Source organism: Primulina tabacum, chromosome 1 (genome assembly GCF_025594145.1).
Source record: "Primulina tabacum isolate GXHZ01 chromosome 1, ASM2559414v2, whole genome shotgun sequence".
Lineage (NCBI taxonomy): Eukaryota > Viridiplantae > Streptophyta > Magnoliopsida > Lamiales > Gesneriaceae > Primulina > Primulina tabacum.
In genome coordinates, this window is record NC_134550.1 from 26241557 (window position 1) to 26313645 (window position 72089).

General features: G+C 37.1%; 1 protein-coding gene and 1 long non-coding RNA gene across 2 annotated transcripts; both read right to left on the reverse strand.

Moving 5' to 3' along the window:
• Positions 1 to 21879: 21879 nt before the first annotated feature.
• On the reverse strand, positions 21880 to 43228 carry LOC142518534 (uncharacterized). The gene is made up of 3 exons (XR_012813571.1): positions 43076 to 43228; positions 22266 to 22308; positions 21880 to 22167 (listed from the first exon to the last, which is right to left on the reverse strand). It is a non-coding gene; the product is annotated as an uncharacterized LOC142518534 (long non-coding RNA).
• A 596-nt stretch (positions 43229 to 43824) lies between these two features.
• Positions 43825 to 53243, reverse strand: LOC142543218 (protein PHYTOCHROME-DEPENDENT LATE-FLOWERING-like). The gene is made up of 12 exons (XM_075650336.1): positions 52935 to 53243; positions 52467 to 52506; positions 51588 to 51652; positions 51384 to 51464; positions 50256 to 50336; positions 49593 to 49757; positions 49394 to 49492; positions 47960 to 49314; positions 47164 to 47390; positions 46941 to 47086; positions 45873 to 45911; positions 43825 to 45786 (listed from the first exon to the last, which is right to left on the reverse strand). The coding sequence occupies exons 1-12, from the start codon at positions 53082 to 53084 to the stop codon at positions 44275 to 44277; spliced, it is 3960 nt and encodes a 1319-aa protein (XP_075506451.1). The 5' UTR covers positions 53085 to 53243; the 3' UTR covers positions 43825 to 44274.
• Positions 53244 to 72089: the final 18846 nt, after the last annotated feature.

Sequence of the window (72089 nt, forward strand, 5' to 3'; positions counted from 1 at the left end):
TTAAGAGTTCTATTATTGAAGATCCTGAAAGCTTTGCTTGCTGCTGAATAACCAAGGAATAATCCAGCATCTGATTTTGAATCAAATGCAGACAATTAGTTTTTACCGTTATTGTGAACAAAACATCTGCAACCAAATACATGAAAATAAGATACGTTAGGCTTACTCCCTTTCTATTTCATACGGAGTCTGATTGTGCCTTTTGTTGATCATGGTTCTGTTTTGTGTGTAGCATGCTGTGTTGATTGCTTCTGCCCAGAAGCGCTGAGAGATGTCTGTATCTGCTAGCATTGTTCTAGCGGCTTCTTTAAGAGTTCTTTTTCTCCTCTCAGCTACTCCATTTTGTTGAGGCGTTCTGGCAGCTGAATATTCATGATGAACGCCCTCCCTGTTCATCCAAATATAACTCAAGAATCTTGTTAGGAAACTCAGTACCCCGATCACTTCTGATTTTAATGACAGAAACTGATTTTTCATTTTGAATCTTTTTCAGAAGCTTGATTAGGAGGCTACTGGTTTGATCTTTTCCAGCAAGAAATATTACCCAAGTAAATCTGAAAAAGTCGTCAACAACAACAAGTGTATACTTCATTCCCCCTAAGCTCATGATAGGGATTGGACCAAACAAGTCCATATGCAATAATTCCAAACACCTTGAAGTTGATTTACTACCTTTGTTCTTGAAGCTAGATCTCACCTGCTTGCCAAGTTGACATGCAGAACAAACATGATTCTTAATGAAGTTTATATCAGGCAAACCATCAACTATGTTTTGCTTTTTGAGATTATTGATTGACTTGAAATTCAGATGATTCAATCTCTTGTGCCATAGCCAATGTTTATCACTAAGAGAGACAACTAAACACGTAGGAACATTAACATGATCTATATTCCATGAAACTTTGTATGTGTTGCCTTCTCTTTTTCCAGTTAATACAGCAGACTCATCAGCATTTTTAACTATGCATGTGTGCTTCTGAAAAGCCACAAAATAACCATTATCACAAAGTTGACTAATGCTAATCAAGTTGTAACAAAGATTTTCAACTTGTAGTACATCATTGATAGTAATGTTACCATGGATAATCTTACTCTTACCCACGGTTTTACCTTTTGAGTTATCCCCAAATGTTATCTTTGGTCCAGTACAACTCATTACTTCTGATAGTAGATTTTTCTGTCCAGTCATGTGTCTGGAACATCCACTGTCCAGATACCATGTCGAGCTGCTGATTTTGGCTTTCCTCTCCTGTTCCTACAAACACAAATTTTAGTATCTGGTACCCAATCTATTTGGGTCCAATCCTTATCAGTATTTTAGGAACCCACATTTGTACAATTCTAAGTGACCTTGTACTTCGGGTATCCAAAGCGGTGTGTGCAAAAGAAGGTCTGCTATTTCTAACAGAATACATCACAGAATGTTGTTCTTCCCTTCTTTTTTTGTTGTCTGGCCTGTATCTCTTCTGAACTGGTCTAGAATTATAGTGCTGGTAGTTTTTAACCTTCATAGGGGGTTGTTCTCCTGATTTGAATCCTCTGCTGGATCCAGAACTCTGGTGAAATCTTCCCTTAGATTCAACATAACCCAGACCATAATGCTTCCTTCTGTTCGTCTGATTCACAGTCCTTTCAACTCGAACAGTTGGTACTTCGGGTTCATATACCACACTGGATTTGACAAAGTGAATCAATTTCCCTTTGCCTTTATCCAGCTTTGGCTCAGTACTTGTTTTAGAAGTGCTTTCATTATTGTTGAATCCGAGACCACTCCTGTCGCCGGATTGCTTCTGTAATTCTTGCATCTTCTCTAAAGAAACAGAAGAGTTGTTCCATGCATTTACCAGAATAGATAACTTCTGATTCTCAGACTTCATCGTCTGGTAATCTGCATTAACCATGTCATTCTCTGTTCTTAACTTACTCATCTCAACTTTTAAATCATTGCAGCTATTCTCTTGCAAGCAAGTGAACTTACTGACTTGATCCTTTAAGTTTTGATTTTCAGTCTTAACTTCCTCGAATGACTGAGAAAGTCTCGAGTACTCTTCCACCATGTCATGCAGTGCTATAAGTTCGTGTAAATTCGTCAGAGTCAAAATCAAGTACCTCTCCAGATGTCGTGGTTAGTTCAATATCTTCCATGAGACATTTGATCTCTTCTGCATCACTTTCACTGGAATGACTTTCTGAATCAGAAGACTCAGAGCTAGAGTTCGTCCACTTAGATTTGCTTTCCTCAGCAATCATTGCTTTGCGGTCTCTTCTGAATTTCTTGTCATTCCTCTTGTATTCCTTTTTCTTCTGGTCATCCTTCTTGGGCTTTGGACAATCAGCAATAAAGTGACCAATCTTTCCACAGTTAAAGCACGCAATGTCACCAGGTGTGAATCCTTCTTGAAGTTCCGATTAGGGCTTTGGTAGACTCGGTGATTCATCTTCATGAATCTGGAGAATTTCTTCACAAAGAGGAACATAACATCATTGCTGATCTTTTCAGCAGTCTTTTCAGAAGTGCTCTCAATGCTGGTAGTAGGTAATGCTTGCGGAACAGCTACAACAGCAGCAGCAGCAATAGTAGTAGTAGTAGCAGCAAGAGCCTTTGTAGGTAGACTTGTTGAGGGCTCTTCTCCGCTTCTCACTTCCAGTTCGAATTCATAGGCTTTTAAGTCAGCGAACAAGTCATGTAGCTCCAACTTGTTTAGATCTTTAGAGACTCTCATAGCCATTGTTTTAACGTCCCATTCTCTGGGTAAAGCTCTCATCACCTTGAGTGCTATTTCTCTGTTACCATGCTCTTTTCTAAGAGCTGCTAGTTCATTAACCAGGCTACTGAACCGTTCATCAAACTCGTTCAGAGTTTCTCCAGCTTTCATTTTGAGATTCTCGAATTTCTGCATTACTACCGATAGTTTATTCTCCTTCGTCTGCTCATTTTCTTCACAGATTTGGATGAGCTTCTCCCAAATCTCTTTAGCAGTAGAACACATTTTGATTTTGCTTAAGGTATTTTTGTCGAGGGTTTTGTAAAAAATGTCCTTCGCAACATTATCAAGATTGGATTTCTTCTTATCTTCGTCAGTCCATTCACTTTTGTGTTTTTCAACCATTTGAGGCACTCCCTCAGTAACAGCGACGACAGTGTTAGGTTTTAAGATCTTCAAAGGACCATCTGTGATGACATACCACATGTCATCGTCTTGGGCTGCAAGATGAGCTTGCATCCGGATCTTCCAATCATTAAAATCTTCTTTTGAGAACATAGAAACCTTGCTGAAGTGTGTCATATCTGTTGTAATTATAGAACAAGAAAAATCTGCTCTGATACCACTTGTTGGGGATCGAAATAGAGTTCAGAAAGGGGGCGAAAAAATTCTTTCCTTTGACGGTCGTTTTGGCAAAGGGGTGCTAGAATCTTGTTAGAGATTATAGCAAATCTTGTTCAAGTGTATAACCAGCAGACCACAATATAATGCGGAAACGATCTGATGGTTTAAGGGTGAAATACAATAAAACAATAGGCAGTAGACAATAGTTGTTTATGGAAGTTCGAAGATAAAATCTTCTACGTTTCCCTTCTTCTGTTTCCAGAAGGTATCACTAAAAGACTTTGGTTCTTACAGTACAACACTTGTACACACCCACTTCAGCAGGACTTATCCTTCGCCTACTGAAACTCTTAGTTTCTCGACACGATAATACGAATACAACAAAGTTCTGAAAAAGACTCTTTTCCAGATTACAAACTCTTCTCAAAGATATAATAACCCGATAATGATTGTAGAGAGAGTAAGAAACAGTCAGCACAATATGATCTCAAAAGATCAGATAAATTAAGTGAAGCGTGTGCTGCTTTTCTGTATATTGAGCTTTAAAGATGATAAGAAAATCTGAGTGCTCAAATCAACGTTCGTATGTTAGAGAATAAGCTCGTAGTTTTTGGTAACCTATAAACGTCGTTGATCTCGTGTATTTATAGGAGTCTTGAATCCAACGTCTATAAACAAAAACGGCTTCTTTGACTTCTGATAAAATCAGCTTTATTGCCTAAAAGAGTTCCTGCAAAAAGGCTTCAAAACAATCAGTCTTGTTTTATACCAAAATAGGTAAGGCGTATTAAATGACTTTGTTCAGTATTAATGAAGCATTTAATACTCGTACTTGGTAGAGTAATGGTAACATTTAATATAAGATCGATTGGTTCTGATTCAGTAAAAGTCAAGCGCTGCTTCTGTTTCTCCTAAGCGGATAAGTACTCGAAGAGTACTGCTTTTGTAAAAGTGATAGGGGAACTACTGGTTTTATACTAACTACTGCTTTATACTATCTTCAGGTTTTTATTCACGCGATCTACTGGTTTTGACTATCATCACCACAATTAAATTAAGTCTATCAAATTATTATACTTATTTGAATATAATATCAAATGATATACAAAAAATTATATAATAATTAAATATATACATTATAACGATAATTTTAAGTAATTCTTTAAATGCTCATACTTACAAATTTCAATACTTTGTGCATAATACGAGTGAGATACTACTATATATAAAAGTAGAGTTGTTATACATAATAAGTTCCTGGCAAAATCTTCACGCTAAAAAAAATAAATGTGAATTTGCGCTATACTTATTAATGTTCCAATTTTCAATATTATAATTTATTTATTTTTAAAAAAATAATAATATTCAACATTATCTCTCATATATTTATTTAAATGTATTGATTTTGAAATAATATCAAACAAAAATATATTAATATATTTAATTAAAGTAATAATTTACATTAAAATATTTGAGTACAGATATTTCAAATTTTATTAAAACCAAAATTGTTCGAGAAACATGAAACTACAACGATATCCTAATAATTATGAATTATACAAGTATTTCCAATTTAAATAAATATTTTTAGGATCATAAATAAATTAAGAGGAGATGAATAAATTTTTCTCAACAAATATTTTGGTTGGGTTAGCAACATTAAAATGAAATTTTTGTCAGTTGGATTCTCAATAAGTCAACAATAAGAACTGTGCAAAAATAGATTGACTGAAACTTGTTTGAACAAAATGACTTGTCAAAACTCATATTGGTTATCGAATGGAAAGTAAAGCAGGTAAATTGAAAAGTAGATTGACAAGAGTTTATTTCTGGATGTTCGGAAATTTCAATAGTCCTAAGTCACCCTTCTTCCTCACGAAAAGTTTACACTAGAAAATTTGGTAATTTCAAGCAATTTGAAATCACTTACTTAGTAGAACTTGACACAGCCTAACTGAAACTCTTAGTAAACTTCAATCTTAATAAACTTGACTAATAAGATTTTTTACTCTCAATTGCACAGATTCCACAAAGAAAGGTCTAAGCATGAATTGATAATCAAATGATCCGATAACAACTTATTGGCGTATGCTAGCTCTTATCAGTTTGGGCTTGCATATAGCAAATACAAATGTCTTTGTTGTCATGTCATGTCATCGTCCTTTCTGACATGTTCTAATAGTGTACGTGAATCCTGACATTTTATTAAGAATCAATGACCGTTGGTACGAAAAACTTTATCCGATATTTTAGCTGATCTCCGATTCTTAACCGCTGATTATACTGATATTTTCCATGGTCAAATTGTCTCTCATATGTTAGTCCTCTAAGGGGTGAGGACAGATGACAGTTTTATACCCATCAACCGCTGATTATGCTGATATTTTTCATGGTCAAATTGTCTCTCATATGTTAGTCCTCTAAGGGGTGAGGACAGAACACAGTTTTATACCCACTGATGGGGGCCAGAACACAGTATTATACCCACTGATGGGGGCCAGACAAAATTACAATCGTCGTTCCATATCCAACTCGATTTGTAACAGTGTATCACAGATTCAGATTTATCGAACATAACTTTTTAGAATATTGAAAGGAATCAACGGAATCAAAGAACATCGAAACCACAAAGAACATATCGTACATCGATCGAGATTTTATAATAGAATTTTTTGAAAATGGACACACATACAAGCATGTCATGATATATTTATACAAAGTTTAAGTTACAAGAAAAGTACATAACAAAAACCTACTTACAGAAATTCGAGGGTATGCTTCGAGACTTGCTAAAACTTGGAGGTGAGAAACCTTGCTGAAATTAGAACAGATGTAGTCGAACTCGGACAGGAATTCACGACGATATTACTAATGATTCCTTGATCAACTCAAGGGTTATTTCTTACACAATAAATTTGTATATTCCCTTAGCTCTTCTCCTAGATCCCTTTTTGGTTCTTTTAGGACAAGAAAGGATGAGCTTCCTTGAGCTAAAATATTAAGCACATGAGCTGGGGGTTTACTCCTCTGGTGACGACTCTTCGATTGATGTGGTTCTTTATGGCATAGATCACTTTTGAGCTAATCTTCGAGCTTTTGAGTTACTTCCTCGAGCCGTGTTAGCTGAAAATTTAAGTTTATAATTGAGTTTTTAAGATTAAAGTTTTGAGCTTAGTTTCGAGTTTTCATTCTTACATAATTCGCTTCGGAAATTCCGGTTTCTCACATCGATGAATTAGATCGAGTTTTGTTTCAAACTAAGCGGAAAACACTCGAAGTAATCATTCGTTAAGAAAAACTGAAAGATTTAAAAAACTAATGACTTGTGTAAACTGATCGACTGAAATACGGGGAATCAGTTCAGGCTTCTATCAGTTCAACTATGGACAGAACTGAATTGATATCAGCTGAACTGATCAAGTCAGTTTAAAACACAAGATATGTTTATGGATGTTCGGAGACTTCAACTACTCTTACGTCACCCCTTCTACCACTTGGTGTAGGATTCACAAGAAGACTTTGATTTATACAACACCTTGTACAAACCCTCCCAGCTTAGGACTTACCCACTGCCTAACTGAACTTCTAGTCTAGACTGAAGGCATCACCTTCCAACCAACACTTGTTTAATGTCTGTGTGTCAAAAACTACATAGACAAGTTTTACGTCTTTGTGCAAGACGGTATATGAGTGGTGGTGTGTGTGTGAGAACTGATCTCTGAAAACAACCCGAAATGTGTTCTCACATTAGGGAAATAAGCTTCTACACTAAGCTGATATAACTTGAAGTGTTCCCGCGACTGGGCTGATTGCTTCTTTGTAAGCTGATATGCAACAAGCGTGTCCTTTCTTATCTCTCTTGTTTTTCCACCTCTCTCTTTGTTGATGGTCTTTGTCTGTATTTATAGAAGTAATGCGACCGTATATCAAGACTCATCACATGTGATCGTTGCAGCTTGAATGCGTTCCTTGAAATTTGTGTCTCGACTTTTCCAACAGCCATTCTGGAACATTTTGTCTTTGAGCTTTGCTGCAACGTCCATTATTGTACTATTGATAATACAGTTGCTTTTCGTTAATGCGCGCAGCTGGATTCCACCATTGATAAGCTTGTCGTGTTCTGCAAACTGATTGATTCCAAACTGATGCTCTGACTGCTCAGTTGAACGGGTCTTTAGTTGGGCTGGTGAAATCAGTTGACTCGTTAGTTGAACTGGTTTCACTCTTTCAGTTGAAATGGTCAGTTGGGCTCTTCATCAGTTGAAATCTTCATCAGCTGACCGGGATTCTGCAGGTCTTCTGCTGAACCACCTATCAGCTGGACAATCATTTGAACTGGTTTACGATATATCAGTTGAACTGATTCAGTTTCGCGCAATTAGTTGGCTTTTCAGTTTACGTCTTTGATAGCAAGCCTGATCAGTTTCAGCTTCCTGCGCACTTTGGTAAATCATTAGTAACAAAATACAAGTTTTGTTAACATCAAAATCAAAATTGCAACCATGAAATGTTCCCACAATACGGCATGACATTGGCAGGCCAAAGAAATCTATACTTGTAAAGAAAATGTTTCTACATGTCCAACCAATGTGCAAATGAATTCACTTGCTGCATTAAAATTTTATACTAAAATACCTCAATTGACTCGGGTTGTCGTCTTCTGGCCATGCATCCTCATTTTTAAGTTGCTGCTTGTGCAACATTGTTGGCCCTAATTACGATCCTCATGCAGATTTTCATCGTCGTTTCACAGTCGGAATTTTCTGATCCTCCAAAGGTACAACAACCGGATCCCTTGACGCAGACACTTTTTCAAAGCATAGATGATGTCAATTAAGTTTATTCATTCAATTTATTTGTTTATCCAATTCCCAAGTGATATGCTATTCTTTTGTAAATTTCCTATACCGAAATGGAATGGGGAAACTGTGTTTTCTGTAGCGTGTGATATTGCTTTGTAAATTAGTTTTTACTGAATATCTCTCATTAAAATTGTAACTTGCTTCATTGCTTTGCAAACTATTTTTTACCGACTCGCAATCTTATTACCAAATTTGGAACCCTGAATGAATTTATTGTCGAAATTAAGGGTAAAAAAATATAGCTTCTTTCGATTCTTTGAGTAAATTTGATCGACTCATTAGGGTATTATTGACTCTTTTTGGCTCTTAATCAAGTATCCCAATTCAACCTTTGATATATAGAAGATATATGGACATTAATATCTTAAATTTAGAAAGAAAATTTGGGTTCAATATGACTCCACTTGTCCTATTTATGAATTGGGACACTCTTCATCACTAAGGGCATCCACAATGGTGGATATTTGGGTAGCCATGTCATCAAAATATTTTGGCTATCCAAATATCCACCATTGTGGATGCTGTATATTTGTGCTATTCAAATAGCCGGTTACAAATGTAACCGGGTATTACATTTTCTTTGTAATTTAATCAAGCCAGCGTGAGTTTCACGCTGGCTTGAGACACGCGAGTGCATTGCACGCGCGTGTGAGAGAAACCTGCAACGTGAATCACGCTGCAGTTTTCTCCTTTACTTTTTTTTTTGTTTTTTAATAGTTTTTAATTATATTTAATTATGATATAAATAATTAAATATATATAGGATATGAATTGTGCACAACTTTCACTATTTTCCAAACCTTTGAATATTTTGAACGTTGGGTTTTGAACGTTACCCAACGTTCAAATTTTATTCTAGAAATACATAAATTTGAAAGAAATTAAAATCCATAGTTTTAACATCTTATAAAATTATTTCTCTCACAAAAAAAACTTACATACAAAAATTTTTTGGAATGGATAATAATTCCAATAATTTTTTTAGGGATTTTTTGAACTCTCCAAATATCGATGAAAGTTCAAGAGGAGAAAATTCTCGAGTTCTTCCGAGTGTCCAACATCCTCCATTTCCATTTCTTACTCAACACCCACAGAATTTGCAACATTTTCCATATCTCCACCATATTTTTTGAACGCCCCTCTAGCTCCGTGGAATACATGTCCCCCAGAATATTGGCAGAGTAGCCAGTATTTGGTGCAAGAACGAGATAATTTCATAGCCAATCAGGGTTCAACCATAGAATTTGGCGAATACCTTCGAAGAAATACAGAGTTACGTGATAGTCATATGCATCATCAGCTTCGTCACGATTTGGTTGAACACATTTGGGAGACATGTCGTCGTGATGAGTTAACGAATGGTGTATTTGTCTATATGTGTGGTTTGTAATTTCTGTTTTCATGTCTTATTTTTTAGTATCTTCAAGAATTACTAATTTTCAATTATTATTATTATAGATGTTGTTTTATGGTTTGTAATTTTTTATTATTAATGTTATAAATATTGTTTTGTGTTAAATTAGTTTTATATATTCGTTATAAACTTTTTAATTTTAATAATTTTTATTTTTTTACAAATTTGACATTTAAAAATAAGTATTATAAACTTTTTAATTTTATATTTGAATGAAAATATAATACCAAATAGTAGATGAAATTAATTAAAGTGATGGAATGATTTTATTTAAATGAAAATAAAATATTAATTGAAATAACAGTGGGATTCATAAATATTTGGTGGTGTGATATTTGATTGTGAAATATGAGATATTTGAGTAATAAAATATTTGATTGATGATGTGGAGTACGGGACCCACAAATATTTGATGGAAATACCCTTGTTATTGTTGATGGCCTTATATGCTAATTTTTTTTTTAAATGCTTTTAGGATATATGATATAAATGTTAATTGAACGATATGTAGGTTACGTTGTTTGAACGACATGTACAGATATGCCTCCTAGAAAGATTTTGTGTAGGAATGATGAGGGTAGACATGAGGAGGAGATTCCACAGCCTCCATCTAATCAGGATGCTAGTGCTCGTGTACTAGCCGGTATGGCTTGTTTACTAGAGCAACACGTAGGAAATGGTGCAAGGGTCCGATCAGAGGCTTCATATGAGCGTTTTAGGAGGATGAACCCCGGGAATTTTCATGGAAGTACTAATCCATTCGTGTCTGAGGGATGGATTAGATCTTTAGAGGTGATCTTTCGTTATATGGATATGGCATACGCTGACCGAGTTCGTTATAACATCTATCTACTGAAGGGCAATGCTTTCTTTTGGTGGGAGGGAGCGGAGCGAGGGGTGAATCTAGCGACACTGACTTGGGAAGACTTCAAAAAGGTATTCTATGACAAATATTTCACGTCTGATGTCTGTTCTAAGCTTAAGAGAGAGTTTATGAGTCTCTGTCTGGGAGATTTATCTGTGGCTGAGTTTGTACAAAAGTTTGATAAGGGCTGTCATTTTGTGTCCTTGATTGCTAATGATTCTGCGGAAAAGTTACAACACTTTCTAGATGGTTTGAGGCCGACTATCCATCGTGACGTGATGCTCGTCGATCCTACTGATTATAATGTTGCCGTTTCCAAAGCTTTTAAAGCCGAGCAGTCACTCAAAGATATTGATTGGGAGATTCAGCGAAAAAGGAATCGTGCCGAGCAAGCTAGTCAGCAAAATAAGAAGCCTTATACGAGACCACCTAAGCAATCGGAACCACTAAAACCACAAGGACAACTGCCGAGAGAGAACATCCCGAAGACTGCTGAGAAACCACTGTGCAAGAAATACAATCGTCCACATTATGGCAAGTGCATGTGGGGCACCTACAAGTACTTCAAGTGTGGAGATTTGGGACACAAGGCTGGGGATTGCCCAAAGTTCAAGCAACCCACAACTGGAAGGGTCTATGTGATGCAAGCTGAGGAGACTGAAGCAGAGCTGACACAACACTAACTACCGGTAATCTAGTTGTTTAACATTCTTACGATGCTTTTATTGCATGAAATGTTAAAATTGTTGTGAGAATTTCTTTGGTTAATGAAGAACTTAGAGGAGAATAGGTTGTATGATCTACCTGAGATGAATTTTAGAGACGACATTGGAAATTTTTGGGATAGAAATGCAATTTGCGAGATTTTAAAGGACCGAAATGAAGAGAAAAATTTAAGCTAAGAGGGTTAAGTATGAAGTGAATAAAGAAGCCAAGCTTTCTATTACCAAGACAAGACAAATTTCGAGGACGAAATTCTATTTAATGGGGGAGATTTGTAACGTCCGAAAAACCAACCTACGTAAACCACATGTATGCAAAATTACTTGAATTTCTTAATTTTTTTATTTAATTGATTTTAAATGTTTGCATGATACACATTTTATGATTAAAAGTATGATTGCATGATTAAATGATTATATGGCATGATTTCATGAAATTGAAGGATTTTACCCGAATATTCGATAATAGGTTGGGGAAAGAAGATCAGGGACGACCAAGACAAGAATAATTATTTTTTACTAAATATTTTCAAGCCTTCTTAATATGATTAAAAATAATTAAATTTTCTACTAATGATATAGTTCGAATTATTTTATGAGACGAGTTCGATTTTACCCGGGAAACCAGTTTTGGGCAAACGAGGAGTTTTTACAAGATCAAAAGTATTATTTTTGGAAACTAACTTTTATTAAATTTTATTTTACAATTAAATAGGAGTTATTGAGCCCAATTTAACTAAATTGAGTAGGTCCAAAACCTAAGCCCATTAATATGCAAATTAAAATCTATAAATAAGATACCTATGCTTTGGAAAGCACATATCAGCCGTTTTTCACACACTTTACACACACTAAATTCAAAAATATCAAGGAGGAAAAGCTAGGTTCTTCGTCGCCCATTCGTCCTTTCTCGTGCCCCTCGTCGACGATCACGTATTCGAGCGTTATAAAATGCAAAGGCACGTTTTCTAAACCCTTTGACGCATCATTCAAACCATAATATGTATGTATTTATTATTTTTACATGAAAATACTAGTGTTCGATTATTTTTACGATAGAACTATTATTTTCAAAAATATGACGATTTTACGCTTGTTTGAAAAACGCTATGATTCTTAAGGACACGCTGCCATTAGGAGATGTTTAAGGGACAAGGAAAGAGTCGTTAAGGGCTACAATACATGTTGGAAATGAACATGGTGAGGACCAAAGCACCTAGGGTTTTCCTACGTGTCTAGATGTTCAAGGGCTCGGCTTTGTGCATGGGGGATTGAGGTTCGGCTAGGGCTTGGGCAAGGGCCTGGGCTGGATGTGGGTCAAGGTGTGGAAGAGTCATAACAGGGCTAGGATTCGATTTCTTAGGCTGGGGAAGAGTCCATGCGAAGATGGACTCCTCCCCCATACTCGGGCAAGGTAGCAGCAGCCAAGGGGGCTCGCGGCTAGGGCTGGGCAGCTCATGGTTGGTCCAGTAGGGTATAGGGAGTATTTTCAGGGGTCGGGTCAAGGTCTGGTGCAGGGTGGCTTGCTGGTGGCTCGACCATAGCGTGAGGAAGATGCGAATGTCTCTTTTTTTCTGAAGAAGGGCTAGCGACGCTGGTTCAAGGGCTTGGGCTTGGCTCGCTTGGGTATGAACATGGTCCAGGGTTAGTGAAGCTTGGTGGTGGTGGCTCGACTAGGAGAGTCCTAGTCGGGTAAGAGTCCTAGGCGTGAAGGAGAGAACTCGCGCAACACTTGGGTCTTGTACGCAGGGCTCGCGTGGCGTGTAGGGGCTGGTTCAACGAGTTTAGGATGGTCAAGATGGTTTGTAAGTGGGTTGGCTAGGGTCTGGATTGAGGTGGCTCGGTCGTGGCTCAATGGAATTGGGAGTTGGCTTTGTAGGTGTATGCTAGGGTCAAAATTGCGAAATTAATGAACAAAAATTCGAACCATGGGTCCACGGGGGTGGTTCGTGGCTCGCAAGAGTATTTTAGGTAATAAAAATTCTATGTTTAATTTTTGGGAAGAAGCACATGTCACTAAAGGTAATAAAAAGTCAAAATCGAGAAATAATACGTCTAGAGGCAAAACGGTCATTTTACACTTGTGTATAACGTCAATGGTTGGCAGCGTCCCAAGGGAAATTTTATTTTTTGCATTAGCTTGATAGATAAAAGATTTAAAAAGTTATTGTTAAATAATTTAGTTGAGATTTTTATGCTTCATTTTGATGTTGTCGATGTAAGATTTTTGGTTTGCCGACGATTTATGGATTTTTGGCACTTGAGATTTCAAATGTTAAATTATTATGATTCATGGAAATTTTAAGTTATTTTAATAAGTGATTTTCGAGTTTATGATTTATATAAAAAAATGGTAGTGGTCGTTTCAATAAGAATGTAAGAAAACATTTTCTGATAAAACCCATCAAATCATGGTAAGATCGTCTAGTAGCATGGCCCCATGATTCCCTAGTTATCACTGATAGTGCCTGCAAGAACCAGCCGGTTATGATTAACGTACAGTACGGTCCCTTCATCTCATATATCCCGATCGAATCTGCAACCATCGGTTCCTCGAGGGTTGCATATTAAATTCGATAGTTATGTGATAAAAATCATGAAATATTCATAGTGTCATCGCATGCACAACTAGAGAACTATTTCCCTAATGTACATCAAACACTCTGGCAAGAGATTTCATGCACTACTATTTTGTTAGATCACATAGGATATCCACACCTGTAGATGAGTGGTGAATCCCCGACTACAATGCATTGGCTCCTACATATTTCGCAATTGCATCCAACCTCGCCACCTCGTGACCCCCTCGTAGTCAGTAAACGAGTCAAATCAGAATCCTATTATGTAGAGCCTCAGTGTTGTTTCAGGTTGTAAGGACTAATCATGTACAATCACAACCACAGAATTTTCCTCTCGATGAATGATAACAACTTGAAAAGTCCAAGGCAGGATTGTTTGGTATAATTATCGTATGAGTATCAATCTGCATGATTGGACATCTCTATGCACTACCCAATAAACACGGTACACAATATAACAGATACTAGTCTCAAGCTCAAGCGACCTTTATCCTTATTTTAGGCGGCTGAATCGACTAGGAACAAATTTAGAATATACAGTGTTTACAAATGAGTTTCAAGATCAAATTACGATTCATTAATATTAAAGTATAATCAAAGACTTTATCTATGGTGATTACATGGTTATAAAGATTAAGTAAATGAAACCATAAAAAGTAAAATTATATTAAAATAAAGATTATTTATTTCACTTGAGTCAATAAATTTTCTAGCCAACAGTTGGCTTAAGATCGTCTAGTAGCATGGTCCCATGATTCCCTAGATATCACTGATAGTGCCTGCAAGAATCATTCGGTTATGATTAACGTACAGTACGGTCCCTTGATCTCATATATCCCGATCGAATCTGCAACCATTGGTTCATCGAGGGTTGCATATTGAATTCGATAGTTATGTGATACAATAATGAAATATTCATAGTGTCATCGCATGCACAACTAGAGAATTATTTTCCTAATGTACATCTCACACTCTGACAAGAGATTTCATGCACTACTATTTTGTTAGATCACATAGGATATCCACACCTGTAGATGAGCGGTGAATCCCCGACTACAATGCATTGGCTCCTACACATTTCGCAAGTGCATCCAACCTCGCTACCTCGTGACCCCCTCGTAGTCAGTAAACGAGTCAAATCAGAATCCTATTATGTAGAGCCTCGGTGTTGTCTCAGGTCGTAAGGACTAATCATGTACAATCACAACCACAGAATTTTTCTCTCGATGAATGATAACAACTTGAAAAGTACAAGGGAGGGTTGTATGGTATAATTATCACATGACTATCAATCTGCAAGATTGGACATCTCTATGCACTTTCCAAAAAACATGGTACACAATATAACAGATACTGGTCTCAGGCTCAAGCGACCTTTATCCTTATTTTAGGCAGCTGAATCGACTAGAAACAAATTTAGAATATACAGTGTTTACAAATGAGTTTCAAGATCAAATTACGATTCATTAATATTAAAATATAATCAAAGACTTTATCTATGGTAATTACATGGGAATAAAGTTAAAGTAAATGAAACCATAAAAAGTTAAATTATATTAAAATAAAGATTATTTATTTCACTTGAGTCAATAAATTTTCTAGTCAACAGTTGGCTTACGAGCATCTATTTTGACATTATCTCAGTAGCCTAGAGAGAAAGAGGAGAAAATTATTAAAACCCACTTTTCCTTTAAAAGAATTTGAAACGATATATCATGGACATAAATAATTATATTTGTTTTAGCATAGTTCAATTTTAAAATATTCAATATGAATATCATCTTTAATTCAATTAGATAACTAACTTATCCAAAAAAATATCATTCATACGTGTAGCACATGCTTTTTACTGGTTGAATGAATTACACCAACGTGCATTAGGGTTTCCAATAATTATTGTATAGCAGTCGATCATTCGTAGTAATCATCATTATGGGATAAACCTGATGAATTCTGTCAAACTCCCTGGATTAAGGTTCATTCGATACTACCTTTGTGTGCACTTTCCTGATCCATTCACATTTTGCCATAAGTCATTGGTTTTTTTTTTTTAAAAAAAAGATTTGAACTATCTGCTCGAATCCAAACCATGGTTGAAACTAAGACTCAATTTCAAAATTTTATATCCCACTCTTAAACAAACCAGTGGCTTACAAGCTTCACGTCTTCTCTCTCAAAAGTCAAAACATGAATCTTCCACCCACTAATCTTCCGCCGCACCGCCAACACGCCGACGAACACCACTGTACCTCCACCACGACGGTTTCGGAGTCCGATGTTACGATCAGTGGGTTAATTACGTAATAGGGGATCAACTTGTTTTTCATTTAATTTTTTATTTTTATTCTTAAATTGATTTCTCATACTTGAATGTGGCATGAATCAAATTGTGTAAATTGCATCTTACTTGAAGGGGTATAAAGCAGCTTGGCAGAATGGTGGATGATTTATGAGGATCAGATTTTTTATTTGATTCCAGTAGACCAATTTGCAGGTAAAATTTTATTTCATTCCAATAGATCAAGTTGATTTGCCTTGTGTTATAGTAAATATTTAAATTCATCTAGTTTGTTTTTTTTAGTTGATCCAGTTGGTTTCTTGCTTGAAAATGGCATATAACAATCAAATGTCACTTTAAGAGGTGGAAGTAGACTACAATCAAGAAGCTGGAAATGTTGAGGTACAAAATGAAACTCTTTTGTCCATATTTTGGAGAGTAAACTGGAAGTGGGGCAGGTTGTGAACAGCGTTGAAGATGCTTATTTATTGTATTTTCAATATGTGCATGCCAAGGGATTTAGTGTGAGGAAGAGTGATCAACGATATTTTTCTCATACAAATGAACTTCAATCAAAAGAATTTTATTGTTCATGTAAAGGTTTGAAAGATGAGAAATTTTATAGTAAAAGGATTCCAGTTTATCAAAATCCGGTCATTAGAACACATTGTAAATCTAAATTGAAGATTACAAGAAAAAATGTGTAGATTTTTGGAAGAGCATAACATGAGATGTTTGCACTTGATCAAACTCACTTGCTAAGATTAGCACACAATATATCACATGCAAAAAAGTATACTCTAGAAGCTATGGTAATGCTGGAATATCTGTCTCTAATGTTGGTTCTTTTATGGAAAATGAAGCATGTGGGCCACAAAATTTAGGTTTTATTAGAAATGATGCATATGACCATATGAGTCAGTTGAAAAAACATATCAAATTTGATAATGGAGATGCCACTGCACTTATTCAATATTTTATAAATAAGGCGAACAAGGAGAATTATTTTACTAGAATTTTCAATTGGATGATGATGATAGGGTGATGAACTTTTTCTTTAGGGACTATAGATGAGAGGTTGATTATGAATATTTTTGTGATGTCATGTCGATTGATACAACATATAGAACAAATAAGTACAATTTGACATGTGCTCCATTTGTTGGTATAAATCACCATATGCAAAATGTGTTGTTTGGCTTGGCCTTTATGTCATATTAAACTCAAAGTTCTTATGAATGGTTGTTTGCAACATTTCTTGATTCTATGAATGGACGGCAACAACAAACTATCTTTTTAGACCAATGTCAAGCCACGATAAATGCCATTGAAACAATTTTTCCACTTTCACATCATCATTTATGTCAATGGCATATAAATCAAAATTCTCCTTCACACTTTGGGAGTTTAAATGGTGATTCTACTTTTAAATAATTGTGGTATAAATGCATGAATCATTGTGAATTTGAAGATGAACTTGAGAGCACATGGAAATATATGATTGAAACATATGATTTGGATGGTCATAAATGGTTGAATGAGATGTACAAGCTTAAGGAGAAATGGTCCATTACTTTTATGAATGGAAGGTTTAGTGAGGGACTTTTGGCTACTTCGAGAAGTGAAGTCACGAATATGGTTTTAAAAAATGCAGGTAACAAAATGAGTTCTTTGTATGACTTTGTGCTGAATTATGCAAAGATTCAAAATAACTAGTAGGAAAGGGTGAAGACTGAAGATACTCGTTGTCGCCATGGTAATCCCACACATATTTTGAAAAACCATCCATTGTTGATTTATGCTACTAATGCTTATACGATGTCTATATACAAGCTATTCGAAGTTGAATTAATTAATTCATTGAATTGAAAAATTGGTTGAATCACCATCTTATTTTGGTATTGACTGAAATTGGATTCAAATGAAAGTAAAATCTCATGATGAAAACTCAAGGGTTCGTCATGTGGTGTTCAATAAGCAGAATCATGAAATAAATTGCAGTTTTCTTAAGTTTGAGACAACATGGATTTTGTGTAAGCATGCTTTGGTGGTGTTTAATTTTATGGATGTCACTGTTATACCTGAATGTTATATTTTAAGAGGTGGATGAAGAATGTAAGAAATAGAGTTACATCTGACTTTGACGAAAGTGGCAGGGGTGGTGCTGGTCATGTATCTGAAGTGGTGTTTGTCAACGAAATAATGAGATCAACCTATTATCTAACTCAACTGAGCAAATCTCATGAGGAGTCAAGAAAAATATTATATGGATTGGTTGACACTACAAAAGATGAAATCTCCAACCTTGTATCAAATTTAAGTGTAGATGATGAGAGACAATGGGATGATGTTCGAAGTTATGGAGTATGCATATGTAACCCACTTACTGCTAAAGCCAAAGGAGTTATTAATTTTAATATTACACGACACTGGGATACTAAGAGCAAAAAAAAATAAGGAAAAATAAAGGAGAAAACAGAAGTTTCAAGTAAGTTTTCATATTTTCAAGTAAGTGTGGATGGTCGAGTATATAGTTTAATTGAATTAATTGTTGTATTGAAGTTTCATATGTTGAAGTTTCATACTTACTGCCAAAGTTGCATACTATGGTTGATTCATGATGTACTGAAGCTGCATACTATACTTATTACGTGGTTTAATTGAATTAAGTTGCATACTATCTAAAGTGTTTTGCTTATTGAATTTGCATATTGTACTAAATTTGTAGCTTTGTTTGACTTGCTAGGTGCTAAAGGAGCAAAAAAAAAGGGACATAGTTCACAAAATACCAACACACGAGAAATGAGCTATGAAATTTCATCACAACAACACTCAAATCACATTATTGCAATTTCCTTCCATATTTGGACAGAGTCAACATTTTTTCAGTTGCCAAATCAAATGGTAACTTATTTTTTTTCACTATTGAAGAAAAATATGTTTATATGTTATATTTTTTTCAGTTTAAGATACAGAAGGTAATGCAAACTTCTATTTAGATGATCAAATGAATTTATTTTCTTATTAGTTAGGGGGTCCTCATTCATCACAAGTAAGGAATTTTGTCTTAAAAAAATTGAAATTTTTTTTATAAATTGATTCTCATTAATTTTTTAGTACTGTTCAAGGACGTGGTAATGATAATTGAAGGAAGACCATTTGTCTTTGCACAATGTTTCAGTAGTCTCATGTTATAGTCTCATGTTTTTTTTGTTTTTGTAATTGCACACCAAGGAAAGACAATAGTTTCAGTAGTACCATGTTGCAACTCATGGCCATGTATTGTTTTCTGTATTATCATTTCTCTGTAATTGCACAACAAGAAAATTTTTCTGAATAGTTATGCAGACTTTTGGTGTGCTGTCATTTGTATTCTACAAAGTTTGTTTGTGCTAGTGGTCGAGATTGCGAAATGAAATGAGTTTTGTATCCAAGTTATTGTTTGAAATTGTGCTTGCTAAATAATTTCCCTGATATTGATCAGTCTGTTAATTTGTTTGCTTGTTAGATCATATGTAACGTCCCGAAAATTTGAGGGCTCACGTAAACCACATGCATGCAAGTTATTTAAAATTTTTTGTATTTTATTAAATTGTTTTAATGTATTAAGTGCATGTTTATTGCATAAATCTATTTTTTAATTTATGGTTTATTTAAAGTTTCATGCATTAGGATTTTAAGTTGTGTTTCGCGCTCGAACGAGGAACAGAGACCAGGGATATTCAGGGAAAATTTTTTTATTGAATAATTATTTAATATGAGCTATTTTTAAGTATTATTTTTTAAAATGATGGTTGGGTATTTTTACCCACCGGGTTATAATTTTAGCCGATACGCAAATTTTATCGATTCGGGAGACTTTTTGAAGGTTCTGACAATATTTTCAAAAACGTACTTTAACGAAATATTTTTCGGAAGTGTTATTGAGATTGACGGGTTTATTTTCGTGCTTAATGGGCCCAAAACCCTTTTAACCCTTTAATTTTTAATTAAGGGCCCATTAGTGTATTATTTTATGGCTTAAACTTAATTAACAAAACCCTAAACCTATTTTATATTGAGTTTGCCGCCCCCTTCATTTTTCCAGAAGCAATTCTCATGTTAGGAGCAGCCTCCTTCAAGCTCATCTCTAATTCTTCAAAGGTTTTCAAGAAAACTTCCCTCCCCCTCCCCCCGTATCTCCGGTGCACGTCCTACGCGACTATCGCAAAGTTTTCGAGCGTATAAACGTTAAGGCATGCCTTTTATCTCTTTTTCTCATCATTTACACCATTTATATCCTGATGTATACTTAGTTGCATGAGAAATTCTTGGTTCTATCATGTAACATACTTTTGCAAAGTTTTGACATGAATTATTCAATGTTTCATACATAACTTACGTTTTTCTTGGCTTTTATGTAAGGGGCTGACATGGATGCATTTTTAAGGGCTGTATATGTTAGAAGTCATGATTTCAAGGGCCTGGAGTCGGGTCGTGGCTGGCTGGGTTGGGGGCCGTGGGGTTTTGTGTTGTGATGGCTAGGGTTTCCTTGGCAAGCCGAGCCTTGTGCGTACTTGGTTTTTTTGGCAAGCCGAGCCTTGTGCGTACTTGGTTGCATGCAACGTTTTTTTGGTTTTTTTTCCTTAAAACCAAGCATGCAACGTTTTTTTGGCAAGCCGAGCCTTTTTTGGCAAGCCGAGCCTTGAAACTATGTAGACGTTGTTCTTTTGAATACATATCTTTTTCTAGAAATGATTTTGTGAGGCCCGGGGCCGAAGAGAGCGGGGGGTGATCGCCGGTGCCTTGAGGTTGCAAGGACAATGAGCGGCTCCTGGCTGGCTTCTAAGTGAAAGGAACATGAATGAACCGATCCCACACCGGAATGAGAGGGATTTTCGAGACTGTTCAATGTAATGGACTGTACAGTTAAAGAGGGCTTAAAAGATTTGATATGTACTACTCATATCTAGAAGGTGCATCTTCTTTTCGGTAGCTCGTCACATAAGAACCTAAAGTTAAGCGTGCTTGACTTGGGGTAATTTTTGGATGGGTGACCCTCTGGGAAGTTTCTCAGGGTGCGTGTGAGTGAGGACATAAGCACGCTGGAAAGACCCGTCATGGTACAGTGAGGACAGTCGTCGAATCTGGTGCGTTACTGTTGGTATCAGAGCCGACCTATCTTAGTACGGTGTGGTTCGGGGACGAACCAAACAGAAGCTGGTGGGCATGTGAGGCCCGGGGCCGAAGAGGGCGGGAGGTGATCGCCGGTGCCTTGAGGTTGCGCGGACAATGAGCGGCTCCTGGCAGGCTTCTAAGTGGAGGGAACATGAATGAACCGATCCCACACCGGAATGAGAAGGATTCCGAGACTGTTCAATGTAATGGATTGTACAGTTGAAGAGGGCTTAAAAGATTTGATATGTACTACTCATATCAAGAAGGTGCATCTTCTTTTCGGTAGCTTGTCACATAAGAACTCTAAAGTTAAGCGTGCTTGACTTGAGGTAATTTTGGGATGGGTGACCCTCTGGGAAGTTTCTCAGGATGCGTGTGAGTTAGAACATAAGCACGCTGGAAAGATTCGTCTTGGTACAGTGAGGACAATCGTCGAATCTGGGGCGTTACACAATTGAGCACTACTGAAGATATGTTGTGAGATGTAAATGGGAGAATGCATTGAGAAAAAAATATCCTTAATGAATCCATTAAAAAGTTACAAGATAAATCCATTAAAATTCTAGAAGATACATAAATCAATTAAAAGTCTATGGCATATATTATGCCATAAAATATTTTATCATCACTATTAATTTTCAGTGATTCAATTTGTTTTTTTTATCTGCTCCGTCATCTCTACTAAATTTGCAAGTGCAACTTCCAATTTAACTATCTTTTAAGTTTGAGTGACACTTGCACTTGCACTAGAAGGTGCGTACGATGTTTCTTTAACACTAGGGGTAGAGGAAGAAGCTGCAACTTGATTGTCCATATACGAACCAAAAGCTTTTAATACATCATCCCTAGAGGAGAATGACCTGTGAGACGCACCGCTAAATTTATTAACTTGTTTTTGTGCCTCTTCCCAAGTCTCATATACACCAGGTTTACGCCCAATGAAAACTACATATGTTTTTCCCTATATCACAAGAAAAATAAAATAACATTAAAAATTTTACACAAAAAAATAAAATAATTAACAGAAAAAATAAAAAAAAAAAAAACGAAGGCGCTCACCATTAACGAAAATAGAGGTATGCCAAAGTGTTTTTCTGTTTTACTGCAACAAAAAATAGAAAGTCACAACATATATTTCAGATCTTATACAATGAACATCTTGTAAATAAATTTTGACAATAAGTATTGGGGGAAAACATATACATTAAAAATCAATCATGTACATAAATGCTGCGTATACAATTAAATGAGACTAGTGCAGTAAAAAATTGCTGACATAACTACATTACAACAAGCCACAAAACTTAAGATTGAGATCCAAGTTCAATAGATGGAGAGACACTAGTCAACAAATAAGGACTCAAAATATAATCCGACATTTTTTGTGATACACTTCAATAGCTTTTCAATTTTGTAAAGATGTAAACGTGGTCATCTTTGATGGTCAAGTAATCATGTCATATATATTACTATACACTTCGGTGTCGTTTCAAGTTGAAAACACAATTTACGTAAATGGAGTTTTGTGCTTGTGGCCTTCGTTGGAATGTTAGCCTTCGTCGGAATCGGTGCGGAGAAGATACCAAACAGAACCGACTCCTATCTTTGAAAATAAGTATACAAGGGAGGAAAAGACAAACATGAGAAACTAAATCTTGTAAACAAGTAGATACAGCATAGAACCAACTCCTACCATCAGTGCACAACATGAAAATAAACAAAGAAGAACAAAATAGAACTACACCATCGAACATATATCACAGCAGTAGAACAAAATAGAACTACACCATCGAACATATATCACAGCAGTAGAACAAAATAGAACATGTAAGGTCTAAAAATAAGACGACATAATCCAACTCCATGCAAATCTATGAAAATGGAAAATGACTAATTAAATGATTTTAATGGCATGAATTAATTGTGATATGCATTATTACATGTTAAAATAGAATTTTTCTACTAGAATGCATAAAAATATATTTTAAAGGTTATTCGAAATGCGATCGAGGAAACGGAGACCGATGGCTGAAAAAGGAAAAAAAAATTTTATTAAATAATTTTTTTCACTTATTTAAAATAAGGTTGATGCTATATGATATTTTTAAAAATGAAGAGTTTTGAGGTGATTTTATACGCCGAGACGTAAATTTTAACGGTATTCGATTTTTGGCTAAAATATGAATTTTTCGAGAACTCGACTAATAATTTCACGAACTCTCTTAAATGAAATATTTTAAATATACACTAATGGGCTTAATGAGCCTAGTATACCATACTAATGGTCCCAAGTTTACTCTACACCTTTTATTAAATTAAATAAGCCCATAAACTCTATCCCAAAGCCTTATAACTCATGCCCCACTTCCCCTAAACCATACAACTCTTTTCCTCCCCTCAAAACACACGCACACATGTATCTTCAGGAAGGAAGCATCGGTTTTTCTGAAGGAAAAATTCAGCCAAGGTCGTTCGTCGCCGTTCTTCACATCTCAACGTATTTTCACGCTAATATACGCAAAGACACGCCATAAATGTTTCTTTTCTCATCTATCACAACCTAATATGTGTTTGATTATTGTTTGCATGAAAAACATTATTCTTTTTTGAATATTTTCGTTTTATGCAAATATATGTGAATAAGGAATGAATTTTGGTTCCAAAACTTGACGTGTTATTGCATGAAGGGGCTCTCATCATAGGGCACAAAAAGGGAAGATTTTAAGGGTGTTTAAACGTCCCTAGGCCTTGGTTTAGAGGCTGCACAAGAACAGGAACCGAGCTTGATCGAATTGAAGCTTGTTGATGCACTAGGGTCACGGTTAAGGGTTTAACCATGCATGGCTCGACCAGGGCTTGACCAGGGCTCGGGTCAGGCGTGTTTGAGTGTGAGGAAGAGTCCTAGCTCGAGCACAATGGCTGGGAAGGGGTCCAAGCAAGCTAAGACTCTTCCCGAGCCAAAATGGGAGAGGCTGCTGTCCGTGAAGGGTATTGGCTCGGCCAAGGTGGTCAGGGATGGTCTATGCTAGGTCACAGAGAGGTCCAGGGTTGGTCTAAAGGGAGAGGGTGAGGGTGATGGCCTGGGCGAGGAGTCCTAGTGGAGTTAGGAGTCTTGAGCGCAAGGACGTAGGGCTCGCGAAGCTTCTTGTTGCATGCAAGAGGATTGCAGCGGGATAGGGGCTGGATCATGGGGTCATGTCTGGTAAGTAGGGTCCTCAGTTGGTCTGGGAACGACTTGGCTCAGAGTGGCTCGGGTTCGGCTCGGCTCGAAGAAAACGTGAGATGGCTCGAGGGTTTGCAAGGGATGGTTCGATTTTTAGGGTTTTATGGCTAAGGGTCAAACCATGGTCCACGGGGGTCGAATCATGGTTCACGAGGGTAGTTTAGGTATAAAAAGTTTATAAAATTTGGAAAGAAAATATTAAAGTTTAAATAATTCGGGTTTAAAACGCACTACGAATTAATAATTACGAAATAACTAAAAAGTCACGAATTTAAGCTAAATAAAAATATAAGAAAATTAATTTAGATTTAAATAATTATTTGGGATGGCCTAGTGTCGATGAAAGTAAGAAAAAGTCAAAATCGAGAAATTTTACGTCTAGGGGTAAAACGGTCATTTTACAATGGAAAAATAGTAAACGTCATGGCAGTGCCTGAATACTGTAAAATATATTAATATATTTATTTTAAATGTTTATGGAAGTTTATGATGAAACATTAATGCTCAAAGACGTGTTGCATGCTTGATTTAAAAGAAAAATGATTTTTATATATATGCATGAATTTTTATAAGTGATGAAAATATGAAACGTTAGATGAGGTGAAGTGATTGTGACTAATACGATGATACGATGATATGTAAGGCCAAGGCTCAATTGACAGTGAGAGTGTCCCTAATGTTCCCGTCGCCCAGTATTGTGGTTACACGTAGATGGATCCATCGACCTTCAGCTAATACGAAAGTCACAATTAGCGATCTGAATTCAACGAAAAGGAAAACGTATACGTATATGATGAAATGGAATATGTTTATGATATAATGAAAATGTTTATGTTTATAAATGTTCATGAAATGTTATGTTAAGTAAAAGTATTTTTATTGTTGCTTGTGATTGTATACTTATTACTCGTTATTATGGTTATGGTTTGTTGAGTCAAAAGACTCATTAGGTGTGATCGATGCAGGTGATTGCATGATGTTGATGTTGTTGAGGGACTTGATGATTGATCTTGCTGGACTGAAGGTGCACATAACCCGAGGACCAGTTCCAGTTTTTCGCATTTATAATTTAAAGTTTATGTTAAAGATTTTTACGACTGTTATTATGCTTTTGAGTGGTTTTTGATAGGATGTTAGAGTTAACTTTATTTTGAAATATTTCTAAGTTAGGATTGGCAAACGTTTGACGATTTTTTGTTTTGAACTCTTTCCTTTGAATTTTCAAATATAGTTGATGGTTCATTTTTAAATGGTGCAAATTATTTTAAAAAAATATGTATATATGTATATCTTATTTCGGCCGAATTTGTGAAAACAAAAAATAGTACTTTTTAAGAAAAACGAGTAGTGGTTGACGTTTCAGTTGGTATCAGAGCAATGTTCCTGCTAAGGGTTGTGCCACCATCAGTTTCGGAAAGCTCACTCGTCAAGCCTCAATCTGTAAGTTTAATTGCTTTATATGATTTTTATGATGATACCTGCACAATTACATGGATTATATGTTTACGTTGCATGTTTAATAGCTTTACGAGGATAAAAGTTATATATGCTTAAAATTGATAAAAAAATGGATTAGTATATGCTGTATGATTATAAAACTTAGATTTAAATGCATGTTTGTTACATTTAGGAATTTGAAAAACGTTCAGATATAATGTCTCCTAGACGCGCACCTAGTACCGATAAGCAAGCCGAGAATGTTGAGGATCGTCATGTTAATGCACCCCCGCCTCCTAATGTGGATGCTGCTACACGTGCACTGGAGGGCATGACTCGTTTCTTTGAGCAGCAGTTTTAGCAGGCTCTTAGGACACATCACGACGTCTATGATCAGTTCCGGAGGCTAGGGACGAAGGAATTTTCTGACACCACTGACCTATTTGCTGCTGAGGGTTGGATTCGATCATTTGAGGTGCATTTTCGCTATCTGAATATGGGGAATGCTGATCGCGTGAGGTGTGCTACTTACATATTTTGGGATGATGCTTCTCTATGGTGGGAAGGAGCTGAACATGGTATTAATCTCTCTACTCTTACTTGGACTCGATTCAAGGAAATATTCTATGAGAAGTACTTCACTGCTGACGTCCGAGGAGGCTTGAGGAGAGCTCCGTCAGGGAGATACTACTATGGCTGAGTTTGTGAGAAAGTTTTATAGGGTCTGTCACTTTGTGCCCCTCATTGCTAGGGATGCTGCTGAAAAGCTTAAACACTTTTTGGATGGTCTACGACCTACTATACGTCGTGACGTGATGATGATGTGACCCATGGATTATGTTGTTGCTACTGTCTATGCATTTCAAGCCGAGCTAGCTTTGAAAGTGTGGGGCCCCGGGTCCGATATCTAATACTTAAATGTATCAAACCAAATGATTTAATAAAATATATAATATCTTGTTCACAAACTGACATAAATATCGTCAGAATAATTTAAATGTCTCAAATGTTTGAAGTATAATTTTCAACATGTCAAAATAACTAGTGAACAAAAGTAATCCAAACATCATCAAATAGCTCCTAAGACCCGAGAATCCCACTCTAACTCGTATCTCCTCGCCTGGAACTGGACTCTGGCATACCAAGCCTCGCCTCACCTACCGTCAAGCACATGAAAACAAGAGGTAGCCGACGTGCCGTTGAGTATAAACCCAGTATGATACAATCAATAACATATGAGAATTTAATTTTCAAAATAGTTCATATAAATCCATAAAGATGCAATATAATGCAATGCATGATCAGAAGCTGTGGGCTATCAATAAATTTCAAGATCAAGTGAATCATCTGGTCATAGGGTACCCAAGAGAATAGAATCACCCAGCATCATCCACCGACTCATCCGCTCGGGGTGGGGTGCTGTGTTCTACAATCCCAGGACTATGGTGCACCTATAGAGAGTGTTCAGGCCATAGCAGCGACCTCCGCATACACTATGCCAACTCAACTATAGCCCCATACGTCAAACAAATCAATATATCAAGGCGACCTCCACCATATCAAATCTGAATCGAAAAGTGGCTCAATATGCAATGCAATGATGCATTTCAATCTCATCAAGTCAATATCATAATAAGCTCATCTCAAAAGATCAATCATCAAAAATCACAAGTATTTCATCAAGCCATAAATTTTTCAATCTAAAATAAAAATGATACTTTTACCTCGTATGTTACCGACCGTAACATACCTTTCAAATATTACAAAAACAAGATCGAAATGTGTAGGTGAGAAGTCTTGAACCTCTGAATTCTACTATAACTCAATAACTCGGATCCTTTATCAAAACAGAGCAATTTCTGTACAAAATTCATAATTAATTCAATAATGCTTCGAATCAAGATCCGCAATTTGGATATTCAAGAAAACTCATATCCCAACAATTGTGTAAAGAAGGAATCCATATCATTTCTTAACCGTAATATGACATAAAAACATTCATTGAATCATTTTGTCAAACACGTGACATGCGTGCTAAAGAGTTAGCTCCTCTACAATTCCATTTCTTTTCCAAAATATCAATACATACAATACCATCAATCATTATATTAACAACTTTACCTCAACAGTCAAACCAAACAACCCATTGTTTTCCCTTCAATCACTAACCCAAGGAAATAAGCTTTCTTACCTTGCTTCTAAACTTTTGAGGAGAAGAACTTCTAATCTCCAAGCAAAGATTAAGGCTTCAATCAAAAGATTAATGTCTTGGAAGAAATTGGATTGAAGGAGAAATGAGGAACCCTAGCTCTAAACCGATGGAGAGAAATGAGGATGAGAAATAATGATACAAAAATCATTCCCCAATTTAATATATACCATCCAAACCTCAAAACACGTTTTTTGTACAAGTGCTGGGCGCCATGGCGCGTGTTTTGGCGCAGGGGCGCGCACCATACTGCCCAAACATCAAAATTTCAGCAATGGGCGGGCCATCGCACGGGATCTGGCGCAGGGACGCGTCGTATTCTGTCCAAAACGCATTTTTAACTTCAGAATTTGCGAAAGTGGTAAACTAGAAAGTTGTAGCCCTATGTCTTGGCTTGCATCTCCAATTGGCATCATGTCATTTGGAGGTTTCAGTAAAAAGTTATGCTCAATCTCCCATCATATGTCATTGTAGGAACGACGATAAGCACGACACACTTCGGGGCGCTTTTGGCTCGTCTTTCCTAATGATTTGACCAAAACTCAAAATAAGAAAGTTATAGCCTTATGTCTTATCTTTCTAATTAAAGTGGCCTCACATCAATTGGATCAATATACAAAACATTATACTAAAAACCACAACTACTGCCACATTTTTCATACCGTTTCTGCACTTCCATTACCTATTTAGCTCAAATTCAACCTTTGATTCTACCCATCTATTATCTATTCAATTCTATAACATTCATTGCCATTCATACCATAACGTAAAGCCATAGACCATCACAACTACTGCCACAATTTTATTTTTTTCAAAATTCGGGCATTACAATTCCTCCCCTCTAAAAATTGATTTCGTCCTCGAAATCAATCATCTCTTTCAAGTCTAAGATGTAATGATCAATACTGAAAATAAAACCGAGAATAGAAGCGTACTTCATTTGAATAACTCTGGATATTTATGTCTCATTTTATCTTCTAATTCCCAAGTTGCCTCTTCGACACCATGTCTGTTCCACTGTACTTTAATCAACGGTATCAATTTATTTCTGAGTTGCTTATCTTTTCTATCTAGAATTTTAATCGGTCTCTCAATGTAGCTCAAATTCTGATCTAACTCAACTTCATCGGGTGGAAGTACATGAGAAGAATCTGTATGATATTTTCTCAACATGGACACATGAAAAACATCATGAACACCTGATAACGCAGGAGGAAGAGCTAATCTATAAGCCAAATCACCAACACGTTCCAAAATCTCACACGGACCTATGAATCTCGGTGATAATTTACCCTTCTTTTCAAATCTAACTGTACCACGAAAAGGAGATATTTTCAGAAAAACTCTGTCACCTTTCTCAAAAGTCAACGGCCGTCTCCTGATGTTCGCATACTTAGCCTGTCTATTCTGAGCAGCTCTCATACGACTCTGAATCAATTTCACCTTCTCTGTCATATCTCTTATCATATCAGGTCCTACAATTGGTGCTTCAGATAAATCGTCCCAATACAGAGGAGATCGACACTTCCTGCCATATAGTGTTTCAAATGGTGACATTCCAATGCTCACTTAATAACTATTGTTATAAGAAAACTCGACAAGTGGTAACGAATCCTGCCAACCAATACCAAAATCCATCACTACAGCTCTCAGCATATCCTTTAATGTCTGAATAGTACGTTCTGACTGTCCGTCTGTTTGAGGATGATATGCTGTACTCAAATTTGCAAACGAGTACCAAGGGCCTCTTGTAAACTCTGCCAAAAATGAGAAGAAAATCTGGGATCACGATCTGATACAATTGACTTAAGAACACCATACAATTTCAAAACTTATCTGATGTACAATCTGACCATCTGATCATGCCTATATGTCATCTGATAAGGAATGAAACACGAAAACTTGGTTAATCTGTCAACGATAACCCAAATTGCATCGCAACCCCTCGACGACCTCGGCAATTTCGTGACAAAGTCCATGGTGATATGATCCCACTTCCATTCTGGAACTTTAAGGCTGTGCAAAAGACCTCCTGGTCGCTTTCTTTCTGCTTTCACTTGTTGACAATTCAAACAACGAGATACAAATTCTGCTATGTCAGATTTCATTTTTTTCCACCAAAATTGTTTGTTCAAATCATTGTACATCTTTTTACTTCCAGGGTGTACACTGAACTTACTGCAATGAGCATCACGCAAAATCTGTATCCTCAACTCTGAAATATTAGGAACTACAATACGATCATTCACAAACAAAATACCCTCATTATTGACCTGAAATTCTGATTGATGTCCTGATTTGACAAGTTCAACTGATTTTTGAATGCTTTGATCTAACTTTTGGGCCTCTCTAATTTTGACAAACAACTCGGGTTCTGCCTGAATCATAAATACTCTTACAGGTTGAGTATCTACCACAAAATCCAAACCATAAAGACAACATTCTTATACTAAATCAGATACACTGCTAGTGATCAAGGACATATTACATACTTTTCTGCTCAAAGCATCGGCTGTTGTATTAGACTTTCCTGGATAATATTTTATTTCGCAATCATAGACTTTCAACAAATCTAACCAACGCCTCTGTCTCATGTTCAACTCTTCTTGTGAAAAGAGATATTTCAAACTCTTATGATCAGTGAATATCACAAATTTCTCCCCATACAAGTAGTGACGCCAAATCTTTAAGGCAAAAACCACTGCTGCTAGTTCCAAGTCATGCACTGGGTATCTAGACTCATGTGGCTTCAACTGTCGTGAAGCATAGGCAACCACACGGCCATGCTGCATTAATACACAACCCAGTCCTTGATGTGAAGCATCAGTGTGCACTGTAAATCCTCCTACACCTGATGGAATAGTCAGAACTGGAGCACTAGTCAATCTATGCTTAAGTTCAACAAAACTAGCCTCACATGCTTACGACCAAATAAATGGTACATTCTTTTGTGTCAGCTGGGTAATTGGCCTCGCAATCTGTGAGAATCCTTCAATAAATCTGCGATAATAGCCTGCCAAACCCATAAAACTACGTACCTCAGGAACTGATGTCGGTCTAGACCAATTGATGACTGCCTCAACTTTACTCAGATCAACTGATATATCACCACTCGAAATCACATGTCCAAGGAATACCACTCTATCCAACCAAAACTCGCATTTGGATAATTTAGCATACAAATTTTCAGTTCTCAAAATCTGCAGTACAACTCTCAAGTGTTCGACATGCTCAATTTCAGATTTTGAATAAATAAGAATATCATCAATGAAGATCACAACAAATTGATCTATATATCGTTGAAACACACGGTTCATCAAATCCATAAATACCACAGGTGCGTTGGTCAACCCAAAAGGCATAACCAAAAATTCAAAATGCTCATACCTGGTACGAAAAGCAGTCTTAGGCACATCTGTCTCTCTAATTCTTAATTGATGATATCCGGATCTTAAATCAATCTTAGAATATACTGAAGAACCCTGCAACTGGTCAAAGAGATCATCAATCCTTGGCAGTGGATACTTATTCTTTATTGTGGCTTTATTCAACTGTCTATAATCGACACAAAGTCTAATAGACCCATATTTCTTCTTCACGAATAAAATCGGAGCACCCCAAGGTGAAACACTTGGTCTTATATATCCTTTAGCCAATAGATCCTCAAGATGTTCCTTTAGTTCCTTCAGTTCAATTGGCGCCATCCTATAAGGAGCTCTAGAAATAGGCTGTGTACCTGGCATCAACTCAATGTTGAACTCAACCTCTCGGACTGGAGGAAATCCTGGAATTTCATCTGGAAATACATCTGAAAATTCACTAACAATTGGAATATCTGCCAATTTAGGTACTGACCTTGAAATATCAATAGCATAAACCAAGAAACATACGGCTCCTTTCTGCAACAAACGAGTCATGGACAAAACAGATATCAAAGGAATCTTAGCTCGAGAACCTTTAACATAGAATGTCCAGTGATCTGTCATATCAGGCCTAAACTTAACAATTTTCCGAAAACAATCTACAGTAGCCCTGTATCTTGTCAACATGTCAATACCAACTATGCAGTCAAAATCAGACATCTCCAATATAATACAATCAAGCTCAATGACATTATCCTCATAACAAAATTCACAACCACTTATCATTTCAGCTGACCTCATCACTTTGCCCAGTGGAGTATAAATAGATAAGGTAGATGATAATGGTATAGAATGCAACGAATGCAATGTGACAAAGTGCTCAGATATGAAAGTATGTGATGCACCCGTATCCATCAAAACATAAGCAGGATAACCTGAGAGAAAACAATTACCTGCAATGACATTATCTGGAGCATGATGTGCCTCATCCTCAGTGAGTGCAAAAACTCGAGCCTGCTGTCTAGGTGGATGTCCTACCCTGTGGCCACCACTCTGTTTGTTCTGATCTGACCGGTTTGATTGCTGATAAGAATGAATTGTAGGGTTCTGAAGATTCTGGTGAGGTGTCTGTCTTGATGATCCCCCACTCTGAGATATTTCACTGCCACGATTAGGACACACTCGAGCATAGTGTCCCACATGGTTACACAAGTGGCAAGCTTCTGAGATTCCTCTACACTGATCGGTATAATTTCTACCACCACACTGACCACAAGTTGTGCCTGAATAACCAGTACTCTGAACTGAACCAGGCTGTCTCGATCCACTAGAATTCGAAAAATTACTGCCATGCCTCTTAAATTGCTTCCCTCTAGCCCTAAACTGCTCTCTTATGTTGCCACTATTACCCTGTCTGAACTGCTGTCGGAACTGTGGCTGTTGGGGTCGTTGCGAATACTGAGAACCTCTCTGCCTATTGATTCCAGTTTCAGCTCCCTTTGCTCTATCAAGAGCCTCAGCAAAAGTGTTAGGCCTTCCAGTATTAACCAGGGTAAAGATATCAGGATTAAGACCATTTATGAAGTGATCAGCCTTAGCTTCTTCATCGGATGCTACATGAGGAGCAAATCTCAGTAAATTCGAGAACTTAGCAACATAGTCCTCAATATTCAGATTTCCCTGCTTTAAATTTGCAAACTCGGTTCCCCTATCTTTCCTGTAAGAGATAGGAAAGAAACGCTGATAAAATTCAGATTTAAAAATATCCCAGGTAACAATCGTACCTCGACCCTCTAAAGCTTTCTTTGTCATGATCCACCAACTCTTAGCAACATCCAATAACTAATGAACAACTAATTTGATTCTACGATCATCTGGATACTCAAGATATTCAAATAATTGATCCATATTCTCCAACCAGTTCTCACACTCTAATGCATTCTCGGTACCCTTCAACATCGGTGGGTGCAAAGACTGAAATCTGGCTAACAGTATCTCCATCGGAGTCGGAGTTATATCCATCTGAGTATGAGTAGCACTACCCTGATCTTGTGTCACTGGTATGTTCTGTCTAGGTCTACCACGACCTCTACCACGAGTAGCCATGTCTGATATACAATAGATCAAACATAGATAAATCACAATATCATAATCATCTCAATCTTGTATCAATCATCTCTGACTCTCGAGACTCGATAATCTAAAAAATCTCGAATATAGCTCAACAATAGAGTATCTCAATTATGATCATGTATTTCACATTACGACACAGTGAAAATGCTAGAAAATATATCACATGATCAAGCAATTCGAACTGACTCGATCTACCCTGTTCCCAAATATCATACGCTCTGATACCACCTAATGTGGGGCCCCGGGTCCAATATCTAATACTTAAATGTATCAAACCAAAGGATTTAATAAAATATATAATTTTTTGTTCAGAAACTGACATAAACATCGTCAGAATAATTTAAATGTCTCAAATGTTTGAAATATAATTTTCAACATGTCAAAATAACTAGTGAACAAAAGTAATCCAAACATCATCAAATAGCTCCTAAGACCCGAGAATCCCACTCTAACTCGTATCTCCTCGCTTGGAACTGGACTCTGACATCCCAAGCCTCGCCTCACCTACCGTCAAGCACATGAAAACAAGAGGTAGTCGACGTGCCGTTGAGTATAAACCCAGTATGATACAATCAATAACATATGAGAATTTAATTTTCAAAATAGTTCATATAAATCCATAAAGATACAATATAATGCAATGCCATAGCAGCGACCTCCGCATACACTATGCCAACTCAACTATAGCCCCATACGTCAAACAAATCAATATATCAAGGCGACCTCCGCCATATCAAATCTGAATCGAAAAGTGGCTCAATATGCAATGCAATTATGCATTTCAATCTCATCAAGTCAATATCATAATAAGCTCATCTCAAAAGATCAATCATCAAAAATCACAAGTATTTCATCAAGCCATAAATTTTTCAATCTAAAATAAAAATGATACTTTTACCTCGTATGTTACCGACCGTAACATACCTTTCAAATATTACAAAAAGAAGATCGAAATGTGTAGGTGAGAAGTCTTGAACCTCTGAATTCTACTATAACTCAATAACTCGGATCCTTTATCAAAACAGAGCAATTTCTGTACAAAATTCATAATTAATTCAATAATGCTTCGAATCAAGATCCGCAATTTGGATATTCAAGAAAACTCATATCCCAACAATTGTGTAAAGAAGGAATCCATATCATTTCTTAACCGTAATATGACATAAAAACATTCATTGAATCATTTTGTCAAACACGTGACGTGCGTGCTAAAGAGTTAGCTCCTCTACAATTCCATTTCTTTTCCAAAATATCAATACATACAATACCATCAATCATTATATTAACAACTTTACCTCAACACTCAAACCAAACAACCCATTGTTTTCCCTTCAATCACTAACCCAAGGAAATAATCTTTCTTACCTTGCTTCTAAACTCTTGAGGAGAAGAACTTCTAATCTCCAAGCAAAGATTAAGGCTTCAATCAAAAGATTAATGTCTTGGAAGAAATTGGATTAAAGGAGAAATGAGGAACCCTAGCTCTAAACTGATGGAGAGAAATGAGGATGAGAAGAAATGATACAAAAATCATTCCCCAATCTAATATATACCATCCAAACCTCAAAACACGTTTTTTGTACAAGTGCTGGGCACCATGGCGCGTGTTTTGGCGCAGGGGCGCGCACCATAGTGCCCAAACACCAAAATTTCAGCAATGGACGCGCCATCGCGCGGGATCTGGCGCAGGGACGCGCAGTATTCTGTCCAAAACGCATTTTTAACTTCAGAATTTGCGAAAGTGGTAAACTAGAAAGTTGTAGCCCTATGTCTTGGCTTGTATCTCCAATTCGCCTCATGTAATTTGGAGGTCTGAGTAAAACGTTATGCTCAATCTCCCAACATGTGTCATTGTAGGAACGACGATACGCACGACACACTTCGGGGCGCTTTTGGCTCGCTTTCCTAATTATTTGACCAAAACTCAAAATAAAAAGTTATAGCCTTATGTCTTATCTTTCTAATGAAAGTGGCCTCACATCAATTGGATCAATATACAAAACATTATGCTAAAAACCACAACTACTGCCACATTTTTCATACCGTTTCTGCACTTCCATTACCTATTTAGCTCAAATTCAACCTTTGATTCTACCCATCCATTATCTATTCAATTCTATAACATTAATTGCCATTCATACCATAACGTAAAGCCATAAACCATCACAACTACTGCCACAATTTTATTTTTTTCAAAATTCGGGCATTACAGAAAGATATTGATTTTGAGATGCAGCGCAAAAGACAACAAAACCAGCAGAATTCTCAGTCGAATAAGAAGCCATACATGGGACCCCCTAGAGCTCAAGGGCAGCAAAAACCCCAAAGACAAGTAAACAAGCCAGGACCACCAAAACCACCACAACCTGGAGCACCGAAACCTGCAGAGGGACCACTGTGCAAGGAGTGCAATCGCTTACATTATGGAAAATGAATGTGAGGAACTTTTAGGTGCTTCAGAGTAAGGAGGAAGGACATAAAGTTGCGGATTGCCCAAAGAATAAAGAACTTACAGTGGGAAGAGCTTATGTTATGCATGCCGAGGAGGCTGAAGAGGAGCCAGACACGACCCTTATCACCGGTAACCTAGTTATTTAAGGTTTTTTGTTTCATTTATTGCATTAAATGTTAAATTTGGTACCAGAATTGATTTGGGATTAAGGATAACCTAGTGAAAATTAGGTTACATGCTCTACCTTAGTTGGAATTAAGAAATGATAGTGGAAACCTTAGGAATTGAACTTGATTTTGAGCCTTAATTATGCAAAGAAGGAAAGCATTTCCAAATGAAAGTTTTAGGGCTTAAAATTGATACAAAAAAAAAAAATCAAAACCAAGGGCATGATTAGAAACTTTCGAAAATTGGAGGGACTAAATTGAAAATAATCGAAACTTAAGGACCAAAAAGCAATTTCTGAAAATTCTAGGACCAAAATGCAATTTCCGAAAATTCTAAGGACCAAAATGAAATTTTCGAAATTTCAGGGACCGAAAAATCGAAATTTCGAAAATTTAAGGGGTCATATAGCAACTTTCAAAATTTTTGGGGACTAAAATGCAAATTTCAGAAACTTGAAGGTTTAAATTGCAATTTTTCCTAGAATTAATAGGGTCCAATCACTAAATTTTAAGAATTTTGGGAAAATAATGATAGAAATTTTCTTAAGCTTCAACACGAATGAATTTAACAGCATATTCGTCGCAAGAAGGATATTCGTCCAAGGTGTAGCTACCTACGCATTGCTGGATTCGGGAGCTACACACTCAATTATATCTGATACATTCACCAAGCGACTGTACATTATACCTGATGATATGGGATAGGGATTCAAAGTTTCTATTCCTTCTGGTGATCAAATCACATCAAGCATAATGAAGAATCTGGAGCTTCGTTTATATAAAGATGTGGTTCGAGCAGATCTTATCGTATTTCCAATGCCTAAATTTGACATTATACTTGGCATGGATTGGCTGACAGCAAATGGAGCTTCAATATATTTTCAGCAGAGGATAGTGTCTATTCGACCGTCTAGTGGGAAGATTTTTATATTTGAGGCAGCAAGGAACAAGCAAATGTCACACATTATCTCTTGCATGTGTGCAAAGAAGCTTTTTAATAGAGGATGCCAAGCTTATCTAGCATGTTTTACTTCAGCACATGTTCCCGACAGTCGGAAGCTAGAGGATGTTGATATCGTCAGAGATTTTTCTAGCGTCTTTCCGAAGGACGTCTCTGGCATTCCACTGGACCATGAGGTGGAATTTTCAATTGAGTTAATACCGGGCACTGTATCTATTTCTAAAGCACCCTACCGTCTAGCGCCCGCCGAAATGAAAGAAAAAAAAGATCAAATCAAAGAATTATTAGACAAGGGCTTTGTTCGCCCTAGCTGTTCTCCATGGGACGCGCCAGTATTTTTTGTGAAGAAGAAGGATGGTAGTATGCGACTTTGCATCGACTATAGAGAGCTGAATAAGGTCACAATCAAGAATAAATATCCTCCACCAAGAATCGAAGACCTATTTGATCAATTACAAGGAGCATCGGTATTCTCAAATATAGATCTTTGTTCTGGTTACCATCAGTTGAAAGTGAAAGAGGCGGATGTTCATAAGACAACGTTCATAACTCGTTATGGGCATTATGAATTTATGGTCATGCCGTTCGGTCTGACCAATGCGCCAGCGATCTTCATGGATCTCATGAATCGCGTATTTTAGTCGTATCTGGATCAATTCGTGATCGTTTTTATTGATGATATTTTGATCTACTCCAAGAGTAGAGAGGAGCACTGTCGGCATTTGAGGACAACACTGCAATTACTGCAAGATAGGAAGCTATATGCAAAGTTCAGCAAGTGCGAGTTTTGGCTTGAGAGAATGGCGTTCTTAGGCCACATCATTTCTTGGGACAAACTGGCTATTATCGAAAGTTTATTCAAGGATTCTCATCCATTACAGTACCCTTGACCGCCTTGACAAAGAAGAATGCAATGTTTATATGGGGATCCGAGTGCCAACAAAGTTTTGACAAGTTGAAGCAAGATTTGATCTCAGCGCTAGTATTATCGATGCCATCGGAGGAAGGAGAGTATGTTCTGTATACCGACGCTTCTAAACTCGGTTTGGGCACAGTTTTGATACAAAATGACCGAGTTATAACTTATTCTTCGAGACAGTTGAAAGTGCATGAGAATAATTACCCCACACATTACCTTGAGCTTGTAGCAGTCATTTTTGCATTACAGATTTGGAGACATTACTTGTATGGAGAGAAGTGCAAGATTTTCACTGACCATAAAAGTTTGAGATATTTATTCACACAAAAAGAGTTGAATATGAGACAACGAAGATGGTTAGAGTTGGTGAAAGACTATAACTGTGATATTAGCTACCATCCGAGAAAAGCTAATGTAGTAGCAGACGCATTGAGTAGGAAGACAACAATTATTACTCATTTATCACTTCAGAGACCTCTGCAGTCCAAGATTCAGCGATTTGAGCTTGCGGTATATGCTAGGGGCGAGGCCCCTAATCTTGCCACTATGACAGTACAATCGACTTTGAGGGATAGGATCCATGAGGGGCAGTCTACTGACGAGAAATTGCAAAATTGGAGGTCAAGAGATGAAGCCAAGGGTCGGAAGCTGTATTCTGAAGAGGATGGCATAGTGTGGTACCGAGATCGACTATGGGTTCCTAGTGGCAATTCTTTGAGGGAAGTCGTTATGAAATAAGCTGATGATACTCCGTACTCCATTCATCCTGGAAGTATAAAGATGTATAAAGATTTGCAATTATTATATTGGTGGCCGGGTATGAAGCGTGATATTTTGCGATTTGTATCCCAATGTTTGACATGTCAACTAGTAAAAGCAGAGCATCAGAGGCCACCAAGGAAACTTAAGTCACTTCCTATTCCCGAGTATAAATGGGAAAATATCACTATGGACTTTGTCGTGGGATTACCGAGGACTATCAAGAGATTTAATGCTATATGGGTGATATTGGATCGTCTTACAAAATCAGCGCATTTTCTACCTATCAAAACGACATTCACTATGACACAGTATGCCGATTTGTATATTCGAGAGATAGTTCGTCTGCATGGGATTCCTGTATCTATTGTTTCTGACAGAGACCCGAGATTTACATCATCTTTTTGGAAGAATCTGCATGCAGCAATCGGAACTAAATTATTATTCAGTACAAGATTCCATCCTCAAACCGATGGTATGTCTGAAAGAGTTATTCAAATATTGGAGGATCAACTTCGACCATGTGTGATCGATTTCCGAGGAAGTTGGGAGTCTAAATTACCTCTAGTGGAGTTTACCTACAATAATAGCTATCAATCATCAATAGGGATGACTCCATACGAGACACTATATGGGAGGAAATGTAGATCACCCATACATTGGGACGAGGTTCGTGAACGAGGAGAGTTTGGACCGGATTTGATCAAGCACACTGTCGAGTTAGTAGTTAAGATTTGGGATAGGATGAAAACTGCATAGAGTCGACAGAAAATTTATGCCGATAAGCGTCGAAGGGAGTTAGAGCTTGCCGTTGGTGACCATGTGTTTGTGAAAATAGCACCTATGAAGGGTGTTATGAGATTTAGCAAGAAAGGAAAGCTCATTCCGAGATACATTGGGCCATTTTAGATTTTGGAAAAGGTTGGGATACTAGCCTATAGAGTGGCATTACCACCGATGCTAGCCGGAGTGCATAATGTTTTCCACATTTCGATGCTGCGAAAGTACATGTAGAACCCCTCACATATACTAAACTATGAGCCTCTGCAGTTGACTCCATATATGTCATATGAAAAAAGACCTACACAAATCCTAGGAAGACAAGAACGAATACTACGAAACAAGGTTATTCCAATGGTCAAAGTCAAGTGGTTAAATCACTCGGAGGAAGAAGCTACTTGAGAGACTGAGATGGACATGAGGAGTCGCTACCCGGAGTTATTCGATAAGTTCTAATTTCGAGGACGAAATTTCATTTAAGGGAGGGACGAACTGTAAGGTCCAAAAATAAGACGACATAATCCAACTGCATGCAAATCTAGGAAAATAGAAAATTACTGGATGGAATTTCATTTAAGGGAGGGACGAACTGTAAGGTCCAAAAATAAGACGACGTAATCCAACTGCATGCAAATCTAGGAAAATAGAAAATTACTAATTAAATGATTTTAATGGCATGAATTAATTGTGATATGCGTGATTACATATTAAAATAGAATTTTTCTACTAGAATGCATAAAACTGTATTTTTAAAGGTTATTCGAAATGCGATCGAGGAACGGAGATCGAGGGCTGAAAAAAAGAAAAATATTTTTATTAAATAATTGTTTTCAATTATTTAAAATTATGTTGATGCTATATGATATTTTTTTAAATGAGGAGTTTTGAGGTGATTTTATACGCCGATACATAAGTTTTAACATATTCGATTTTCGACTATAATATTAATTTTTCGAGAACTCGGCTAATAATTTCACTAATTCTCCTAAATAAAATATTTTAAATATGCACTAGTGGGCTTAATGGGCCTAGTATACCATGCTAATAGACCCAAATTTACTCTACACCTTTTATTAAATGAAATAAGCTCATAAACCCTACCACAAAGCCTTATAACTCACGGCCCACTTCCCCTAAACCACAAAAATCTTTTCCTCCCCTCAATACACACGCACACACGTAACTTCAGCAAGGAAGCATCGGTTTTTCTGAAGGAAAAATTCAGCCAAGGTCGTTCATCGCCATTATTCGCATCTCAACGTACTTTTTACGTAATATACCCAAAGGCATGCCATAAATCTTTTTTTTCTCATCTATCACGCCATAATATGTGTTTGATTATTGTTTGCATGAAAAACATGATTCTTTTTTGATTATTTTCGTTTTATGAAAATATATGTGAATAAGGTATGAATTTTTGTTCCAAAACTTGACGTTTATTGCATGAAGGGGCTGCCATCATAGGGACACAAAAAAGGAAGATTTTAATTGTGTTTAAACGTCCCTAGGCCATGGTTTAGAGGCTGCACAAGAACAGGAACCGAGCTTGATCGAATTGAAGCTTGTTGATGCACTAGGGTCACCGTTAAGGGTTTAACCATGCATGGCTCGATCAGGGCTTGACCAGGGCTTGGATCAAGCGTGGTTGAGTGAGAGAAAGAGTCCTAGCCATGCTAGGACTCGAGCACAGCGGCTGGGAAGGGGTCCAAGCAAGCTAGGACTCTTCCCGAGCCAAAACGGGAGAGGCTGCTGTGCGGGAAGGGTATTGGCTTGGCCAGGGTGGTCAGGGATGGTCTAGGCTAGGTCAGAGAGAGGTCCAGGGTTGGTCCAGAGGGTGAGGGCTTGGGTGGTGGCCTAGGCGAGGAGTCCTAGTGGAGTTAGGAGGCTTGAGCGCAAGGACGTAGGGCTCGCGCAACTTCTTGTTGCGTGCAGGAGGATTGCAGCGGGTTAGGGGCTAGGTCATGGGGTCATGGCTGGTCAGTTGGGTCCTCAGTTGGTCTGGGAAGGACTTGGCTCGGGGTGGCTTAGGCTCGACTCAAAGAAAACGTGAGATGGCTCGATGGTTTGCTAGGGATGGTTCCGTTTTTAGGGTTTTAAAGGCTAAGGGTCAAACCATGGTCCACGGGGGTCGAATCATGGTTCACAAGGGTAGTTTAGGTATAAAAATTCTATGTTTAAAATTTGGAAAGAAAATATTAAAGTTTAAATAATTCGGGTTTAAAACGTACTACGAATTAATAATTATGAAATAACTAAAAAGCCACGAATTTAAACTAAATAAAAATATAGGAAAATTAATTTAAACTTAAATAATTATTTGGAATGGTCTAGTGTCAATGAAAGTAAGAAAAAGTCAAAATCGAGAAATTTTACGTCTAGGGGTAAAACGGTTATTTTACTCTGAAAAAATAGTAAACATCGTGGCAGTGCCCTGAATGGTGTAAAATATGTTAATATGTTTATTTTAAGTGTTTATGAAATTTTATGATGTAACGTTAATGCTAAAAGACGTGTTGCATGCTTGGTGTAAAAGAAAAATGATTTATATATATGCATGAATTTTTATAAGTGATGAAATATGAAACGTTAGAGGAGGTGAAGTGATTGTGATTAATATGATGATACGATGATATGTAAGGCCAAGGCTCAGTTGACGGGTGAGAGTGTCGTTGATGTCCCCGCCGCCCAGTACTGTGGTTACACGTAGATGGATCCATCAACCTTCAGCTAATACGAAAGTCACAATTAACGATCTGAATTCAACGAAAAGGAAAACATATACGTATATGATGAAATGGAATATGTTTATGATAAAATGAAAATGTTTATGTGTATGCATGTTCATGAAATGTTATGTTAAGTTAAAGTATTTTCACTGTTGCATGTGATTGTATACGTATTACTTGTTCTTATGGTTATGGTTTGCTGAGTCAATAGACTCACTAGGTGTGATCGATGCAGGTGAGCATGATGTTGATGTTGTTGAGGGACCTGATGGTTGATCTTGTTGAACTGAAGGTGCACATAACCCGAGGACCAGCGCTAGTTTTCAACATTTATGATTTAAAGTTTATGTTAAATATTTTTACGACTGTTATTATGCTTTTGATTGGTTTTTGAGAGGGTGTTAGAGTTAGTTTTGTTTTCAAATACTGCTAAGTTAGGATTGGCAAACGTTTAGCGATTTTATGTTTTGAACTCTTTCCTATGAATTTTCAAATATAGTTGATGGTTTCATTTTTAAATGGTGCAAAGTATTTTTTTTTGAAAAAGTATGTATATATGTATATCTTATTTCGACTGAATTTGTAAAAAAAAAAAATTAGTACTTTTTAAAAAAAACGAGTAATGGACGTATCAGAACTAGACTATCGAACATATATCCATCAAGGAAAGAAAAAACAAACATGAGAGACTAAATCTTGTAAACAAGTAGAAAAAAAAAGCATAAAATTACAAAGACAGACATAGAATTCGAAGGTAGAAAAGCTAACTCGGATTTTGGAAAGAACTCCCTTCTTCTCGAGAGTATGAGTATTCGTCGAATTCTTCTGCGCTTGAGGTGAGAAATCGTGAAAATGGAGTCCTCAATTTTTAGATCTGAAAACTTATGCGGACTGAATAAATTTTGGTATTTATTAAAATAAACCATGATTGGGTTTTCCAAAATTCACAAATAATTATAAACAAAAACAAATTCATGAATTTTTTTAAAAAACAGAAAATACTTGTCACGTGTCATCCATCGGCTGGTTAAGGGTAGTGTTCTTACAGCCAGCGTCGACCGAACCCTGGATTAATTGGCATGTTGATGCATCTTAAAATGTAAGTATTCAAAGCATTGCTGAGCATTGAATAACCACTAATGCAGCTCTTCTTACGGGTAAAAAAGGCTTATAAGTTAAGTCAAATTTTCTTTGTTTACAAGTTGCAACATCCTCATCCATGCAACTCAGCTCACGCATCCAACCTAATTTGATCCCACCCTCTGGGACATAAAGCTGCAACCATTCGTCTAACTAATATCCGTTACGAGAATGGGTAGAAGAATTATGCTCTTCCTATATCAAGTTTGCTTCTTTGGCGGGAAATGTAGTCATACGAAAGAAATAAAAAGATCGATGAAGAGCTTCGTGGACTGTTTTTCAGTTAAAAAGAAACTTTAAGATGTGTAATGGTATCATTATCGACCTTTTATAGGGCTTCGTGCTATGAGAAGGAAAATAAATTTATATACATCCACATACTATTATACTATAAAAATCAAATTACAACCACAACCGACTAGCAAAATTGACAAATAGTTTCAGTCCAATAGATAAAGGAGTAGATAAATATTTTTGCTTCTCTTGCTAAAACATGGATGACTACTTAATAGCTTTAACCCCGCATAAGTTAAAAAGAAAACTATGTACTTTCTCATTTTCACCTACAAGGGCTACTTCCATCACACAAACAATGATTTGTACTCGCTGGACCTATGTTGGACTCGTCTTTCGTGAGTATACATGAATTGCCTCTTCTATCTCAGAACTCTTCCTGCTTCTGTTTTGTTTTGTATTAACATGCCACCCAATTTTCAGACATCGGCATATACGAGTAAGCCCGAACTAAAGATGATGCACCACTAGACATTGAAGATCATGCTGCTCAGATTCAGTTGTCACTAGGCATTGTTTACAGAGTTGCTTTTATTTACTCCTTGCAACTCCATTGGAGAATTGGTGATACTGCCAACTGAGCCCAAAGTCTGTGAACTCACATGTGGACTAGCTGGACAGGCTTCTGGATTACCGGTACTCATTGGATGAATAGCCCCTGAACTCAATTGTGGGCTCATCGGAGTTCTCTGGCTTATCTGCTGAGGACTGGTCTGTTGTTGTTGCGGTTGCTGCTGCTGGGGTTGAGTCATTTGATGGGGTATTCCCATGGCTGAAGGTGAACCCACCGGTGGAGGCAAAGCAACAGCTCGCAATGGTGATGTAGTTTCTTGCTGCAGCTGCTGTTGTTGCAGCTGTTGCTGCTGCTGCTGTTGTAGTTGCAACTGTTGATGTTGCAACTGAATCTGCTGCTGTTGTTGTTGTTGCTGCTGCTGTTGTTGCAGGAGCTGAAGTTGCTGCTGCTGGTTCATGTAAATATTCATTCCTGACATCAACTTTGGGGGACCCATGGCTCCCATTGACGTGCGCTGCATCTGGTTGATATTAGCTCGGTTCAGAGTAGAGCCCAGCATTGAAAGACCAGCAGATCCTGGGTGAATCTGTCTAGCTCCAGGTATACCTCCAATACTTGATTGTGGCCTACCCAAAATATTTGATCTGTTTTGTGCTAACTTCATCTTGAGAAAAGCAGCCTGTGCTGGTGTAAATGTCCCAGAACGCATAGCATTGCTAATATTTGAAGCCTGGGTCAGATTCATTGGGCTCTGGTTCATGCTACCCACATTTGATATAGGCCCTATCGGTGTAGAAATCCCAGTTCCACCCAATCCCCTAACACCCCCTATTGCCATGCTACTGTTGCCCAAGCCTCCCAGCCCAACCATGTTATTGCCAATATTGCTCATACCTACAGTTCCAAGGCCATTCATCATTTTCCTCTGCATTTGTGACTGCTGCTGCTGCTGCTGCTGTTGTTGTGGTTGAAGCTGTTGCTGCTGCTGCAACATCTGCAGTTGCATAGATGAAGGCTTATTTGCCATGGGAGCACCAATCTGCATATTTGCATTCTGAGCTATATTATTCAAATGTTGCATTGAATTTGCTGGAAGTATCATAGGCGATCTTTGGAACTGGGGATGATGCTGTTGCATCATGGAGTGCTGTTGTGGTTGTGGTTGCTGCTGCAAAGCAGGTGCTTGTTCAGGTTGCTGAGGTATGGAAGGCAATGAAACACTAGGCATGAGTCCTTGGGAGATTTGCAACGCCTGAGCATTTCCTGGATGTAGCATTCTCGGGCCTCGTACATTCTGCATTGAGTTTACTGATGCATTGACATTGTTGACAGGTTTGGAGATATCATTGAGTGGCTGACCAAAAGCTCCAGAAAACTGCTGCATCTCAGATGCAGAACCACCAGGTGGAATTCCAGAAGCATCAAGTTGACTGATTGACGCATTAGTCGTTCGAACTGGTTTTGGTTGGACATGATCCTCAATATGATATCCATCACGTTCCATCTGCAAAGGCATGTATCGTTAACCAAATGTCATTAGCTTCTATACTTGAATGGACAGCAGTAAATGGAATGATAGACCAAACATACCAGAGAACAGAATTGTGCTGCCAGTAGATCAGCGGTGTGCTGCAGGAGTTAAGAGACATTAGTAAACAACACATCATGAAGATCACAAAGGAATATCCAATTGACGGATCGTGCTTCTGTGGCCAAGTCAAGAACAGAAAACTTGATGTAATGAATCATATCCTACAAGTTTTTGGTTTTCATTTATGTATTATGTAAAATTACATCGACTCCCAGAAATTAGGCATAGCATGTTAAAAAACTATCATGCCTCCTTGTCCTAAAACACTTGTACACCTTGAAAAAGTTGCAGTAGAAGTGCATAAATGCGCATTAATGGCAAGTGTAGTGGCTGAAGTTTTACAAAGGATAAAGTAAATATTTATATAAATAGCCCAGACCTCAAGATTGTTGATCAACGGTAAACCGTAATCGTGTATGCTATATGTTTGGTAGAATTGGAAAATGGCTGGAACGATAGTATTCTCTTAACGGGAAGCTAATTTACCAAGTTCGCAACGTCCAGGAAAATTATGAAAGCAACAACTTTTAAGGATTTTTTGTGATTATGCAGTTGAAACATCAGTCGTGTTTTACTTAATTTTGATTATAACCCTCCCGATTATTGGATTAGATGGATAGGTACACAAAATGTCAAAGCATTCCGCTATCCTGAATTGTGCACAGCAGGTTGCAAGCTTTTTCTCTAAATATAATTTTTTTCATCTTTTCTTTATTTTTAAAAATAAGTCAACGTATCATGCAAAATGAATAATTCCTTGAAAACTCAAGAGGCATCTGCTATGTGGAAAAGCATATCCACGTTGCTAAATGCAGAAACTTTCAATATTTAACAGAAAAATAGGATATCTCTTCGGTTTCATGTAATCAAAAGACAGAGGGCATCGTTTTAAGAATGATTATGTACCTTAGCAAGAAAAACGAAGAAAATATTGGGAGACTAAAAAGTTCGTACTAACCTATAAGCCGTTATACTGTACCACAACAAATTGTTATTTGAAAAGAACAGAATGGTACATCACAATCTATCCCATGCACCAAAACAAACAAGAACATATGCAAACTCACAGTATTGGGCAACGTTGGGAGGTAATCCTCTCCGTCCAGGTACTCATCATCCTCTATTTCTCCCACGCAATATGCCACTTCATCATTTGGCTTCTCTGACAGGATCATCCTAGTTCTTGCCTTCGGAACATATTGTACGCCATTGCCTGACAGATACAACTTGAGATAATCAGCACAACTAAAAAAATAAACTTATTTTTTCATAATCTGTAAGACAACAAACCTTGAATAACGCGCTCTGTCTGCAAAAAGTTCAAGATCCTTGTCTTGAAAACATTCATATTGCCTCCTACTAGCGACTTTGACAATGGCATTTTACATGTTTTATCATTCAAATTCTCATTGCTGGATTCACTGGAGAGCTGTAGCAGAAGTTGTTGACTAGAAAATGCATTAGGTTTCCTGATTGGATACTCATCAACCTTGTTCTTTTTACGGTTGAGTTGACACCTGAAACAGGGACAATGGTATGAACAAACTCTGATACAATGGGATCATAAAACTGCTACATGAAAAGAAAAACTCACACAAAAATCAATATTCATATTAATTTTGAAAAACAAAATGGACCAATCTATATAAACCATAATATCCAAAAACAACAGAAAGAAACTTCTGCTATGTATTTGCAGAGAAAAAGGGACACATATTAACACTAGCACACGTTTTCATAGTTTCCAAGACCTTGACAATGGTCAGACTGGGGTTTGGGGATCAGTGAAAGGAGTAACTAATATCATAATTTTAGGAATGATGATATCCCAAGGAACGTGAGTCAGTCTCTAGTCTCAAAACATTTCATATCCCAAGGAAGGAGAGCCAGTCTCTGGCATCAAAAAACATCAACTGTAGATTTGTCCCAGCTTCATTCTCCTAAATATTCACGAGTTGCCCAAATTGAAATAATTGTCGACCTGCTATTCAAAAACTTGTGCTTGATCTAACAATTGGACAAACAGAAAACTCGTGAATATAAAACTAAAAATGCTCAACACAGCAGCCTGATTGACAAAAGATACCTCATTGACACCATTTCAATCTTTGAGAACCTCTCAAGCATTATTTGATCAGCGAAAGGTTGATTTCCTACAGGAGGGCTGCTCGCATTTATTGGAACACTCATATTGCTAACACTGGCTGGAGAACCAACTCCACTTATAGCAGGTGTTTTAGGAACAGAATTGGATCTACGTTTTGCAGCAGCTTGTGCCTGGTTTTTCCGTTGTATGGATTCATTAGCACTAGACGTCAACAATGGGTTACCACCAACACCAACAGAAGGAACAGATGTGACTGCTGATTTATCCTTCTGGGAAGATATTAGTCCACTAGTTACAACTCCTCCAAATTGAGGGCCAATTGAACCACTGGAAAATTCTCCAGATTTTGACGATAAAGGAGATTGAGGCAAGGCTCCAGCAGACAAACGAGGACTTTGAACAAATTTTCGCTTTTGCAAAGAATCCTCCTTCCTAGAATTATTTTCAAGAGGCTGACCAAAATTATTCCATGGAGATTGAGGGAAACCAGATCTCATGAATTGTTGGGGCATTCTTTGCTGTAATCGTGACTGCTGGGATTCAATTCGAGTTGATTCTGATTCTCCCATGTGCATACGACTGAGCTCTGGCTTGTCCAATCTCTCTGTCTCAACAGGTTCTTCCTTCAAGCCATATCTTAGTCCTTGTTGCCCAATAGAGAATGGAATTACAGCGCCTTCCTGAATTAGACCTCCTTCAAAGACCTGCTGGGAGAACTTTTGCAGACCATTGTTACTATACTGAATTCCTCTTGAGATTGCCTGCTGCTGCATCAATGTGTTCTTCCAGTGTAAATCAGGTCCGTGAATGTTGTCGGGTTGCGCTCCTGCATGTTGTGTATTGCCCTCCATATCCGTATGCCACAGCTTAGACTTTTTGTTCGTAAGTGGAGATGATTGACCATCTGGATTTTCTCTCTTACCATGAATAGAGGCAGCACCATTGTCAGAAAATGGAATCATACCCTGCCCACAAGGGGAAGCTGCTGATGAATTCAAAAGAGCTCCAGACATGTGGTCCTTCAGATTTCTCAGGCTCGCATCACCACTTTGATACTTATACTGGTTCGATACCAGAAGAGAATCCATATGAGGGCCATCAGACCCAAAGCTGTTGTTCCTTAGAGGGAGCATAGTGCTTGACACATTATTTTGGGTATTCAAGTTCTCATGGGTAGGCTGCTGAACCAAAGATCCTAAGTCTCCCAACCTTGAGCTATCAGGAACTCTATCATTACATGCCTTTTTTAAGTGATTATTATCGGCTGAGAATACAGAAACTTCAGAAATATGTCTCAATCTTTTCCTCCGCATGCTACTTAATGCTAGATTTAACTGCACATAAATACATACTAGTCAAATAACATAACGTCCTTATAGCGATAATTAAAGAAATCAAGTCACTTGAACAAACCTTAGCAGTTACTAGGTTGTCAGAGAGTCTATCCAGCTGCGGTGTGGGGTCTAGGTAAAGCTGAGGTTGTAGGGCCTTTAAAATCCGGGACTCCACTTCCTAAACCCAAATGTAATAACCACATGTAAGGAAACTCTTCTACTGCATGGAGAGAGAGAGAGAGAGAGAGAGAGAGAGAGAGAGAGAGAGGATCACTCACCATCAGATCACCATAGGTCCAACAACTTTTGGAAATAGCAGGAATATCCTTGACTACATTTTCTAGAGACATCCTAAGACAAACTCTATAAATGACGGGAATACCATCCCCAGAAGCCATTCTACTATGTTCTGATTCAGAACAGCAATTCTGATAATCACGCACCTTCAATTCGATTACAAAAATCAGAAACTGTTAATATGTAAATAAGTAAATTAAGCAGACTAGGCATGCAATAAGAATTCATCCGATGGTCTAAAATGGACATATAATAGGTAATAAAAACAGAAACTGAGGATAATATGGAAACAGCCAAAGCAATGCTCCAGAAGGTAAAAATGGAAGATGGAAGGAAAGGAATTTAATAGTGTCACCAGAAAGAGCCATTAGGAAATATTTTGAGAATAATTTATTCAGGATAATATCCTCAGATTTTGTAAAATGAAGAGAAAGTAAACACACAACAGAAATTTCCAGAGACAATGGAAGGCATTCTGACATCCTATAGAGCATATAGATAGCCTGTGAGCAAATCTCAAGCACAATAACTGAATGATCAACCAATTGAAGCAACAGTGATTCTATACAGGTTTTGCAGTGTGGACAATCAAGTACAGCATAACTATTCTAAAGCACTTCAAATCTTAACTGCAGTTAATTTACCTCGCAGACTAGTGTCCCATCAACATACTTGCACGGTATATCATCCAAAATATCTCCTGGCAAGTGTCCAGACTCAATTGCCTAAAATTAAAAGAATGCATGTGTAAGATAAAAGAATCAAGAGGAAAAATACAGATTGAAGCTAATGTAAAGGTATCACAGCTGCAACAAAGAACTTGAGCCCGAAAGAACTGCAGCTCAGATAAATATGCTAACAAGCCAAAATGTTAATGATACCTTAGAGAGCTGCAAGCTTTTGGAACTTTTATAACCAGTTTAGAATAAAATCAATATATTTGACAATTGAAATGATGGTCAATACATCTTTATGCTAGCTGCAAGCTTGTACAAATTTTATGATCCATGTAGACTAAATCTAATATATTTAATAATACAAATGATTATTGATACATCTCTTTACCTTCAAATTTTTTCAGACACAAACTGAAAAAATGTATTCCATTAAATAAATAAGCTCTTATATATAATTTGCTATCTGGGAGTAAACTTTTAATAGACAATACAGGCTGGAGTTCAAATTACAGATTAAGCATTCAAAATTTGACAAACTGTATGCATTTGCAATGAAAGTAAAAAGCATTTGACCAAAAAAAATTAGGACTTTGAGAAGAAAGTCAATACAGAACGAAAAGAAAAGAATCCATGCCTTATTTAAGCCTTCATGAAATCGAGTTGAATTGAATGTGATATAAGTACAAGACCCCTCATTCCATACTCATGTCGTCCATTGATGACGCCATGTTATTGACCACTCAAATATATAATTCCAACAATTAAGTTTCATTATATCATACTGCGTATTATTGAAGGGTCCTCTAACACTGAACTTAAGTACAAGAATTCATAAATGAAGCACATTTATTTGCAATTTCACACATGGTTCCTCCTAAGTGCAATGAGAATTCAGCTCATCGGACAAGCAATGATAATTCAGCTCATAGGACAAGCTTCACTAAAACTTTTTCGATAAGCTTCAAAATTGAGTTAGTGATAAAAGAAAAGGATTGACTTGTGCAGAAAACAGTAGCATACAAACATACATAATGCAGAAAATATGCAACGTGCTTAAAGTCGAACGAAATATAACACGAAAACCTTATCACCTACCGTAAATAGAGTCTCTGATGCTCGATCATATGGATGCAAAAATTTAGGAATTTCAATGGAAGGCTGGCGACCAGATTCATTCTGAAAAAAATATGTAGAGGTTAAGCCAACTTGAAATGAAAGGATGTAGAAGAAAAACACATTTTCTACGTGCACATTTTCATTTCTTCTGCTGCGTCAAACTCGATTAGATAGACTACAAACCTCCATGGGCTTCCCAACTGTATAACCATTTGGAAAAAGGCCAACCGTGAAGGATACTTCACGATCTGAGAAAAACAGTGAAACAAGAAAAAGTAAATCACAAAAGATAAAAATTACATGTTTAGAAGGGAAAAAACGTAAGAAATATGGGATGATAAAATCAACTCTAAGTGGTTCTGAATCAACGCTTTAAACTGGCTTGTTTGGGAGATATGTCATCTGAATTGAAAAATGGGTTGCACTTGATCCAACCCTACTTTAAAGGAATTCACAGATTCCTTTTTGGTGTTTCGTTTCACAATGTTAAGAAAAACAGATTACACAATGACTGATTGCACCGTGATTATTAAGTACTATTATTGTAATAATGATTATAAAAATGAAAAATTTAACAGCATCGATTATACACGTATCAATTCATGGCTAATAAAAAACAAAAATTGGTTAAAAGACGCAATCAATTTGCATTTGCACAAGCCAAAATATAATTTAAGCATGTAACAAACATAGTATTTTTGTATTTACAAGAACGATATTTGAAATATATTTTATTCATGTACAAACATAGTTGATATGCAATGTAATTGAATTGTAACTTAGATCAAGAAATGATTAAAATGATCATAAGTTCATGTTTGAATGGGTTATTTTAATCTATTCATTTGGATATTGAATTCATTTGCTATTGTGCACATAGAAACCATTCATTGTGTGTGGCTTTTCGAGACTTTAGTCTTTGATTCCATATTAAAGAAACGAGAAATCCATTTGAAATGGAAATTCATGGCTCGTGATTTTTTTATAATCAAATTTTGTGTATTTTAAGAAATTTGTTTCCTCACGGCCAAATGGGGGCGGAAGAAAAAGACATCAGCTCACCAGAGATTTCAGCAATGCCCTTGTTCTCATTGGCCTTTACCTGCAGAGAAAGACAGAATTTATCGCCATAAAAAATTAATTGAAAATTAGTAATTTAGTAGTGCTCATTGGCCATTTCCTAAACTAAATAGGCGCAATTAATCACCAATGTCAATGCATCCAACAAAACATCTTCATAAACGAATAAAGGTTTATCCAGTAACATCTACACTCAAACAATCACATAACAACACAAAAATGCAAAAATAAAAGCCTATGGAAGGGTAACAGCAAAATAAAGTAAAAGCCCGTAACAAAAACAAAAGTAAATGCCGAGCTCGTTCTACATAACCACGAATCAAATAATCGAAAAAATTTACGACAATGAATTGTGACCAAAATTCCCAAATTTGGTGTTAAAAAAAACTTTTAAATCGCTTCACGTATATGTGCATCCACTACACAGATATTATCTCATAAAAAGCATACCGTGAGCTTCCTCGCAGGAGAGGGAGCACTCTTCCTTTGAGACGTCACATTTACGACATCTTTCTGTTCTTCTTCCTCGGCGGCGACTGGCGGTACGGGTTTGGGCCGAAACCTCTTGCCGATCTTGGACAGCTTGAACGAAATCCCCATATCTTCGGGGATTTCTCGTGGAATTCGAACTCGTTAATCAAGAATTGAACCTCAAATTCGATCTAACTTGTTGGTTGTATCGTTTTCTCAAAATTTAAAATTTCTATAGAATTTTCGGTTTTAACAGGCAAAACCATTGGGATTGTGCCGTGGTGTTTATTAAAAAAAATTCTTCAGCTATTATTAATGTTTGGATGAATAATTCAACTTAAAATTATTATTATTTTTAATTATTTTTTTAAATGATAGATTTTTATGGATTTAATATATTTTTATTAACTTTTACATAATCTCAGAGATTTATAAACAGATTTACGTTGATTCATGTAGATTTTTTAGCAAAATTTTTATAGATTTTTGTGATTTTTTTATAGAATTTTATAAATTGTGTACTTAATTATAACATATTATTTTTTATAAATTTTTTGAACAAATAATTAATTGACACATATAACATATTCAGTTTGAAATAGTTTTTTAATATTTATATTAATAAATAAATTTACTTATTTAAAATTAAATCATTTAATCTTTACATATGTATATATGTGAGTTTGTATGTATGTTTGTAAATTTTTAAAAATACATTTTATTAATTAATCTGTAACTTTGTTTTTGAATTGATAATATACATGTGAAAAGAATATTATTTATCATTATTTGGTACAATTTTGTTTAAAAATATCATATCTTACATATTAATTGAAAATGCTAAAAAAAATTTAAAAAATCATGGTTGTTGCGAGGCTATTTAATTATTATGAATTAAGTGACATTTTTTTAATCATCTTTTATTATTATTGAATATTACATTAATTTGTATAAATCATAAATTAAAAATCACAAAATCTATTCAAGAATTCAAAATTTCCTATCATATTAAAATAAAAAATTATTAAATGAACAAACAGCCAAAAATGAAAATTTGGAAAGGAAAGATAAAAATATATATAAAGACACATTTCGAAAATTTGAGAGAGTGATAGAGATAGATGAGAGGAGAGAAGATAAGAAGATATGTGATGTGAAGCGACAGAGGTTGAAATAAAATAGCTTGTGTATGAGTTAAACGTTTTAAAAATCCATCCAAATCTTTCGGTTGAACCTAATACAATTTTTGACAATTTATAGTTGTACTTTAGGCTTTAATGTTTGTATGTTAATGAATTTCATGAAGTTATTAAAAGTCTATTGAAAATTGAATGCTTCTAGACTTTTATAGAGTTTTTAAAAGTCAATGTTGAATACCACTTGATTTTTTAAAACTCTATGAAAGTCTATTTTAAATACCAATAGACTTCTATAGAGTATGCAAAAGGCTTAATTGAATACTTCTGAACTTTTAAAATCTACAAAAATCATTAAAAATCAATAAATCTCCTATATTGAATACACCCCCTTAAAAATCATAAAATATATTAAATTATACATTTTATAAAAAATTTCTACTAAATTGTATATTTTTTTCACAAATTGGGAGACCTATTTATAAAATTTCTCTGAAATAATCCAAATAATTACATCATTATATACATCATCACACACTAATTTGTAATATTTTCAACACCTCCCTTGTGATAATGATCATCATACAATGATTGTCTTTATTACGTGTTTTTATACTGTCTCGTTAAAAACCTTACTAGAAAAAACTTATCGGGATAAAAACCATAGTAAGAAAAAAAGAGTGCAGTCATGTAAACTCCTCCTCATGTTAACACGAATGGTTCTTCACAAATTTCGTAGATTGCGCATCACAATGTTATATATATTCTTTCTTAATATTGTCGTAAGAAGTGCCTTTATGAAGAGATCTGGGGAGTTTAACTTGATTGAATGTAACGAATATCAATATATTTATTATTCTCAAGCTCTTGGGTTAATGCGAAGAACTTAGGGGGAATATGTTTAGTTCTTTGCTTTTTATGTATTCTTCTTTCATTTGAGTAACACATGCATCATTATCTTCATATAGTATCACACGCTTCTTGTCAAATGATAATCCGCATAAGATTTGGATATGTTGGGTCATTGATTTTAGGCACACACATTCACGGCTTGCTTCATGTATTGCAATAATCTCAGCGTGATTTGATGAAATTTTTACGAGTGTTTGTTTCTGTAACGTCTGCTCATTTTAAAATTTTAATGAACATGTTTTTAAATGCAACGGCCGAAACCATGCCTACATAAATTCATAAAATTCAAAACATGCATTTTGTGAATCATCTCACAGCTGAATAAAATAACTACAGTTAAAATTATGAAAAGAACAATCAATCTAAATAATTTACCGTTTAGAAATATAAAACGTCAAGCATATTAAAATCTATTAAAACCCTTACCAAAATAAAATCATCAACCACTTAAAAATCAGTTTAAACAGTTTCCCATAAAATCATATTCTTACGGAATAATAGAAGATCCTCGAGTTAACGTGCGCCACCAGCTCCGCCCGTTCAGTCATCATCACCTCCAGTAAAAATCATGCAGATACGTAATTTCCCTTAAAACCAAGCATGCAACGTTTTTTTTTTTTTCATAATTTCATAAAAATCATGTTCGTGATACAGAAATATTTAAATATAACATGCCAAATTGTGCTCCGAGCGTTACTAGGGCTAAAAACTCGACTTGAGTGCAAAATGATCATTTTTCCTATGGAAATCCAAAATGAGTATTTTACCCCTGGACCTTAAAATTTCGACTCGAAGCTTACCAAACTTCTTAAAACATCACGAACCATATTTAATAGCATTTCTTAGACGTAAACTCGAGCATGCTTCAAAACTTAAACGATTTGTTTTAAAACTTGGACCGGAGTCTCCGTTTTAACTTGAATCGACTCAAAACTTAACCAAATTTCTCCCAACTCGAACAATGAATCGAGCCTACATGACCAGCCTCTAAACCACTTATTTCAAACCACTTAGGACCTAGAAACCACGCCCAAAGATTGCTGGAAATTTTCATCGTATGCATACTCGAACCCTAACGCACCACGCTCGCAATTATTCGATCCTAGGCCCTACCGACTCGGACCAGCCTTGAACCAACCCTTCCTAGCCCACCTTAGGACCTTTTTAGACCGACCAATCCCAAGCTCACAGCCCCTTGCAAGCACGTCCCTTGTTTCACCAAGAACGAACCGATCTAGCCCCCAACTTACCTTAGCTTCGCTCCATGCGTTGTCACGCTATCAGCCGACTATGGATCACTCTAAGGTCTTGTCCTGGACCATTCCCGCCCAAACCAACCTCTGGAATGAGACATGTTTGGTTACACCATTTCCATTACTCGATCTAACCACCATGCGTTTCCTAGTACCCAAACGATCGGCTTCTCTCCCTTAAACCTGAACCGAAGCCCTCTCAAGCTTATCCACAATAGAGCTCGACATGTTGGTCCCTAAAAAACATAGAGCAGCAGTCCCCTTACACAATAGTTCAAGAAAAGCATGAGTATGAGCAAGAACATGTGTAACCTTGAACAACCGAATGCAAAAATGTTTTGACATGAAATATCTATAAAACCTTCATACATGGCATGCATAACAACATATATAAATACAACATGAATGATGAGTAAAAGAATATACATGGCGTGCCTTAATGTTTAGACATTTGAAAACTCGAAAATCTACACTCAGGACGTGAACCGGAGAGGCGGGGAGAAGCTTTTCTTGAAAAATATGAGGGGCCGTAACTTGCTGCTAAAAGGAGGAGTGGAGCTGATGCTTTTCACGTGATAATGGCTGATGGAGGATGAGGTGGGCTGCCAAATGGTTTTAAAATATGTTTAGGGTTGCTAATGAGGATTTTTAAATGATATAATTAAGCAATAATAGGCCATAATTAAAAACTAGATGGATAAAAAGGGTTTTGAGCCCATTAATCATTAAAATAAACTCATCAAGCCCAAGCATACTCCCAAAAAATATTTTGTTCAGGTACGTTTTTGAAAATATTGTCCGAGCCCTCAATAAGTCCCCCGATTCGCTAAAATTTGCATACCGGTTAAAAATACGACCCGACGAGTAAAAATACCCACCAAGACCCAATTTTTGAAATTCTCTCTTAAAACATATCATATTAATTAATTAAAATTAATTATTCAATAAAAATATTTTTCCTAATTATCCCCAGTCTCTATTACCCGTTCGAGCGCGAAATGCAACTTAAAACCTTAATGTATGAAACTTTAATAACCCAAGAATTAAAACACATATTTATGCAATAAACATGCATTTAATTCCTTAAAACAATTTAATAAAACACATGAGAAATTTGATAACTTGCATGCATGCGGTTCACGTGGCCTTCAAATTTTCGGGACGTTACAGTTTCTGTAAACGCTAAGAAATTGCAGTGTCTCCAAGAGTAAATACATATCCGATTTTAGAACGTGCCTTGTGTGGATCAGATAAGTACCTAGTATCAGCGTAACCAATTATACTTTGATTGGTATCTTTTGAATACAAAAGTCCCAAAATCTGTCGTTCCTCGTAGATAACGGAATATATGTTTAATTATGTTCCAGTGTTTCTTTGTTGGATATGAGCTAAATTGTAATATCCAAGCTTGGTGAACGGTACGGTTTAAAATTTCGTATGTTTATGGACTATTTGGTTAAGTTTAAGTATAGTTTTGATGTTAAGAGTTGTGATCTATGATTTCTAGTATTGTTGATATAGATGATGTGTGGTTATAGTGTAGCGTCGTTGCGATTAAATTCATGGTAATTTGTATGTTGTGCCAATTGGTATGAGGCCAATCGGAGTGGTTAGATTAGACTTAGAGGTGCAACTTTCATGTTGAGAGTGTTGCCGAATTATGAGGAGAAGCGACGTTGCGATTCGATTTTTAGTTGCAAAGTTTATTGTTGGCTACAGAGGAGAGTGCACCTGCGCCAGGAAAGGCACCGCACCTGCGGTGTTTGGGCAGAGGCGACACCGCACCCGCGGTCCATAACGTAGCGCACCCGCGGTCGTCACTTTGGATTTTCGGAAGTGGTACAGAATGCCTAGCGCACCCGCGGTAAGAACTGTAGCGCACCCGCGGTGCGTGAACAATAAAGTCGTGTTTTGGAGTTTTTAGTGATTAAATAGAAGGGTTGGCTCACTTTTCCCTCATTCTTTCCTTGCACTTCTCGGTTCTTCAGCTCAAGGAGACCTAGGGTTCTCAATTCCTTTCTTTTATTCCTTTGATTCAAGCTTATTGTTGGATTATTGAAGTGAGAACAAGGTTCTTTTGGGTTCAAGGAGCTAAGGTAAGCTTTTGGTTTAGTTATTCTTTGGATTTTGGTGTTGGGGAGAAATATTGGGTTTGTTGATTGTGTTGGTTTTATGGATTTAATGGTATGGTTGTTTGATTATTGGGTTATTGATGGTGCAATACATGGTTTATTGTTGTAGGAATTGTACCAAGAGTTTAGAATCAAGTGCTCCAAGTGTAGTAAGTGGAATTCATTCCTTGTGCTCACATGAAGTATATGTATTGTATTTCAATGGTTTTAACATGCTATTCCCTTCCACTTGATTCATGTTATGTATTGATATACTTTGTTGTATATTAGAGGCAATTGTATGTCTCAATAATGTCAAAGGGAATACAAAATAGAAGAGTCTTCAAAGTATTTGTTTTAATGCCAAAGAGAGAGTTCAAATTGATTTATTGGATTGATAAAGAGATAGTAAGAGATTGCATGCAATTAGTTGATCAACGACCATAGGCTTATATCCCAACAGAGTAATCGATTTATATCGATGGGATATAGGTACAGAGACAGAGATACTATTTAAATGTCAATCCACCAGAAAAAGAGAAATACCATCGTTATTGTTATGCTATACCATGTTATTCATGTTTCAAGAGTTGGATGGTATTTAATGATTTCAAAGTCATGTTTTACAGAGTATGATATGTATCCATTGTTATGTAAGAGTTCCACTTGCTGAGTTTTATACTCATTTCAGTTATTCATGTGATGCAGATAAGAGCGACGACCCAGGACGTTGATTGGAGCCGGGGTCATATTGATAAGTGCAATTTATTGTACTTTTATTACTTGTTTTTAACTTGAAATTTTGTTATTCTTGAGCAGGTTTTTTGTGATTTGTTGTTGTTTTTGTTGTTGTAGTTTGGAAGCTTAGAATAGAATTTGGAGTAGCAAATTGTTGAATTGGAGTAGTGCAAAAGATAAAATGGCCGAAGTATGACCGCACCCGCGGTATCATATGGACCGCACCCGCGGTCCCTGAAGATAGAAATAAAAAATTCTACCGAAGCATGACCGCACCCGCGGTCCTTCGCAAAACAGAGTCCGAAAAATCTGTAACTTTGTGGACTTCGAAGAAAAGAAGAGGAAAATGGTGTGCTGCGTGGGGAAGTTTGTCTGGACTATAAAAGGCTTCTATTATTCACCATCTAGGGCTTTGGGGAGCAAAGGAAAGGAGAGGAGGCTACAAAGAAAGGATTGAAGCTCAAGTTCATCATCCTTGGAAATCTATTGCACATTTCCGGACAGAAATTTCATTGCACTCCAAATCTCTTGTTCTAAGTCCTTCTTTCTTTATTTTTATTTGATATGTCTTGTTTAAGATTCATGTGTTGTTGTGTTATTTTTATTATGAACTAATTCTTATTTCTAGAGGAATGATGGAACAAAACTAGACACCATGTGTTGGGATTTATGAATTATGCTATATAAGTTTTCCTTATTGTTCATTTGTATTTTTCCAATCTTAATGCTTTCATTTTATTGGCCATATCTTGAATGATTCTTATGTTTATAATTTATCACTTGGAAAAGGGAATTTATAAACAAGAAAGGAAAAAATACATCGATGGTATTTATATAGTTCGGGAGGACATATATTGCTATTGAAGCCATTAAAAAGAAGTTATTGCTTATTGTGATATTTAATTATGGATTGTTGACGGGGACGTTACAATTCTTTGTTAGATAAGTAGTATCTACTTAGCACTCGGGAGAGGGAGTAGATAATTTAGAATTCTTGGCTAATGTATAATAAGGACATTTATAATATAGCTACACAAAATAACACATGGTGGATAGTTGCGTGAAATCGGACCTCTAGATCTTTTATTTCATAGTTATTTGTTATAAAAAGTTTGGTGTTATAATATAATTATATTTATTTTCAATTTAGTTATTGGTGCAAATAAATATGTCAATTGATTAATATACATTTAAATACGTACTTCTCGTGGGATCGACACTTGTACTCGAAAATACATTTTATTACAACTTGATGTTGTGCACTTGCAAGCAATTAAGAAATCACGCGATAAGTTTTTGGCGCCGTTGCCGGGGAGTGTCTATTTTAAATTTATATTAGTATTGTTACCAATTAGTCTTTATTTTAATTTAGATATGTTTTTATTGTAATACATTAAACATTGATTTGTTTCTTATCTTTGTTTGACAGTGCATGCGAAGATCGCAAAATCTTGACTTGCTTAGCTTTGATCCTGAGATCGAAAGAACCGTAAGAAGATTAAGAAAGGCAAGAAGAGAAGAGATTCGAGCAATAGCTGAAAACAGAGATAATGAAAATCCACCCCCTGCAATACCCATCAGAGATCATTTTAGGCCGGTACTAAATACTCATTACTCGGGCATAGCACGAGGGACTATTAATGCAAACAACTTTGAGCTTAAGCCCGCATTGATAAACATGGTTCAACAGAATCAGTTTGGGGGAGCCGCTGCTGCAGATCCTCATCTACATCTCAGAACATTCCTTGAAATCACTGACACGGTAAAAATAAATGGTGTTTCTGATGATATAATTCGATTGCGTTTGTTTCCTTTTTCTCTTAGGGATCAAGAAAGAGGATGGCTCCAATCGCTTCCTTTGGGGAGTATCACTACATAGCAGGAGTTAGCAACCAAGTTCCTTGCTAAATATTTTCCACCTGTGAAGTAAGCACAGTTGAAGATAGAGATAACTACTTTTAGGCAGACTGACTTTGAGCAATTATATGAGGCATGAGAACGGTATAAGGAGTTGTTGAGGAGGTGTCCAAACCATGGTTTTGAAGATTGGGTACAGATTGAATTGTTTTATAATGGTTTGAATGGACAAACAAGAGGCACTGTGGATGCAGCAGCTGGTGGAACGATATTTGCCAAATCACCTGATCAAGCATATGATTTGCTTGAACAGATGACCACTAACAGTTATCAGTGGCCATCTGAAAGGTCAGGAGTAAAGAAGACAGCTGGTATTTATGCCGTGGATCCTATCACTTCACTAACCGCCCAAGTTTCTGCATTGACCACACAACTAGCAGCCATGAATAAAGTGAGCATACCTGACACTGAAGGTCCTTCCGTGGTTGCTGAAGAAACTCATTCTCTTGAAGAAGCCCAATATATCAACAACAGAAACTTTGGTGGATTTGGAGGATATCGAGGTAACCCTCCTCCTAATACTTATCATCCAGGTTTGAGAAATCCTGAAAATTTTTCTTATGCAAACAATAAGAATGTGTTGAATCCTCCTCCGGGGTTCAATACATCAAAAGGGGAGGGAAAGCCTTCGTTTGAGGATTTGGTAGGTACATTTGTAGCTGAATCTGGAAAGAGGATGGCTAGAACTGAGTCTCGGCTTGATAGCATGGAGACTCACATAGGAAACATGGGTGCTACAATGAAATCTTTGGAGACACAAATTGGACAGTTGGCTAATGCTTTGAGAGATCAGAACAGGGGTCAATTTCCGAGTAATACGGAAGTTAATCCAAAAGAGTAGTGCAAGGCAGTCACTTTAAGGAGCGGAAAAGAATTGGAGGTTCAAAGTCCCAAGGAGATGGTGGAAAATGAGAAATCAGTGGAAGATGTTGAGTTTGAGGTTATAAAAGAGAATAAGGTTGAGGACTAAGACAAAAGTTGTACAACCTCCTGCATTTAAGCCTGCCATTCCATACCCTCAGAGGTTCAAAAAGAAGAGTTTAGATGATCAATTTGCAAAATTCCTTGAGATTTTTAAGAAGATACACATCAATATACCATTTGCTGATGCATTGGAGCAAATGCCCAACTATGCCAAGTTCATTAAAGATGTGATGTCTAAAAAGAGGAAGCTGCAAGAGTTTGAGACATTGAAGCTTACTGAGGAGTGCAGTGCCATCCTACAAAAGAAATTACCACAAAAATTGAAAGATCCAGGGAGTTTTACTATTCCTTGCTTTATTGGTGGTTCTCATTGTAGTAAAGCTTTATGTGATTTATGAGCAAGTATTAATTTGATTCCATTTTCTATTTTCAGGAAATTGGAGCTTGGAGAAGTTAAACAAACCACTATCACCCTACAGCTTGCAGACAGAAGTCTTACATATCCAAGAGGGATCGTCGAGGATGTATTGGTAAAAGTGGATAAGTTTATTTTTCCTGCAGACTTTGTGATTCTAGATATGGAAGAGGATAATGATGCTCCATTAATCTTCGGGAGACCGTTCCTTGCAACTGGAAGGGCATTGATAGATGTGCATAAGGGTGAACTCACCTTGAGAGTTGGTGGAGAAGAAGTCATTTTTAATATTTATCATGCCATGAGGGGATCAAATGAGGTAAGTACTTGTAAAAGCATTGATGTTATAGACTCATGTGTATCCTTTGACTGTGCAGGAACTAGGGACCCTTTGGAGAGTTGCTTGGTTGGAGCTGCTGAAGCTGTTAGTGAAGACGACTGGGAAGTGAAAGAGCAACTGGTGGCTCTTGAAGTATTGCATAAAGAAAAGAAAACGGATGTGTTGATTGAGGAGTTGAACGTCAAAGAGAAAATAGAGGTAATATCACCCTCTCCTGATCTGAAGGAATTGCCAAGCCACCTATGTTATGCATTCTTAGGAGAGAAGTCGACATATCCGGTAATCATATCTTCCTCTCTTACTATTGATGAAAAAGACAAATTATTGAGAGTATTGAGGGAATATAAAACTACATTGGGATGGTCGATTTCTGATATTAGGGGAATTAGCCCCACTATATGCATGCATAAAATTTTAATGGAGGAGTCGTATACTCCTTATGTGGATCATCAGAGGAGATTAAATCCGGCAATGAAAGAAGTTGTGAAAAATGAGGTGCTTAGATTGTTGAATGCTGGTGTGATATATGCTATTTCTGATAGTAATTGGGTGTCTCCTGTACAAGTTGTACCGAAAAAGGGTGGAATAACTGTGGTTAAAAATGAACATGATGAATTAATATCTACTCGTACTGTAACTGGTTGGCGAGTTTGTATGGATTATAGAAAATTGAACAATGCCATCCGAAAAGATCATTTTCCATTGCCTTTTATTGATCAAATGCTAGATAGACTTGCTGGTTATTGTATTATTGCTTCTTAGACGGTTATTCAGGTTATAACCAGATAGCTATAGCACCAGAGGATCAGGAGAAGACTACTTTTACGTGTCCCTATGGTACGTTCGCTTTTAGGAGAATGCCTTTTGGGCTATGCAATGCACCGACCACTTTTCAGAGGTGTATGATGGTTATATTTGCAGACATGGTGGAGGAAATCATGGAAGTCTTCATGGATGACTTCTCGGTATTTGGCTCTTCATTTGATCATTGTTTACATAACTTATCTCTTGTGTTGCAGAGCTGCCAAGAAAAGAACCTAGTTCTTAATTGGGAAAAATGTCACTTTATGGTCCAAGAGGGCATTGTCCTGGGACATAAAGTATCATCTAAGGGATTAGAAGTGGATAGAGCCAAGGTGGTTGCAATTGAAAAACTTCCTCCACCAAAGAACATCAAAGGAATAAGGAGCTTTCTAGGACATGCGGGGTTTTATAGGAGATTCATTAAAGATTTTTCTAAGATCACTAAACCCTTATGTAATTTGCTTGAAAAAGATTCCACATTCATATTTGATGATGATTGTTTGCAGGCTTTTGAGAAAATCAAGAGGGCATTGGTGACAGCACCAATCATGATAGTGCCGGACTGGAAGGAGCCCTTTGAGCTGATGTGTGACGCAAGTGATTATGCCGTTGGTGCAGTATTGGGCCAAAGAAGAGAAAGAATGTTTAGGGCAATCTATTATGCAAGTCGTACTATGGATGCTGCACAGCAAAATTACACCACAACTGAAAAGGAGATGCTTGCTGTAGTATTTGCCTTCGACAAATTCAGGCCATATCTGATCGGCACAAAAGTAATTGTTTTTACTGACCATGCAGCCATTCGCTACCTATTTGCCAAGAAGGATGCGAAACCACGCTTGATAAGGTGGATACTGCTATTACAAGAATTTGACTTCGAGGTCAAAGATAAGAAGGGAAGTGAGAATCAAGTGGCTGACCATTTGTCAAGACTTGAGCTAGAGGATAGGAAAGAAGAAGGAGCAATACAGGAAACATTTCCGGATGAACAACTTTTTGAGGTAAGTTCAATACTCCCTTGGTTTGCTGACATTGCGAATTTTTTGTCTTGTGGTATTCTTCCTCCAGATCTGAACTACCATCAGAAAAAGAAGTTCTTTCATGATATAAAATTTTTCTTCTGGGATGATCCTTGTGTATATAAGAGATGTGCTGACCAAGTGATTAGGAGATGTGTTGACGGTGTTGAAGCACACCAAATTCTTGAGCTATGTCATTCATCTGCATATGGTGGACATTTTGGAGCGACACGAACTGCAGCTAAGGTATTGCAATAAGGTTTTTTCTGGCCTACTTTGTTTAAGGATAGCTATACCTTAGTGAAATCATGTGATAGGTGCCAAAGGTTAGGAAACATTTCTAGGCGTCACGAATTGCCACTGACAAATATTTTGGAAGTGGAACTTTTTGATGTATGGGGCATAGATTTCATGGGACCCTTTCCCCCTTCTTTTGGTCAATCTTATATTTTATTAGCTGTTGATTATGTGTCGAAATGGGTGGAAGCAATTGCCACCAATACTAATGATGCTCGTGTTGTAGTTAAGTTTGTCCACAAGAACATCTTCACCAGGTTTGGAACACCGAGAGCCATCATAAGTGATGAAGGTACGTATTTTTGCAATAAAATTTTCAACTCACTGTTGGCTAAATACAATGTGAAGCACAAAGTGGCATTAGCATATCATCCTTAGTCGAATGGACAAGCTGAAATATCCAATCGTGAAATTAAGCAAATTCTGGAAAAGACTGTCAACACCAACCGGAGAGATTGGGCTATGAAGTTGGATGATGCGTTATAAGCTTATCGGACTGCATTCAAGACGCCTATTGGGATGTCTCCCTATAGGCTAGTGTTTGGGAAAGCATGTCATCTGCCGTTGGAGTTGGAGCATAGAGCATTTTGGGCTGTGAAGAAATTAAATTTTTATTTGAAAGCTTCTGGTGACGTTAGGAAACTACAGTTGAGCGAGATGGATGAGTTCCGCAATGATGCATATGAAAATGCCAAGATTTACAAAGAGCAGACCAAGAAGTGGCACGATAAACTCATTGTACGAAGGGAGCTCAAACCAGGACAACAAGTACTCTTGTTCAACTCTCGTCTGAAGTTGTTTCCTGGTAAGTTGAAATCACGTTGGTCAGGACCATTTTTTGTGAAGACAGTGTACCCTCATGGGGCAATTGAGCTAAAATGCAGTGATGGAAGGACCTTCAAGGTGAATGGGCAGCGAGTTAAGCCATATTATAGAACTGAAGTAAGGCACCTTGACAACATTCCTTTGGGCGGATCGACTTGATGTAGACTGATGGAAGTCGGGCTGAAGACGTTAAACCAAGCGCTTATTGGGAGGCAACCCAAATTTTCGTTTCTCTTTTGCATTTTGTTTTCGGTTTTGCTTTTATTCTAGTATTCTTATTTGTAGGTTGTTTATTTTTTTTTTTAGTATAGTGTGTGCTTATATCTTCCCAAAACTAATGAATTCCACTTGTTTTATTTTCAGGCATAAAAAAAAGAAGAAAAAAAAAAAATTTCCCGAAAGAATACCGCACCCGCGGTATATTTTTGAGCGCACCCGCGCAAAATGGCCGAGAGTATACCGCACGCGCGGTTGTTCCTGCACCGCGGCCGCGGTCGATTAATATTGAATGATGCAACATTTGCCGAGAGCAAGCCGCACCCGCGGTCTCTTGTACACCGCACCCGCGGTCATCGAACATAAAAATTATAAGAATTCCCGAAGGAACACCGCACCCGCGGTCTCTTGCACACTGCACCCGCGGTCGATAGTTTTACAAACAAAATGGGGCAGAAATTTTCATAATCGAAGAACACCTCTCTCAAATTTCTCTCCTTCCTTCGAAATCCTTTCTCAAGAACAAACTTTTCACACTCAATTTTTGTGATTCCTTCAACAAATTTACCACTCCAACCTAAATATCTTCATTCATTCCATCAAATATCACTTTTCTTTCCACAAAAATCAACATCAAACCTAGGGTTTCAAAGGGGCTCGAAAATTTCTTCAAATTGGATGGAGCTTTGATTTTATTCTTCAAGAAACATTTAAACATAATCAAGGTGAGCAAATCCATTGCATATTTGTTGAAATTTCGAAATTGAAGGTGTTATTTGCTATGGAAGGTAATTACGTTTAGTGAAGTACATTCTTGGTATTGTGGATATTGTTGATTGGATTGTTGTGTATATTGTTGAGGTGTGCATATTGTGAGTATTAAGTTTGGGGGAATGCAAGAATCATTAAATTTTGTGAATTGGATTGAGGAGAAGTTGGTGATTGAAAGGTGTTCGATAAAATGCCTCCAAGAGAAAAACAATCTAAGGGTGCATCATCATCTGTGAATTACGATGCAAACAGGTTTTGGGACGAACAAGCGGAGGAGAACTATGGAAAGATTTTGAGCAAGAGCATTATAAAAGAAAGGGGATTTGATCTTAGTTTCCCTCGAACTGAAATTGGACTAATGCTTACTGCTCGGCACTGGGATGAGTTTGGCAGGCAGCCACAAGATGCTGTCATTTCGTTGGTGAGAGAATTTTATGCTAACCTCAAGGTTAGGCATGATCAGTTGAAGGTGTTGGTGCGAGGAAAAATGGTAGCCTTTGATGCAAATACGATCAATACGTTATATGGTATCCCTCATGTAATGCACTATAAATATGAAGAATACCGGGCTGAACATGTAAATTATAATAATATTCTTCAAACAATTTGCATAGAGGGAGCGGAATGGAGAATGAGGGATGATGTGCATGTTAGCCTAGCTAAGTCTGATCTCAAAAGTGTTGCAAAAGATTGGTAATCATTTATTTCTGCTAGGATTAAGCCTACTGAGCATACCACCACAGTCATCAAGGAGAGGGCAATTCTTACTTTTTGCATTATGACGGGGAAGACAATTGATTTAGGTCAATTGCTTCAGAGTTCGATGCTTGAATATGCAAGAGGTAACTCTCCTAGTGGACTCCTCCACCCTTCTCTTATCACTAATTTATGCCAAAATGCGGGAGTGACTTGGGCAGTAAATGAAGAATTGTTGAAGCCTAAAAACCCCATTGTGGTAGTTCAACCACATAGGGTAGTTAGAGGTGAACATGCTGCGGCACGTTGAGCAGAAAGGGAATTTAACAGAAGAGCTGCAGAGAAACGTGCTCAGGCTCAAGCTCAAGAACCACAACCACAACCGCAACAACGAAATAGGAGAGATAGGTTGACCCAGTTGGAAGAAGATATGCAACAACACCGCCAAGAAATGGATGCATTTCGGTTTAGGACCGACACATTTATGGGATATATGATGGATTTTACATCTGTCTTGGCTCACCAATTTCCATCGGCTTCAACCTCTGGCAATCCATTCCCACCTCCTCCAAAGTGGCCACCCATATACCACCCGCCGGAGTTCCAACCACCACAAGATGACGAAGATGATGAGGATGGCGATGACCACTGACGGTCGTCGCCCGAAGTATGTGTATTCTCCTAATTTTCATGTTTATTTATATCGAGGACGATGCACATGTTTTAGTTTGGGGGAGATTTGATTTATTTTATGTTTGCTTGTGTGTTTATTTTCTTTTGTGTGTTTATTTATTTATTTTGTGTTTATTTAATTTTGTAGTTGTTTGCTTGTGTGTTTATAGTCATGAAAATTTTTATTTAAAATGGCCAATGATGAGAAAATAAAAATGTTGCATTAAGAAGAAAAGTCATGTATTACATTCATGTTAATCGATCAATTTGAAAAATTTAGAGAACATTAGAAATAAAAAATTCTGCCGAAGCATGACCGCACCCGCGGTCCTTCTTTCACCGCACCCACGGTCCTTCGCAAAACAGAGTCCGAAAAATCTGTAACTTTGTGGACTTCGAAGAAAAGAAGAGGAAAATGGTGTGCTGCGTGGGGAAGTTTGTCTGGACTATAAAAGGCTTCTATTATTCACCATCTAGGGCATTGGGGAGCAAAGGAAAGGAGACGAGGCTACAAAGAAAGGATTGAAGCTCAAGTTCATCATCCTTGGAAATCTATTGCACATTTCCGGACAGAAATTTCATTGCACTCCAAATCTCTTGTTCTAAGTCCTTCTTTCTTTATTTTTATTTGATATGTCTTGTTTAAGATTCATGTGTTGTTGTGTTATTTTTATTATGAACTAGTTCTTATTTCTAGAGGAATGATGGAACAAAACTAGACACCATGTGTTGGGATTTATGAATTATGCTATGTAAGTTTTCCTTATTGTTCATTTTTATTTTTCCAATCTTAATGCTTTCATTTTATTGGCCATATCTTGAATGATTCTTATGTTTATAATCTATCACTTGGAAAAGGGAATTTATAAACAAGAAAGGGAAAAATACATCGATGGTATTTATATAGTTCGGGAGGACATATATTGCTATTGAAGCCATTAAAAAGAAGTTATTGCTTATTGTGATATTTAATTATAGATTGTTGACGGGGACGTTACAATTCTTTGTTAGATAAGTAGTATCTACTTAGCACTCGGGAGAGGGAGTAGATAATTTAGAATTCTTGGCTAATGTATAATAAGGACATTTATAATATAGCTACACAAAATAACACATGGTGGATAGTTGCGTGAAATCGGACCTCTAGATCTTTTATTTCATAGTTATTTGTTATAAAAAGTTTGGTGTTATAATATAATTATATTTATTTTCAATTTAGTTATTGGTGCAAATAAATCTGTCAATTGATTTTTCTAAATAAAATTGAGACTATTTTAATTGCAAGCATTAATATACATTTAAATACGTACTTCTCGTGGGATCGACACTTGTACTCGAAAATACATTTTATTACAACTTGATGTTGTGCACTTGCAAGCAATTAAGAAATCACGCGATACATATGCATACAAGAGATGGAAGGAAGAAGATATTTTGCTAGCATTTTGACATGATCAAAAATGATATTTTGTATTTTGATGCAACACTTGATTGATCATGTATCTACTCTTGATTGTAAATATTTTATGTCAAGAAAATTTTAAATCCTTCGTCCCTTCAAGTAAAATTTTTAAAATTCCGCTGTTATTTTATGAAGTCGGTCAGAGGTGTTATATTTAGTGGTATCAGAGCCACGTTCTTCGGACCAATGCATATGACTTCGTCTACTTTCAACAGTCCGGGTATGTCTTCTTCTACATTTATTTATTGTTATCGGTTGATATGTATTATGTGAGCACATTGTAGGAGTTAATGCCTCCTAAGAGAAAGGCTTCAGAGGGTGAGGATAGCTCCTCATCGAGAGTTGTCGACGAGTTCGGCAAATTACTGAAAGAGAAAGCCAAGGTTCACAGTGAACAGATTCAACAGTTGCTCCGTTTGCAAGGTTCAGGTCAAGGTAGAGGCCAAGGGAGAGGCCAAGTGGTTCAAGCGGTTGGGACTGATGGGATCTTTACTACTTTTAAGAGGATGGATCCGCCTGAGTTTGCAGGAAGCACTGATCCATTGGTGGCCGTAGAGTGGATCAAAGCAATTGAGGCGATATTTGATCATCTCAAATATGAAGACAAAGACAGAGTTGGTTGTGCAGTATTCATGCTAGTTAAAGCTGCACGTATTTGGTGGAATGCCACTAAGGTAAGTGTTGATGTTTCGTCATTGAAGTGGCAAGATTTTACTGATATTTTCTATGACAAGTACTTCCCCGATGCCCTTCGAGCTCGGAAGGTGACTGAGTTTTTAGAACTTCGTCAGGGAGGTATGAATGTTGATGAGTATATTTTGAAGTTTGAGGAGGGCTGTCTGTTTGCCCCATATATTGCCTCCAATGACAAAGACAAGGGTGCTCATTTCATTAGAGGACTTTGAGCAGAGATCAGGAGGGACATCAATATGTCTAAGGCGGTGACATTTAAAGAGATTGTGGCTAAGGCTTTGCTAGCCGAGCAAGATGAGAAAGATATCGCTAAAGAGAGACAGGCGAGGCAACAGGCTATTGCTCAAAGAGGTCAAGGTTCGAGCCAAAGAGGGAAAGACAATTTCAAGGGGAAAGGCAAGATAGAGCCGAGTTCTAAAGCGCCGATAGTTCCATTTGATCCAGAGAAGCCGTTGTGTCCCAAGTGCAGTAGGCATCATGGGGGAGAGTGCAGATTTGGTACTCACACTTGCTACCGATGTGGCACTGCAGGCCATATTGCCAAGGACTGTCTGAGATGATCGAGTAAAGAGAAGGTGCAGGGTCGCATCTTCACCATGACGAAGGAAGCTATAAACCATGATTCTTCTATGATCTCTAGCACTATTTAATTTCAGGCAGAGTAGCTATGACATTGATTAATACAGGTGCTACTCATTCTTTTATGTCTGAACTATTTTTGAGATCTTTGGGTTTAGTTCCTTCTGTTCTTCCCCTCCAGTTTAATGTTGTATTACCTTCTGGAGATGTGTTATGCCCGACGTGTATTGTGTATGCATGTTCTGTTCAAATTGATGAACGAGTGGTTTATGCCGATCTGATTGTTATTCCGATGGTTGCGTTTGATATTATACTTGGCATGGATTGGCTATCAACCTATCGTGCATTGATTGATTGCGTTGCAAGACTTTGAAATTTTCAGATGATGGAAATAAGGAAGGTATGCTCGCCAGTGCAGGTACTTCGCTGGTCCTTCCTTTTATTTCATGTCTTGAGGCTAAGAAGTTGTTGTGTAGAGGTTGTGATGGGTTATGGCTTCGATTTTTGATATGGATAGAATTGTGAAGTTGAATATTGATGATATTGATGTTGTGAGAGAGTTCCCTGATGTATTTGAGGATGATGTGCCGGGTTTACCGCCGGACAGAGATGTAGAGTTTGTGATTGATCTAGTCCCCGGGACGATTCCTATTTCTAAGGCTCCGTATAGAATGGCCCCGACAGAGATGAAAGAACTGAAGATGCAGTTGCAGGATCTATTAGATAAAGGTTTCATACGTCCGAGTTCTTCGCCTTGGGGAGCTCCGGTTCTTTTTGTCAAGAAGAAAGACGGGTCTTTGCGGCTGTGCATTGACTACAGGGAAATTAACAAAGTGACGATTAAGAATAAATATCCGTTGCCACGAATAGACGAACTTTTTGATCAACTGCAGGGGGCTACAGTGTTTTCGAAGATTGATCTGCGATCTGGCTATTACCAGTTGAAAGTTAGGGAGTCTGATATCCCTAAGATGGCGTTTCGGACCAGGTATGGTCATTACGAATTTCTTGTGATGTCTTTCGGTTTGACTAATGCTCCTTCAGTCTTCATGGATCTTATGAATCGGGTGTTCAAGCCGTATTTGGATAGCTTTGTCATTGTTTTCATCGATGATATATTGATTTATTCCAAGACCAGAGAGCTTCACACAGAGCACCTCAGAGTTGTTCTTCAGTTGTTGAGAGAGAAGAGGTTGTATGCTAAGTTGAAGAAATGTGAGTTCTGGTTGGAGCAGATTTCTTTCTTAGGCCATGCTGTTTCGAAGGATGGTATAGCTGTTGATCCAGTAAAAATAGAGGCGATACAGAAGTGGTCTATACCTACCACTTTATCAGAGGTACGCAGTTTTCTTGG

Excerpts from the sequence above, each read along its gene's own strand:
- LOC142543218 (XM_075650336.1), bottom strand. The coding sequence starts at position 53,084 with ATGGGGATTTCGTTCAAGCTGTCCAAGATCGGCAAGAGGTTTCGGCCC. Across the intron at positions 47,391-47,959 it reads ATTGAAATGGTGTCAATGAG|GTGTCAACTCAACCGTAAAA; the intron begins GTATCTTTTGTC and ends TCCCTGTTTCAG. Across the intron at positions 47,087-47,163 it reads GACAGAGCGCGTTATTCAAG|GCAATGGCGTACAATATGTT; the intron begins GTTTGTTGTCTT and ends TGTATCTGTCAG.